At 36.5% G+C, this 70137-nt stretch overlaps 8 protein-coding genes and 1 long non-coding RNA gene across 12 annotated transcripts in view; 1 reads left to right on the top strand and 8 right to left on the bottom strand.

Moving 5' to 3' along the window:
* Positions 1-433, bottom strand: part of LOC110748375 (uncharacterized) — a 1419-nt gene extending 986 nt beyond the window's left edge. Inside the window, exon 1 of the long non-coding RNA XR_002525446.2 lies at positions 1-433. This exon is cut by the window's left edge and continues 77 nt beyond it. This is a non-coding gene — a long non-coding RNA (uncharacterized LOC110748375).
* A 1897-nt stretch (positions 434-2330) lies between these two features.
* Positions 2331-5388, bottom strand: EIL3 (ETHYLENE-INSENSITIVE3-like 3). Its single transcript, XM_021945955.2, has 2 exons — positions 5028-5388; positions 2331-4248 (listed from the first exon to the last, which is right to left on the bottom strand). The coding sequence occupies exons 1-2, from the start codon at positions 5060-5062 to the stop codon at positions 2478-2480; spliced, it is 1806 nt and encodes a 601-aa protein (XP_021801647.1). The 5' UTR covers positions 5063-5388; the 3' UTR covers positions 2331-2477.
* Positions 5389-9659: 4271 nt separating this feature from the next.
* Positions 9660-19405, bottom strand: LOC110745806 (uncharacterized). The gene is made up of 9 exons (XM_021945950.2): positions 18840-19405; positions 18429-18519; positions 17585-17817; positions 17306-17508; positions 16777-17221; positions 16317-16676; positions 16064-16242; positions 12988-15951; positions 9660-12372 (listed from the first exon to the last, which is right to left on the bottom strand). The coding sequence occupies exons 3-9, from the start codon at positions 17784-17786 to the stop codon at positions 9784-9786; spliced, it is 6942 nt and encodes a 2313-aa protein (XP_021801642.2). The 5' UTR covers positions 17787-17817; positions 18429-18519; positions 18840-19405; the 3' UTR covers positions 9660-9783.
* A 6143-nt stretch (positions 19406-25548) lies between these two features.
* Positions 25549-29226, bottom strand: LOC110745807 (Calcium-dependent lipid-binding (CaLB domain) plant phosphoribosyltransferase family protein). Of its 4 annotated transcripts, none has more exons than XM_088255417.1 (3): positions 29003-29226; positions 28683-28811; positions 25549-28369 (listed from the first exon to the last, which is right to left on the bottom strand). In XM_088255417.1, the coding sequence occupies exon 3, from the start codon at positions 28052-28054 to the stop codon at positions 25736-25738; it is 2319 nt and encodes a 772-aa protein (XP_088111543.1). In that variant the 5' UTR covers positions 28055-28369; positions 28683-28811; positions 29003-29226; the 3' UTR covers positions 25549-25735. The 4 variants fall into 4 exon arrangements, with proteins under 4 accessions (XP_088111543.1, XP_021801645.1, XP_021801644.1 ...); XM_021945953.2 differs by having other exon boundaries at positions 28716-28811; XM_021945952.2 differs by lacking the exon at positions 28683-28811.
* A 2179-nt stretch (positions 29227-31405) lies between these two features.
* LOC110745805 (NAD(P)-binding Rossmann-fold superfamily protein) lies at positions 31406-36962 on the bottom strand. Its single transcript, XM_021945949.2, has 13 exons — positions 36567-36962; positions 35905-36206; positions 35680-35820; positions 35397-35445; positions 35150-35167; positions 34092-34207; positions 33905-34018; positions 33212-33262; positions 32509-32597; positions 32346-32406; positions 32186-32263; positions 31916-32026; positions 31406-31795 (listed from the first exon to the last, which is right to left on the bottom strand). Exons 2-13 carry the CDS (start codon positions 36025-36027, stop codon positions 31664-31666), a joined length of 1083 nt encoding a protein of 360 aa, XP_021801641.2. The 5' UTR covers positions 36028-36206; positions 36567-36962; the 3' UTR covers positions 31406-31663.
* Positions 36963-38161: 1199 nt separating this feature from the next.
* TOP6B (topoisomerase 6 subunit B) lies at positions 38162-45789 on the bottom strand. The gene is made up of 19 exons (XM_021945957.2): positions 45453-45789; positions 45311-45363; positions 44778-44875; positions 44530-44635; positions 43940-44077; positions 43768-43819; positions 43552-43616; positions 43012-43118; positions 42675-42777; positions 42432-42517; positions 42082-42278; positions 41840-41955; positions 41651-41736; positions 39730-39802; positions 39420-39511; positions 39130-39268; positions 38955-39049; positions 38627-38855; positions 38162-38478 (listed from the first exon to the last, which is right to left on the bottom strand). Exons 1-19 carry the CDS (start codon positions 45544-45546, stop codon positions 38329-38331), a joined length of 2079 nt encoding a protein of 692 aa, XP_021801649.1. The 5' UTR covers positions 45547-45789; the 3' UTR covers positions 38162-38328.
* A 3128-nt stretch (positions 45790-48917) lies between these two features.
* LOC110745804 (linoleate 13S-lipoxygenase 2-1, chloroplastic-like) lies at positions 48918-54667 on the top strand. The gene is made up of 9 exons (XM_021945948.2): positions 48918-49491; positions 50552-50820; positions 51246-51483; positions 51678-51995; positions 52225-52310; positions 52475-52585; positions 52667-52968; positions 53081-53347; positions 53585-54667. The coding sequence occupies exons 1-9, from the start codon at positions 49002-49004 to the stop codon at positions 54342-54344; spliced, it is 2841 nt and encodes a 946-aa protein (XP_021801640.2). The 5' UTR covers positions 48918-49001; the 3' UTR covers positions 54345-54667.
* A 1690-nt stretch (positions 54668-56357) lies between these two features.
* Positions 56358-60224, bottom strand: LOC110745810 (beta-glucosidase 13-like). Its single transcript, XM_088254949.1, has 12 exons — positions 60030-60224; positions 59826-59895; positions 59415-59473; positions 59213-59288; positions 59009-59086; positions 58825-58912; positions 58476-58731; positions 58022-58355; positions 57844-57875; positions 57659-57761; positions 57419-57527; positions 56358-57333 (listed from the first exon to the last, which is right to left on the bottom strand). The coding sequence occupies exons 1-12, from the start codon at positions 60222-60224 to the stop codon at positions 57162-57164; spliced, it is 1572 nt and encodes a 523-aa protein (XP_088111075.1). The 3' UTR covers positions 56358-57161.
* Positions 60225-61522: 1298 nt separating this feature from the next.
* Positions 61523-65997, bottom strand: LOC110745096 (beta-glucosidase 12-like). Its single transcript, XM_021945173.2, has 13 exons — positions 65763-65997; positions 65574-65643; positions 65421-65479; positions 65238-65313; positions 64876-64953; positions 64711-64798; positions 63856-64111; positions 63615-63730; positions 62795-63018; positions 62663-62694; positions 62081-62183; positions 61886-61994; positions 61523-61801 (listed from the first exon to the last, which is right to left on the bottom strand). The coding sequence occupies exons 1-13, from the start codon at positions 65934-65936 to the stop codon at positions 61570-61572; spliced, it is 1617 nt and encodes a 538-aa protein (XP_021800865.2). The 5' UTR covers positions 65937-65997; the 3' UTR covers positions 61523-61569.
* Positions 65998-70137: the final 4140 nt, after the last annotated feature.

Raw genomic sequence — 70137 nt, 5'->3', positions numbered from 1 at the left:
TGCCCCATTTTGATTTGTTGATCCCAGAAACCAGCCAGCTCACAAATAGGACACAGACTCAGAGAGAGAGAGAGAGAGAGAGAGAGAGAGAGAGAGAGAGAGAGGTGATGATGATGAAAGAGTGTACGTCGTCGACTCGTCAATGAGTACAAGACCCCATTTTGAATATTGATTTATATGGTATCGAAAATTGCCCGATATACAAGAGATGAAGAGGCTGACGACTGTGATATGTAATTTTGGTTAAAAAAAATGTAGGTGAAATATCGAAATTACCCCTTAAGCAAAATATACTTATGTTCTTCCTTATGTACGTACGTAGAGGTTGATGGAACGAAGAGCAATTTGGAACTTCCTTCCCACCTCTAGGCTCTACCCTCCCTCCTAGACTTGCTAAAATCACAAATTGAGTGCGAGAACCAGATAAAAATGAACAGGGGTATAATCGTCTTTTAACTGTACAGGCTCTTTTGGGCTGGACCCAAAAAGGTAATGATGAAATGAAACCTGCTGCGTACAATAAGGTTGGACACGCGTATAGGTAGGCATAGACATCCTCGTACGGAAGGTGGCGGCGTCCGGAGTGAGAGAGAGAGAGAGAGAGAGAGAGAGCGGGTATGGGACACGTGGCGGGACCGGATCGGAGGTAAGGGCACGATTAAGGTAAGGACTGGGTCTCCTGTGTCTGGAGGGGTACTCTGCCAGCATGGCCAGAAAGAGGAGGAGAGAGAGAGTCAGGACTCAGGACTGCCATTTGTCCAATGATTTCCCGTGGGGCCCACGCGATCATCATTTGCCTTTCTCCTACTACTTTGAATTACAATTGTACCCTTGACCATAGATAGGAAAAAGCCCAAATCACAACTTTAAGAAAGATCTTCTCTATTTTCCCATCAATTCAAAGCAAAACAATAACATTGCCTGTGCAAGTTATTTGGGCATATTTAGGGATTATCTTTCGTCATCAATAACAATAAGGCATACAGAAGTTAAAAGAAACCCTAGTTCCTGTGTCTGCCTTCCCTACAAAACAGTATCAAAATCCAAGATCTTCATTTAAGCCTGAATTGGGTTCACAAGGAAGCAATAATTGGATTTGCATAAAGCAGCATTGAATAACCTGCAAATTTATTTACACAAAAAAAAGAAAAAAAACAGAAGCTGCAATCACTTGGCACTCAGGACCTAGACAAGGGATCAACACCAATTACACAACTGGCCCAAAACAACCAACTTTGATGGCTCCTATAAAATCATTTTTATAGGTATATATAAGGTAAAATATGGGGCTTTAATGGGCAGATCTGCACAAAATTAAGGTAATATAAAACTATACCACAAAATTCTACTAAGGGTGGACTTCCCAATAATAATCTTGATCCTCTCTGATGCTTCTTGGTCACACAACAATACAAAGACTAAACCAATGAGCAGAGCCAAAATATTCTCATGTAGGAGATGACAACAGATCACAACAGCCTGGATTTAGTTTTGGACTCATACTGACCCCAAGCTCAAATCATCAAGCAATGGTACAACCGTCCAAGATATATATATATTCATTGATTCAAAGTTGCTTTGGCTGGGCCAGCTCTTAGCCAGCATACTTTTCCAGTCTCATAATTTGAAGTGTAGAATAGTATACCTAATTATAGGAAAACCACTGAACTCAGAAACCATGTCTTTCTATAAGAATGAGTGTTTAAGCATGCGAATGACTGCTTATCTTCAATTTGTCCTAGTTCAAACCATTTCTACCTTACAGTGAATGACAACTAATATAAAAAGCAATGATTTTGTGGATAGACCATATTGCCAAATGGAACTGAAAAAAGAACACATTTGCAGGAAAAAGAATAAACCAGATGCAGTAAGCATTCCCAGTTACACATACGATACGAGCATCAAGATAAGTGGACATAAAAACTATGAGCATATCTAGTAGAAGACATCTTGTGCATAGAAATGAGAAAATTATCATAACTTAGTCATATACCCAGACTAAAAGATTGACTCATTTACATGAAACCCACGCTTTGCTTTCATTCTTATTGAAGATAAGTGAAAAGAAACTACAACACAGAATGACATCATTCTGTTCCCTTTGATTGCAAGATTATGAGTTCAAAAAAATTATAATCATAACTTACAGTCTTGGAATACACAAATGATAAAACCCAGATGAGAATATGTCCAACACACAGTACCGGACTTTATCCCAGGTGGGCAAAGAATGCAACAATTTTTCAGTCCCTAAATAAAAATAACATTTATAACAATAAGAATCTTGATCAAATTCTGAACAAAGTTATAAACAAGGAAGTATGAGAAACACTGAGAAATAAGAATCTTGATCAAATTGTGAACACAAGTTATTAACAAGATGAGAAACATCTGGACACAAGTTATAAATAACGTAACATATAAGACAGAAACATGACTTACATTCTAAGCTATGTGACATAGGACCTAATAAGTTATGCCGCAAAGTATTCCATCATTTCTTCAAGCTCAAGGTCATCTAATGAACCACTTCCATCAATTCCAAAGTGGAATGGACTGTTGAATAATCCATAATCTAATGACAGGCTATCAATTGGAGACCCAAAGTTAGCATTAACAGTTCTGTCTTGCTCACTCTGAAATGTGTCCTTTACATAATATGGCAAATCACCTCCAGCAATTTCACTTCCATTTCTATGTACTGTTGGTATATGGGCTCCATCTGCTGGTCTAATCTGCGGTTCATTCATCACAATCTGAGACGGCAGCTGGTCATGACTGGGCGGATATTCTGCTGATTGATTATAAGCGTTAAATTTATCTCCACGATGCACCTCAGCATCTTGCACCCCATTATAAAGCATGGGTGTTCCACCCACATGCATGCCCTGTGTTGAAATTACGTTGTCTGAAGGTACAGCAGAGTAGTAGTTAAACTCAGATGCTGGTAATTGTCCTTGGATATCAAGATCCTTCTCCAGCGGCCGTAAAGTTGTGTTTGTACCATTTTCCTGTTGATTGTCATGAACCCGAAATCCAATCATCTGTACATCAGTATGGTTTATATCAGGCAAATCATTTCTTGGTCCAAGATGTATATTCTCATTATGAGATGGTGCAGGAAGTTGTCCAACAGGGCTTGCTCTGATGCGGGGCCTTTTTCTCCTTGGTTGCTTTTCACCTCGCTCTTTATCTTGGACATGATTAGGAGTGTTATTGCAAAGATTGCTTGATGGCTCTAGATCCATCGGCTGGTTCCTCCTATCATCTTTGGATGAAACAGACCCTACCCCATCATCAGTACCATCAACATCATAGTCACTGTTACTACTAGCAGCAGCTTGCTTTCCACCACGGCTACTTTGTGGCGTCTCAGTTATGCCCGATGTCCCATTATCACTACTAGGCTGCCGAATGAGGGATTCCTCTCGGCTTAGAACCCCTAACCAAATTGCACTCTCCTTCGCTGTCATTTTATCCTGTAAGCATTTTGACTGGCGGACATGCCTCCTTATCTTTGCGATATCAGGTGACATATGCTTTATCACAGCTGTTAACACTCCGACTTTCCACAGCTTCTTTAAGTCGTGCGGCTTCTTATAAGGAGGACTCTGACCATGGGGTAGCCCCAATTTGACCCACCAATCTTCATTTCCTGTCGGCCACCAAGGTGGTGGATTTCCCTTTTCTAATGGATACTTCCTTTGAGGGGGGTCGCAGTGTTGCATCAAAGAAGACAATAGAGAACCAAGAGTTGCATCTTGTAGATCTTGGAGGATGCTCTGAGAATTTCCATTTCGACTATTATCTGCATCACTCATGGCGAGACACTCCGCCTCATACTTGGCTATGGCTGCAGGCCCATTCTTATCGAACTTCACCTTTTCTTTCCACCAAGCTCTGATGTTATCAGAAGCACCGCTCACTGGCTTTCCCTTCTCAGGAATGATACCATACACAAAACCACGAGCTTTACACACTTCCATCAGCTTCAACATATACTTGAGAATCCCATCTTGTGCTCTTGACATTTTCTTTCTTCGAGCCTGATCAGATGTCTGCTTGGGCTTCTGCTTTTCTGCAGCTTGTTGAGCTTCAAGTTTCTGTTTTTCTTTTTCTTTGAGCCTTTTGAGTTTGATTCGATCCTTCCACATTCGTTTCTCCAACTCTTCAGCTTCAATCTCTTCGTCACTGACATCTTTATCCGCAATATTTTCACACCTTAAGTCTTCTTCTATATCCGAACTGTCATACAACAGTCATTAACAATCAAAGGATGCTCCATTCAGTAAAATTGCAATAACCAATTGAGAGAATTGATGGGAAGAAATCGAAATGAAGATTGATTCTTAGCAGTCAAAGCCAATCATTGCAATAACCAATTGAGAGAATTGATGGGAAGAAATCGAAACGAAGATTGATTCTCAGCAGTCAAAGCCAATCAATTGTATTAGGCTCAGTAAAAGTGGACACTTTTGTTATGCTGGCTCAAACAACCAACAACAAAATACTAAAAGTTTTTTCCTTTTCTTTTTCTCTCCCACCCTTTCTCAGCAACCAAACAAAAATTGGGAAAAGATAACAATAAAATCCAATATTTCTCAAATATTCTGCCAAACAACCCTTCAAACGAAACCATCTCTTTCTATGATGACCTCTAACAATTCCTAAAAGACTTGGATTACAATAAGTGAAACTAAAATAAACAATCAAAAAGCTCATATGCAGAGCATATAAACAAAAACCACACGCCCAATTCCCCATAGTTGAAACGATACAACAGATTCTGATCAACAGGTTCATAAGAAGGAAGATCAAAAACAAAAATAAAAAAGCACTCTTTTAGTTTACACGGAATTTGTCCCAAAATACAAACAATTCAAAGAGACCCATAAACTCAAAAAATATCATTCGTAGAAGACCCAACAAAATTGAAGTACTGGGCACACCCAAAAAAAAAAAAAAAAACCTTGAAACTCTATTACCTACACACACAAAAAAAAAAAAAAAATCGAAACTCTTACCTAATATCAGGTCCAATCTCTTCAACGTCACCCATCTAATCTTAATTTGCATCCAAAGAGTGCAAACCCTAAAAGTCTGGGCTTTTTTTCTTATTTTCGGTTATTGAATTTGAATCCTCTCTCTCTCTTCTTCTTTTGGTGAAGAAGCTGACAATATAAGCGATAGTACGGTGAATCCAAATAAGGGAAATGAAACCAAATATGGTTTGCTTGGAATTAAAAGGGCTGGAAATTCAATGCTAAATTGAAGGAAGAGAGATAAAATAATTTAGAGAGAGAAAGTGATTCTATGCGAGTTTGCGAGTTGCGAATTGCAAATTGCTAGGCGGCCATAATCAAAGGGTGTCACAAATGGATGAGAACACCTCTGAGTTGCCAATACCGAGGCATGATCTCCTGCGTCGCGTTTACGGAATGGTTAATTTGTTAATTTTACTGGCCTCCCCTTTATTTTTTGAAATATCACAGACACACTAATTAATGTTTTATTTTCAAGTTCGAATCCCCTTTTTCTATTAATAAATTAAAAGTTTGGGTTTAATACGTGAGAATTTTTTTTTTTTTGGTCAAATGTTTAATACGTGCCTCTTTTGGTTTGCTAAAGATAACTTTCTCCTTTTGTATTTTTTTTTGGAGTAACGTAGCATTTTTTTTCCCTCAAGATGGAAGGGTCCAACACGACAATAACATGCTTTGATTTTTCAAAGAGTTTATAGAAGTCTTTCCTTCAAGATCATTTATATAATTATAATATTTTGAAAACTCGTGTTTGTCTATTTTCTTGTTAAAAGTCTTAATATTTTCAATTTGTGTGATTTTTTGCAATAATGATATTTGAATAAAGACTTAAAAATAGACGCTTCGGATTGTTGAAGTTCAATGTCTAATAGACCTCGTAACATATCCATCAAATAATAGAAGGGACTATATAAAGATATATCAATCATTAACGAAGTAATTTTTTATGGGAGCTGATTTTCCCACTATCCACTTACACTCCCTTTGTTAGAAATTGTACATTCTCACTTCTTTATTTATTATAAAAAAAAAAACAATAAATTGCCATCACCCAAACAGAAAGTACAAAAATAACTTGCTATAATTGTTGCAAATTCTAAAAATACTTATTTAATTTATATAAAAAAAAAATTCCAAAAAAAAAACTTTAAAAAGAAAAGGATGCTTGCCGACAATAGCTTGATGCATTTATCCATTGATTGCACCATGAAAAGTATCTAAATCTGTATTTGCATCCGGAAAGACATGCTAAGTACAATGAATTTTAAGGTATATTGAAAATGTATTTGCATCAATTTAACACATGTAAAAACATATTGAAAATGTTAAATAATTAAAGTTCAGCAGGTCTTAGATTCGAGGACTGGTACCGATTAGAACAACAAATTACCCCCCAAAAAAAAAGTACTTTTTGGTTCAAGAATAGTATGTCCTTTTGCCTAGCAAGTATTTTACAATTATTCTACGTGCATGTATGCAAATAGATAAATCATATAGAAATTCTCTAATTACGTAAATTTTAGTCCAACTAGTACTTGGTTGTGATTAAATTTATTCTCAAAGGGCACAACACCTTTTCAATTAATCACTGTCACTATGTTGATAATAATTGGACAAATCTTCTAAAAGTCCTCCTAATGCTTGAACTCTTGCCTAATTTCAGTTCCAATCTATTCGACTTCAGCTATTAAAAAATATTAATAATAAAACAAATGCAAATATAATATACTTTAGTGCCTTTTTACTCTAATGGAATGTGTGTAATTGCTATACCTAATCAAGTTTTAGCTTCGTGTTCGTGATGTCTTTTGAATTGCTTTGCATAAACAGAAAAGATAAACCAAGTTTAAAGAATTGCACAGCAGATATATATTTGCTAAAAATTAATGAAAAATTCAAGTGAATTTTGTATTGTTTTAGTTTGGTGTATCATTTACATATAAAAAACTACTTTCAAAATTATAGGGACTTCAATGCAAATTAGGTCAAAGTACAATAACAAAAATGTAATCTAGGCCATTTTTTCAACTTCCTTCTCATTTTCTCGCTTTTTTTTCTTTCTCATTTTGATGTTAGCTTTCAATTCATTTAGGGTGCTGATTTTCCCAGTTTTCTTTTGTCCACTTACATTCCCTTTTATTTTTTTAATGTTTTTTTTTACTATAACATATAATTTTCAACAAATGAGTGTAAGTGAATAAAAGAGGAGTGGGAACATACAATTTCCAACAAAGGAAGTTTAAACTGACAAAAGAGGAATAGGAAAATTAACTCACTTCATTTAATATACCAATCATTTTGTATAATAAGTGAATTCAATTGATAGAAAAACATATAGAACTCCCGTGTAATAAATAACATCTTTGAACAAAATTCGTGCGTTTTGGTCAACAAAGAAGTAGGTTAACTTCTCGTATTAAAACATTAGCTTTTTGCAGGTAACTAGTAATTTGTACCTCAGCAGAAGCAATTACAATTGAAGGGAACTTTAAAAAATAAAGAAAAAGAATAAGCGATAGTTTTTATTGATAAATAAACAAAAATACAAAGCAATTATGTGTCGAATATGGGTAAAATCTTCTCCAATGACCAAACACAACAACACGTTGAATTGATATGGAGAAAATCACGCACAACCCAAAAATGACTAAAATCTCATAACAAAACAAAAATACAAAGCAATTATGTGTCGAATATGGGTAAAATCTTCTCCAATGACCAAACACAACAACACGTTGAATTGATATGGAGAAAATCACGCACAACCCAAAAATGACTAAAATCTCATAAATTTTTTTTTTTTTTTTTTTTTTTTCAGTGAGGATTATTTTTTGTTCTTTTATGCAAATGACCCATAAATTTCACTATACATTTACATGATTTAAGATATAATACACATTTTGGGAAGAAAAAAACTGACACTGAGAAAAATAGTTGCATAAAATAGCCCAACCCGATGAGCATAACAAAAGGGATCATAGCTTTATAGCTACTAATGTTTTATATATTATTTGTAGAAATGTATCCAAATTGCTATGATCCGAAGTATGGAAGTATGGAAGCAATGTGGATACTAGAAGCTCTTTGGTATGGTCCGAAGTATTTAAACATGCATTTTCGATAATGCTTTGGTTTTTGGGTATGAAATTGATGGATATCACTAACACTAAGAACCTAATTAATTTTAATTAAAAAGATCATTTTATCCAATTAAAACAATGATAATTAAATAATACAAGATTTTACACGTCACCAACCACACGTGTCTCTCTTGTTATTCTGCTTTCATATCTATTGGAGGAATAAAAATAATAAAATGACAATGGATTCCAAGCATGATTATGGCCAGATAAGATGCTACACTATGTGACGTGTAAAATCTAATATAGTTGGCATTTTCCTAAGATTGTATAGGCAGACCAAAATATATGATGAGTTGTTTATAAAAAGTAAAGAGCATCCTATTGGATAATTGCCATGCATCACTATCGACCCTTCCCCTTGCCCTTCTTCACCAAGTATAGCCGCCAAGCATGCTCTAATTTATCAATGGCTGATAATTTCAGATTGCAAAGTCTAAAATAATATCAAGATTTTGATTTCAATAACTAATCCCAACTCGACCTTGAGTTCGAAACCTCATCATCATCCACTTAAACTATGGATTTGTCCATATGTAGCACGTAAGAAAAATATAAAAAAGGAGGAGGGGAATATACATCGCAAACTTCGTGTTTTTGTTTGTTTGTTGAGAAAATGATATTTTAAACTACTGTAATGTATGTGAAGGGCAATCAAACTCGGGTGTAATCGGAGGCGAGCATATTGTTTTGGCCAACTAGCCTAACTTACGTATGTCATCACAAACATCATTTAAGAAGGCGTTGTAAATGACATTATGAAATAGACACAAACATATGTTTGAACATAAACCACACTACAAGTAATTGGGTATTTGGAAAAGGAAGTAGAAGGGTTAGTTAGCTAAAGATATGGAGAGGTGAGATTAGAGATACATAACAACAATATCATGTTTTCTTTTTAAAGAAAAAAGTTTTACAAACAAGTTACGCAGCAGATCTGATGACCATACAAATCAAAGTTATTTCTAAAACTAATATCCACATGAAGATGATAAAACCAAATAGAAGTATTATCAGTAGAATGTCCCTTCCTAGTCAAGGAATTTGCTACCATATTAGTTTCTCGATAGATATGCTGAAAACAACAATATCATGTACTTTATTCTATTTTTATATATAAAAGAATATTATATAACTTTAGTAAAGATGTTCATTGGATGGAAGTGGTAGTAGGAAGGAACTAACTTTAATTTTCTATTTATGATAATTTGTTTTATGCGTTTGTGGAGTAGGATTCGATTCTTGTAAATAGGTATATTATCATTTGTATCGATCATTGTTTATCAGTTCATATAAGATATTCTAATAGGAATTTGATTCAAGGATTGCTTTCGGACATCCCAATTTGCTAGATGGGACACATGTAAGTATAAAGAATTAGACTACACTAATGCCGAGGCTTTTATATTGGCATGATTGATTTGTGATTAGATTCGTAATGATTCGTGTTAATCTGTTTTTGCCCAACATATATAGAGATAAATATGTAACTTAATCAAAATTTCCAGCCAGCTTTGCATCATATGTAGGCAGCAAAGGATTACAGCTTTTTATTTATCAGTACATAAATATATAAATATGCAAGCAACAACCCTTTACTCTGACCTGACAATTTCTTCTTTCATGGCAAGGGAGAGAGCACTCAGACAGCCCCCACTCTCCACTCTCACCCCTGGCATGGCTATTGCTCTGCTCCCTACAAAACCACCTTCCCCTATACTGATCTTTCCAAACTTAACTTTTCCTTCATCACCTTCATATATGTGCCCAAACAAAAGAGCATCTCTTCCCACACATCCACCTCTCTCAATCTCCACCATTTCTGGGTTCAAAAGAGCTCCCATGCTGTCTACATAAGCTCCTTGGTCCAGCTCAATCTCTGAACCCATTAGCTTCATCCACAGCACAAAGAAAATGGACCCACTTGTCATTTCCATGAAGTAGCTTCCAACTAGAGTTCTGAAGGCCTGCCATGTAGTGTCCAAAAACACCCCTATGCTCCAAATGTGCACAGCTTCACCTTCTTTCTTCTTTCCTACCAATAACCATTTAGCCACAACACAAGCTAAACCAGCCAAACAACCTGAAGAAACCCAAAACAATGGAAACAACCAATGCAGAGGGAGTTTTTGAGCATCCTTCAAGTAAAGAGTCCAGTTCAGAGGAGCATAGATTACTAGCCCCAGCAGGAAATGAGGTAGCACAGTCTGCAGTAAAGGTTGAGCAAAAGTGGCCCAGAGAGTCTGAAACAAAGTTCTTTCCAGGGTCACTTTATGTGCGTCGTTTTTCTTCATTGCTGCTGCCATTGGACAACCAGAAAGGTCTACTTTGACATCAGACTGCTGTAGGAAGATCTTCCAAGCCTCCGGAAGGGGTTCACCGTTCCTCAGGTGCTGGCATATCTCGTAGATCAATGAACGTCCATGATCAATTGAAGCACTCTGGGAGCATGACGAAGCCCGGATGACACCCACTTCATGGCATTGAAGAAAAGGATTAAAGTCCAGCTGTTCTGATTCTTCTGCAGATAGCATCTGGTTGATGTTAATCTCTCCAACATCAATATATGGGAACTCAGCATCATTCCATGGTTTTGTGCAGTCAAGTGCAATGTCACGGGCACTTTCATCATGTGGAACTGGCCGGACTTGTAACTGGAAAACATAACGAACACCACCTTGGTCATTTACACGGCTTTTGAAATCTTTTGCAAGGAAAAGTAGAGGGCGAGTATCCTTATCATCCCTCGGAATTGCACCTGTATCAGGTGGAAGAATCCCAATGGGCTCTACCTTACCAGCTTCCTCACTAATATTCTCATCACAAGGCCTCAACTTGAATTTTACATACATTTCTTGTCCATCTGTGAACCGGAACAGCCTGCATATATTTGAGTAGTAATGCAGCTCAGCATATGAGTTTGCATGGCGCAGGGATGTCCATACTGCATCACGCACATGCGGGGCTCGCTTAACATACTCCTCCCTTGCAGCAAGCCCACAGACTAGCCATGTTGCAAAATCTGCAATTGTGCGGGCATAGAACGCCTTTCCTGTCTTCAGTGTCAGGTCAAACAATGCAGAGTCATTAGTTTCGTCTGAAAGTATTCGTATAGCTGCACCACGTGCATCAATCCTTGCATCATCATCAGCGCTCAAGCTATTGCTGTGCCGGATTATGACAGGGTAGCTCTTTCCAGGGCAGAAGATCTTGTGGTCTGGCAAGCCTTTGATGTTGTCATAAATCTTCAAGTATCCCTTCCCACTAACACCAATTCGATGGAAATATCTTGACTTAACCTTCAGAGTTGTGGCAGCCAAATTTGCAGCAAGATTTCCAACTATTTTCTTATATTTTATGTCCATCTCTTCTATTCTGTCATCCAACGAATGCATGGTGTTCTTGATCATGATTGGAGTTTGAGATCCAATGTAAACACCACCTGCTTGGAGCACTGAATTCACTGGTGCAACTGAAAGTGCACCAAGAATAACATCTTGCTGAATAACTGAACCAGGAAGGACTACGCTTTCACTCCCAACTACTGAATTATCCTGCACCTCAATTTTCCCACTAATAAACCCATTAAAGGAATAAAACCCAGCAATAATCCGACTGAAATCACCAAGATGGACACCAGAACCGAGTGAAATCAATTTCGGGTCTGAAATTGGATTGATGGCCCTGATAGAACAATGTTTCCCAACCTTTGCACCCAGAAGCCGCAAGTACATGCAGAAGGCTTCTGTACCGGACAGGAGCTTAGCAAATCTAAGGTGGCAGGCAATGGTGATTCGGTGGCATAGCCAAGTTCTGAAATGGGATGTCTTTTTCTCTTGTTTACTAGAAATAAGATGGGTCAAAGCACTTGTGAGGAAGCTGAGTACTAGGCCATAAGATAAATAAGCAACAGCCATCGAGATGGATAAGTAAAGTACGTTTGATGGCACATCAGAAAACATGATGGCATATGCTATGAGGGTATAAGGCATCCAGTGAAAGGCCCCAAATATGCAAGAAAATGCAAATTCTTGAGGGGAAAGAGGCTTTTGAGACATCCAAATGTAGACTAAGTACACAACAGAAGCTGAGAGAGTACCGAGCAACCCAACTATGTAGATGCCTATGAACTGGTAAATGGCCCCATCTTGAGTTTCCATTGTAACATTTGGCAGCATTTTACCCTGAACTCATGTAAAGAAAACAATTGAGTTGATATCAGTTCTAAGTTTGATTGCATGAAAACGCATTCGCAAATTGATAAAAATAAACTAGACGGAACTTTTGTATGTCAAATATGTACATATCAACATAAGCAACTCCATAGGTGACAAGTCTACCCAGGAAAAAAAAAGGCTCCACTATCTAGAATTGAAATTATTTAAAAATTTAATCTTCTATTGGTCCATTTCCAATTTCGAAGAGTACCTTATGTTATGTTGGAGATATAAACGATAATGCCTAGTAGTGGATCGTGTATTTAGACATTTATTCAAAGAAGAAGTTTCTCATTATGAAATAAAAAGTCTCTGACAATATTGTAGTGTATAATACATGCAGCTAAATGTAAATAAAAGAAGGAAATAGCCCACGAGGCTTAACCCAGTTTGCATGGTTGGGATAGGGTAAAGGGTAGAACCTAGGTTTGATTTCTCCTTGTAACAAAAACTAAAACTAAAACTGAAGATTGTTGACAAGGTTCCATGTGTCTTTGCAATTTCAAAACAATAATGATTTTAGAAAAAAATAACTTAGCATTCATTATGGTTGGATTAAAATGCAAAAGAAATGGCACTTACATTCTGAAGATTTTTAGCCTTGACAGCAGATTTGCTTCCACATTTTTGTAAGGCCATTACCTCATCCTCTTCTCCCAAAATAGTTCCCTTTTGGACAACTGCGTAGGGGCCAACTGATGAGTTTTGTCCAATTCTTATTGGGAGGAAGCTTAAGACTCCATTCTTCACTTCATGACTTTGAATCAAAGCCCCTTCTGCGATCACAGCTCCATCTCCAATTGAGACCAGAGATGGGTCTGTTATGTCAACTGTATCAAGCAAAACTGAGGATCCAATCCTAGCTCCAAGCATCTCAAACCAATACTTGAGGAACACAGTTCCTCGCAGATGCTCCGCCAAAATTTTGGAAGCAACTTCGTGGGCCTTGTAAAGAGCCCACCACTTAACAAAATCCATTGACCAGATGGAAACTTCAGGGTTCAGGGCATAGTTTGGCTTTAAGAAAGAATTCCCCAAGAAAGCTATTGAAACACAGGTAGAAAGTATGCAACAGATCCAAGCAAGGGGAGCAAAAGTGAGAAGGGTCAAATAATCTAAATAGGGAATTCCTTCTACCAACGTATGGGTAGCTGAGACACAACTCATAAAAGCAGAAACTGATAGATATGCAGGAATGGACAGCATAAGAGTAACATAAATAAGAGCCAGAAGTTGGAATAGCGAGATAACCAAGTGATGAGTCTCAGGAATTTCCATCACAAGCTCAGCAGAATCAATCCCAGTATCAGGCTGTGGAACATTGGATGGTGTTGTTAACAGTTGAGGTTGAGAATTCATTACCAGATTCTCCGAGAAGCTTGCTAAGTCAGCAATGCAGGTTGCAGTGAAAATATCCACAGCTCCTACTGGTACGCCAAGAAAGTCAGAAAGTTTTTGAGCTGCTCTGACCACACCAATTGAATCAATTCCATATGATACTAGACTTTCAGTGTTAGAGATCTTGTTGATCGAAATACCGGTCTGCTCGGAAACTAGGCGTTTCAAGAAGTCCACAATTTCTTTATTACTTATCTTGGGGCTTGGTAGAGGAGAACTTCTCACAAGTTGAGGACGGGGGGTTATTCCTTCCTTGCATGTTCCTGTAGTGAAGGACCGAATCAGTCTTCTCCGAGTTATAATTGGTTCTGGTACAACATTCAATGTTCCATCAGTAAATTGTTGGAGGCATTCAAATCTTTTGATTTTTCCTGACGTTGTTTTACTAATGGTTTTTGGCCTGATCATCTTGACAGAAGCAACACTAACCCCATGCTCTTCTGCAACACGAGCTTGAATTTGTTCAACTACATCCTTGCCAACAGGTTTACCGTCCCTAACCTCCGCAATTACAACCAAACCAACCTGGTCAGAGCTGTCTGAAACTGTAATACCTTTCGTTGATAGGATTTCCACCGGAACAGGAATGACAGCACAACATCCAGGGCGTACAAGTTCTGATGCACTCTCCACTGTCTTCTCTACATCTGCTGAGTAAATGTTCCTTCCTGCTACAATGATAAGATCCTTGATTCTTCCAGTGATGAACAGTTTTCTGTCAATTACTCGTCCCAAGTCCCCAGTTCTAGTGTAGTTACGTCCAGGATGGTCAGGAAGCTTGTTTCTGTAAGTTTTCTGGCTCAGTTCTTCCCTTCCCCAGTACCCAATTCCAGCGCTGGGACTACTGATCCAGATCTCTCCTTCCTTTCCTGCTTCTTTGAGCTCCTCACCACTCTCTGGATCAACTATTCTAATGTTAACATCTTCATCATCTGGATTCACATACCCACAACAAACTCTTCCTTGCCAATCTACCATGATAGGCTTCCCTTCACCATATGCACAACTGACAAACACACAATTTTCTGCCAATCCATAACCAGGTGCCATCACCTCTTGAGATAAACCAAAAGGACGAGTGAGCTCCACAAATCTTTTCACAGTTTTCTGCCTAACTGGTTCAGCAGCAACCATGAGGAAAGTCATGGAAGAAAGGTCAAATTTTCTATTCTTGTCAGACTCCAGCCTTCGAACTACTAGCTCGAAGGCAAAATTGGGGCCAGCACTGTGAGTAGCCTGATATTTGCTCATGATTTGGAGCCACAACAATGGATTCCTGATGAAAGTCAATGGGGAAAACAAAATTGCAGTTCCACCACTAACAAGAGCTGTGAAAAGCCCTCCGATCAGCCCCATGTCATGGTATTGAGGGAGCCAGCTTACTAGAACTGTCTTTGACGTGCTCTTGTATCTCTTTTGCATTAACTTAACATTATGAATGAGCCCACCTTGAGTTATCATGACTCCTTTAGCATCGCCAGTCGAACCTGATGTGAATTGCAGAAAACATACATCATCTCCCTGTGGTTCAAATTCATCTGCTATACCTTCCACAACCACGTTTTTGGAGTTCTTAATCCAAGAATCTGTATGTAACCAAGGAAGATTGGGCCACCGAGCTTTGGATTTCTGATTTTTACCAGTCAATGAGATCATATTTTTAACCGAACCTGCCTGGACTGCCCAGTGATAACTAATGGTAGAAAGAATTGCCACTGCACCACATGATTTAGCAATGTTTTCAATCTTCAAAAGTGCTTGACCACCTCTTTGTAAAGGATCTGGAGGTAGAACTGGGACTGGTAAGACTTTAGCCCTTAAGCATCCAAAGAAGGCATCTACAAAGTCCAGGCCAGGGACATGGACCAGGAGAACCCTGTCGCCAGGCTTGATTACTGGTTTCCGGCATGTCAAGAGCTTTTGGGCAATGCAAGAAGCATTGGCATGAAGTTCTGCATAAGTTCTCTCGCTCACCACTTCCCCTTCTTCACTAATCCAAGTATAGAGTATTTTGTTTTGAATGACTCTGTGAGCTCCCCAGTGCTTCAGATAGCCATCAAGGGAAGGCAGATTAGGGAACTCCACTCCTAGTAATTCGGCCATGCTTTTAGGGCTTCCTCCCCACTGTTGTTGCAAGGCAAACAAACTCTGCAAAGAGACATGTTTATACTATGTAAAGACCTTTTCACTAACTTGGCATTTTCTATCATTCAATTTCAATTGAGTATTCATAAAATTCAATACTGAGATGTTGGGTTACCTTAGCATAAGGAAAGTTTGGCATGGAATTGTCATTTGCAAAGTGTTTGCAGACTAAACCCATAGCATATGATGAATTTCTTTCCGTTAATTCAAAAGCCATAAGCCCACCTACATAGTAAGTGTTCTTGAAGCCTTGAAGTTGAGATTCCAATTTCTCATAGAAACCATCCATCATCTCTGTATTCAAATATTTAAAATTAGCATCCCTAATTGGCAGGGGTAAATGGTGTAAAAGCAAATAATTGGCGTACCTTGGCTGCCAACGTGAGGAAAATACTTAAATCGTCGTTGGAGAACCACCTCCTTGACTTCTCCTCCTATAAGTTTAGCAGCATCAATTGCAAGCCTTGTCACAGTTGGTCCCGTAATATTGACAGAATTTCCGTAAGACCAGAATAAGAAAATATCAGTGTCAGCAAAGAATCTCTGCATGGCAACTGGATGTCCAATTGTTGCAGGATTGCTTATATATTCATCAAAGTAGTAGAAACCCATCGGCATATGTTCTATCCCTTTAATCTTAAAAACGGTAGTGTAGTAGTCAATTGTCTGTACTTTACTGAACAACTCCTTCTCAACATCACCCATCTCCATTACTTCACTTTCATGTTCTGCAATGACATATCCTTGTTAGGCATCTCAACAAGACAAAAAGGAACAATAATGATAATAAAGAAAGAAACAAACAGGGAGGTGGAGTAATGAACAAACCTGCAGGATGTGAAGGTAGTGATCTGTAAGTTCTTCCATTTTTTAAAGGAAAGGAACCAGAAATTATGATTTTATCAAACTCCATAACTTTAACTTCTCCATCACAACTTTTTACATCAACACTGACACAATTAGAATAGCGTCTGATCTCTAACACTTCAGTGTTGCAGTGAACTATTGGGAGTGATTCACTGATCTTCTTCCAAAGACTTGTATATCCACCTTTGAAACGGCGAATTTTCCCAGCCATGGAAGTTCGTGTGAACTCATGAATGTAGGCATAAGGCATGTCTTGAATATACCCATAACCAGAAGCAGTGTATCCATAAGCCACGGATTTGGGAACAGACTTAAATCCATGACGTTCAAGATATACTGGCGTTAAGTCTGAAGCATATTCACTCACAGCATGGACTCCAATTCGACCTGAACTTGCTGCCTTATCCTATCAAACGTAAAGTGGAGATATCAGTATTGCCAAAGCTGAGTAAAAAAAAGGGAAAACGAGTGTATAAGAGTAGGAACTAACCTGGAGTTCTAAGGTAAGTGAGATCACAGATAGATAATCATCTGCAACTTTAATATCTTGATACTCCCCTGTAGTATTGTCAATAAGTGCAAGCTTGTGGGAGTCCATTTCTTCTAGTTCAGACCCAGTCTCCTTTGCCAAGTGAAAGATGACAGGGGCACTGTTCGCAGCAAGAACTTGACCACCCAGATCATAAATATTTCCTGTATATGTAGTATATATGTAGTCAAAATCAATTACATAACAAATCAGGCATAAAATACATCTTATATTTCTTACCTTCAATCTCGACTGATTCACACATGCCACCAACAGTATGGTACTTCTCTAACACAGTCACATTGCTGTAACCAAGCTTCACCAGTGCATAAGCAGCTGATAAACCACTTGGACCAGCGCCTACTATCCCAATTCTTGTGTTCATAGGCAGGCATGGATGCAGCCCGGAGAACTGGTCCTCTATTGACTTTCCAGGGTCCATCTTCCTCGCCGTTCAGGCCTTCCGGCAGTGCCTATTGACATCAAATAACAAACGGAGTTCAACTTCGTTCCAGTTTTAACTCCCAGTTATTGGAAACCCTACACAAGGGTATCCATAAATAGTATGAGTTTTATAACCACAGTTGGTGATAAAACCAAAATCTTATGTGTTTTTTTGCTGTTATTACAAGAAAAAGGACATTTACGCAAATATCCAGTGAGGACAACGAGAAGAACAAAGATCAGTAATCAGTTGGTGATAAAACCAAAATCTTATGTGTCTTCTTGTCTGTTATTACAAGAAACAAGGACACTTATGCAAATATCCAGTAAGGACAATGAGAAGATCAAAGATCAGTAATCAACTTTGGAAAAACCTTGACATTTCAAATGAAGTTTCAAACCTTAGAAGGCAGCATTGGAGCCAGGTAGATATTCTTACTTTCTATAATTCATAAAACGTTTCCTGTGCAGACAATTGAAAGTCCCAAAGAGAGCGTAATTACTATTACATCTCATAAGACTGATTTACTTCTCTTCTGCATATAGCAACAATGTAGGGATAAAGGCCTCCATATACTCAAGAAGGTCCTCAGGATCCAACTATGTTGTAAAAATACTAGACAGATGAACATGAATATACCTTGGTGGAAATGCAAAGATTGTAGAATATATATTCTACGCCTTCCAAAGGCGGCAGCTTGATCAACTCAGTGCGCTCTATAAAATAGTCCCTGCAATGCCATTCTCACCTTAAGCTCAGAAAACAATCATGGAATGAAATTGAAGGAAAGCCGAGATTTTTACCCACCCATTTAACATCATAAACTTGTTGTACACTCTCATTCAGAATATATAGCCACCACATGTTTTACATTCTACTTCTTTTATCTGGGTTACTCTCTTTTAGACCAAAGATCAAATATTTGATGGACATAAATTTCCTCTGCTCCCCCACCCACCTACACTTTTATATATACCATGAAACCTCTCTTCCTAAACCACCAAACGTGTAAAACAGAGCTAGTTACTTCTCACCATGAAAATGACTTACCTTAGAGCTGAAATGGGCAAGAGGGTTTGCTCCAATTGAATGCCAAATGGCATATAACAATGGTAAATGTGGGTCAAATGAGCCGTTCTTCCACACACACAAAAAGTTGCTGATCTCATTGCTCACAATTTCTCTGATATTTAAAACAACCCAGATGCCTCTTCCCTCCAACAACAAGCAGACAAAAATCCCAACTGTTTCTTTGCTTCCCAAAACACCAACTTCCTTGGTCTCTCCGAGAATTTTCAATCCAAATATTCAGATATTCCTACCTTTCCCACTTCATATTGAAAACGTCGTCCATGTGTCCAATAAACAGTGCATACGAAACAATATTCCCAGAGTGAAGGAGATATTGATTAAAAATTAAAAAAATTAAAAAAATTAAAAAAGAAAAAGAAATAACAGAGGATATGCTCATAGAATACAGGGATCTATGGTGACTATGTAAAAAATGGAACTTGGATTTTGGAGAAGCAATCTGTCGAATGAATGATGGCGGATAATGCAAACCCATTTTTTTGTTTTTTTTTGGTTGAAAACCAAGGTATCCCGCGCGATTGCGGGGACTAACCCATTTTTTTGTTTTTCGTTTCCGTATGTTTATATGGCTTTCTTTATCCTGTTTTCTAAGTTGCGCGGGAGGGTTAGGGTTTTGACAGTTGGATACCGTTACAGTGCAAAAAAACTAACCTTTAACGGGTAACACTGTTTTTCTATCCCCAATTAATAACACGATGATATATGGAAAAGTTATCCTACGTGTCATTGCGTTATTAAACGGGAATAACACTTTTGCTATTCCCGTTGCATGAGAGTCTCTCATTACAATGACTATGAATTAAGCCATTTATATTTATATTTATATTTATATTTTAATGATTTTTTTTTTCTAATACAAGGCATGGTAACTGCTCTTAATCATGTTGAGTTACAAACTCCTCGCATGTTTTAATGAATGAATTAGTCTTTTCCTTTTATTTAAAAATATAAGACCTTTTTAACGAAAGTGACTTTACAACATATAATGGTGGAATATTACATAGTCAAATATAACATGATGTCAATATTTTTTTCTTTTAAAATAAGACAATGGTATTTTCTTTTAAGAAAAGGAGATGATATCAACATATATAATTTCTTACGATATTATTTATTTCTGTAATTTAGGTGGTTAATTTAAATTGACATATTTTATATTTGATTTTAATTATCATTTTGCACACAACTATTTTAATGGAGTAGTTGTAACTTGTAGTCAGATACTGGCCTAAAGGAAAGGGCGACACTCTTCACTCCAATGGAAGAATAGCATTTTACAAATAGTGCATGCTGCCAAAGGAAAAAAATGGATATCTTATTTTTGAAGTAAAAATGAGCTTCTTAGTATTATAAAATGATATAAATAAAGGAGCTTTCATTTTATTAAAATCCAAATGGAAATACTCTATGTCTCAAATTCTAATTAGTAAGGATTGTTATGTCCTAATTTTTCTTATAAATAAATGAATTAACCATTATAAAAGTTATGAACAACTTAAAACGTAACGCAAGTACAATGATGATATTTCCAAAGGTATGGTTCTTGTCAATATGTATTGAACAAGGGGATATAAGATTTTTATTTCTATTGTTGGAAGAAAAAAATGACAGTCTATTATTTGTGAACAAACAAAAGTACAAAGCAACTATATGCCGAATATGGGTAAATCTTCTTCAATGACCAAATATAACAACATATTGAATTGATTTGGAGAGAATCACGCACAACTCAAACAATGACTAAATCCTCAATTCAGCAACTAGAAGCACATGTACTTAGACCTACAATACAGATCCGCTGCGCAACGACAAATCTGTATTGAAAGCCATAAGCTAAAAAGAATTAAAAAAACTTAAATAGCAAACAAATCACAGCAAACTCTTAAGGAGTTTCTGAAAATTATATTAAAACAAACTAAGAAAAACAGGACCACTGCTCCACATCTTCTGGGCAATCCGAAGAAAATCATAGTGTCATACCGACTAAACCCATAGTGCCGCACTAGCTAAACCTGAACTCAACGCAACCAGACATCTTCCCCTCTTTAGAGCTCCGAACTATGTCGAAGGGAGCAAACTCCTTGTGTACTTGGACCAAAATACGGCGATTACATCATGGCGACGACATCGTTTCATGGCATGAGGATAATCCATACAGAAGTGATGTTGATTTAATTACAAGTTTAGAACTTATGCTACATATTTTCTAGTTTTCATTTTTTTTAAGGTTGTGATTTTTTATGTGCTTATTTTTAATACAAGTGATAGTCTAAATTAAGATGATGAGGGGATTTCTCACACACACACCACCAATGTATCATGAAGGTTTGAACTTAAGACCCCTTTTGTGTGCTTGTAATTGTCATGGATTTCTCTCTTTCTCTCTCTAGGACAAAATATTTTATAAATCACACATTTTGGTTGATTAAATTATTGACCTTAAAAAGTCCGGCCAAAAGAAAATTTGACTTTAAAAAGTAATAATGAAAGCCATTTAACAGGTCTCATGTAATCAAAAAGTACATATACTAGAGAGGAAGTTATTTCTGGTAATTGGGTCCGCCGATCATGCACTTTATTTAATTACTAGTAATCAAAGCATGCTATTTTGGGTGAGCTTTGTGATTTTGTCATTATAAATTCAATAAGTTATTAAAAGTTTGAGTGCATAGTTGTCTAATTCTCCAAGGTCAATGTCCAAGAAACTAAAAAGAAAGAAACCTTTTTATGAAAATGACATCCTAAAATAATATATATCAAAATTTGTAATAATCAAATCTTTTTTTTGGGTCTAAATGTAATAATCAAATCTTTTTTTGAGGAACAATGTGATAATCAAATCTTAGAAATGAAAAAACAAGTATTATGTCATACCCAATTTTGGATCCGCCAAGCCAATTTTGTACTTGCTGCTGTATTATGTCAAAAGAAAATTAGAATTGATTCGATTCTGGTATAATTCTTTGTTTGGGACTACTTCTCTAAGAATCATTTTTGTTCACAAGTGCTTATAGTAAAAACACTTTTGTTATAAAGATGTTGAAATTTTCTTAAGAAATCGAAGAGCTTTCTAGAAAAGCACTTGGGAGTGCTTCCTGAAGAAGCACATGTCAGATTCTTCTCCAGAAAGCGCTTCTATAACCCATAAGCACTTTTAAACTTTCAGCCAAATGCTATTAGAAGCGCTTTGGGTTATCTGAAAGCGCTTTTTTTACTCTTTAAGAAAAAACAAAATTGTTGCTTTCTAATTATGACGGTGGTGAAATCATTTTCTAATAGCTAGGACGGCAGAGTGATAAAAAGAAATAAAATTAATTTGCATGATTTGATGGCATCATCCCATGTTTTAATCACCAATTACAATATTGACAGACAAAAAGTTGCACAATGAAGGACCTCAATGCAGCGTGTCATTTCATTTCAGGCACCACCATGAGTAGTTTTTTGTTGTGAGAGTCACATCGTTACGCGGTATTATCAATTTACTCATATTGTGATTTGTATATTTACTGATTATTATACTGTAGGTCCATGACATATAAATCCTTTTGTATATTACAAGTGAATTAGTCATGTGACAATGTAACGATACTCCACGACATATACCAGTTACCACGCGCATACATCAGCATTTTTATATTACAAATATACAAAATATACATATATATAACTTGAACTTACTTTTATATCTTAGAGTCCATCTTTTCTAAATTTTTTTTTGTCTGAACCATGAGGTGGTCCTGGATGGGCCCCAACTATGGGTGGCACCTTTAAGCCTTAACCACAACCCAGACTAATCCCCACTCACACCGGGTCGGCCCGTAAGGGGTAAAGTGTTGGCCAAAGTGGTGACTCCGTACGAGAGCAGAGATCGAACCCCTGACCTCTCTTAAAGAATGAGAGTGCCGAACCACTCACACCAACCACCTTGGTTATCTTTTCTAAATTCAATGAATGATATTTTGGCTTATATCATTGTTATGAACATTATAACCCCCTTAGACTTTTTGCTTTGTTTTTATTTCAGATTTTGCTAGTATAGTTTTGTGGCATGCACGATTCCATTTCACAGGTATACATACGTACTTAGTATGTACAGTACAGTAATTAAATTGTGGCTACCATATACTGCATGCTAAGATTACATACTGGTGTTCATTTGTGTCCCATTGGTTGTCTTGTTCTATATTTCTCATCATTCTCTAATGTTTATTGGACTTGCCCTAATGGTAATGAACCCAAATCACATTATTAGATTATGTTAAATATATATATTTTTAATGCAACAGAGAGTTTAAATTAGAGGAGAGGGGGGAAGGTGTTCGGGTGCCATGGGTTCGAACTTGAGACCAACAATCTTCAAGTTAATGTCTTTTTTTATTAAGCTAGAGCATGTTGGCAATTAAATAAATAATTGTTTATACTTTTATAAAATACATCACATTCATCACTTCCAAGGGCATGAGAGCTCTCATAATCGTTGATCTTCTGCTTGTAACCGGCTAACAGCAGCTTTTATAGACGAGGTGATGCAATGCCGGCAAATATATATATTGAAAGAGTTCGGATTTGGGGATGCCACTATGCTTACTATAACTTTTGATATCTTTTTTTTTTTTCAAGGTTAGACTGTCACAATCACAAAGAACGCTTCAAGAAAATGCAGATGAATTGTGTGCAATGACATAATGTTGCACATCAATCTCTCAGGCACTATGCCTTATTTATTCAGAGTGAAGATTTGTATTTGCTTTAAGTATTTTTTTTAGGCTTTTTATCACAAAACGTCCCTGACGTTTACGAAACTATCAGATTGCATCCTTAAAGTTTTTTTGTATCACTCATGGTCCCTAACGTTAATATGGGTGCTCTTAAATAGTCCTTCCGTCAAAAAATCTGTTAAATCCAGGGATATAATCGTCAAATCAATCCAAAATTAATATATATATATATATATATAAGTCTAGAGGGAGATTTGTCCCTCTCTTCCTCCATTCTCAATTCTTCTCCCATCTGTGTTGCTGAATTTTCCTTCATTTTATTTTAATTTTTTTTTCCTTCCATCTCTCTTCCTTCTCTCGCACTCTTCGTCTCCTTCCTCCCCTTTCTTCTTCCATTCTCATTTCTTCCCCCATCTGCGTGGCTGAAGTTTTCTTTTTTTCCTTCCATCTCCTCTCTTCTCCCATTTCTTACGGTAGCTCCTCCTCTGTCTCTCCCTCTAATTTCCCTTCTATTTGACCTTCCCTATTCTTCTCTCCTCTCCACAGTTGTTTGCTTTCTTTTGGGATTGGAGAGTTTGTTGGGGGTTTGGATTTTGACTGTGGGGCTTTTGGTGTTTCTGGTGGGGAGCATTTGGGTTGCTGTATTTTCCTTCTTATTCCTTTCTCTTCCACCATTTTGGGTTGTTTCTCTGGTTCTTTTGTTTTGATGCTTTCTCCCTTTTTCTTTTTTTCTTTTCTATTCGTTTCCTTTCTTTTCTTTTCTGTTCTATTGTTTTTTTCCTAACTCGTTTCGGCTTTCCAAAAATATAAAAATAAACCAATTCCTTACTCAACCATAAATTAGTCAGACATCAATGCTTACTTAGCCAAAACCATTATATATAAAAATAACGGAAGGAAAAGTTATGCTATTGCCATGGATGAAAGCAACAGGGAAGAGAGTGTTGTGGAGGGAGAAGCTTGGGTAGAGGACTGGAGATAGAGAAGTGCAAGAGAAGAGAGAGAGAGAGAGATGGAAGGAAAAAAAAATAAAAAGAAGGAAAATTTCAGCAATACAGAGTTGACGATTTTATCCCTGGATTTAACAGTTTTTTTGACGGAGGGACTATTTAAGAGCACCCATATTAACGTTAGGGACCATGAGTGATACATAAAAACTTTAAGGATGCAATCTGATAGTTTCGCAAACGTCAGGGACGTTTTGTGATAAAAAGCCTTTTTTTTATATAGAATTTATCTAATAATTTTTTATTTTATAAAATTAACTAATAGTTAACACAGTTTAATCTATATTGATTCATTTATTATAACAAAATAAATTATTTTTCTTACTTGTTGGTCTGATTTGTAGACAGGGAGAGAAGAATTAAGTGGGCCAAACAATCTAAGCCCATATGAAGGTCATTTTTACTCCTAAGAGAGCAACGCAATTGGGTTGCTTCTTGAGAGAGACTTTTAGCTCCTTCATAGGCTTCAATTGCATGTTGTTGTTGTTAGCATGGTATATGAATTCATTTTGCATCATGTCTAAGGGATGGCTTGAGAATTTGAGCTGGAAATGTAATGTCACTAGATGGTTGGTCATACACAATTAATCAATGATTTGGAGAAACACAGAAAGAAAATTAGGGAAGTGTGTTTTTTCCCCACTGGACTTCCCAAATGGTTCAATTATAACTTGTAAGGGCCATAAATATGCACCTCTTCATGCTCATTTGAGAAGTAATTTAAAAGATTTGCTCAACATTCAGAATCTGAGTGACTCAAAATTCCAGCCTACCATCTCCACAGTTTCTAAGTTATGACTGTATTTTAACTAGTGTGTTTGAGATGCCCTTGAAAGCAGATATTGGATGTCTCATTCTTATGCAGTTTCAAGGGCACCAAGTCCAAATTTTGTATATAGAGTAGCAAAGTTAGATCAGATTCTCGTTCTGCACTGGCTATGTTCAAATTGAATCCTACAAATTGACATGCATTGATTACAATAAACAGAATTTAAATATGAAAACATGAACAAGTTCATAAAAAGAAATTTGCCGATTGGTTACTATTTCACCCTGCTTCAGCATCTGCACGACTTTGAAACACAGATACAATGATGAAGAGGAGACAAGTGAAGGCCAGTTGTGCTCAAAGCATGCTGTCTGATTTTGCAGGCAACCTCCTAAAGAAGTTGAGTGGAGCTGAAGGAAGTTTGTGGCGGAACCTGGGATGCCGTAACACATATATGCCTGCTAGAAGGGCCACCACTTGGAATGGAGTTACATAGAGAACTATGGCAGCAATCAAACAGAAAGTTACAAACAGAGTGGTTGCTCTTGGGTCTCTCCAACTCAGAAGTGACTGAAACCTTTCCCCTTGAGTTGCCAGATCACCAACAACAGTCTGAACCCTCCCTGCTATACTTCTTAGTCGATCATATCTCATCCTAACGATATCTGATGGCCGGGAAGTTGGGAACGTGTCAAACTCTTCGTCTCGTTCATCAGGATGAGCAGCATCAGCATGAGATAGCCGGGTGTCCATGTGAGGCGGATGTCTTGGCCTCCACCGGAAGTTCCAAATTCCAATCAAGAAAAGGTAGAGAAAAATAGTGGGAAGAATTAGTTCCGGGTAAAGAACCAATATAATATAAAGGACATGAATCAAAATGGTTGTAAGAGGATTCTTCCAATTGCAGATCTGATCAAGCCATTTTCCTACCGCAATCAACCCACTTAAAACTCCCATTATTCTGAAAAAATTGGCCTTGCTTCTTCTCATGCTCCACATATGTGAATCAACATCCAGCATATACTCTACAACCTCTTTCCTCAGGGGTGGCTCAGCCCGGCTCAGCCTCATTGAGACAATCTGCATAGCCTGGTGCCTCAAGCTATCAAGCTGAATTACAGACAATGGATGAATGTAGTGCATTTTTGGCAACAACGGATGTGAATACATATGCAACATATTAATCAAAGATGAGCATGTAAACCTCACTGCCAGCTGAATTTCACCTGTTTTCTTCACCCCAGATGGATGTAAAACCAGGAGAGGATAGGAATGCGTGTAAACCCTGTCAGCTTCAAGTGTAGATAGCCGAATTCTCACTTTGCCAATTTTTGAATCCTTTCCCCCTTTATCACCTCCATGTATATGACCATTGTCAAAAACCCCCATTGTGATGACAGTACATGGGTCGAAAACCTCCCAGATGTACTGCTCATTCCATTTAGGATTAAAGCTGTCCACAATCGTCCTAGTTCGAACCCATTTCTGCCCATATTTAGCTACACAATAAGCATCTGTGGTTCCTCGGCCATCTTTTGTTTTCATTGGCATCAGTCCCATGGCACTTAAAACTCCTACCTCCAAAATCCCAATGCTTGACTTCCACAACTGCTTTGCTGTTGGCCTAAGATCACTACTGTAGTGTGTTGATTCATCCAAAACATGATATCCACCGTCCAAACAAATCCTTAAATGAATCCTGCTGGCAAATTTGATATCCTTCTTCTGTTCCCCATCTATGATCATATGCTTCTCAAGATTAAACCACCTAGTGTTCACAGGCTTATGGTCTAACCTCCTCTGCACATTCTGTAAAGCAATCACACACTTCCCCAATATTTCATCTTTGCCTGATCCCACTCTATCTTCCACAGTCAGAAACAAAGATTCCTCAAACGGTTCAGCAGCAACAAACATCAAATCTTCATTCCACATTGGATTAATACTTTTACTCTGTGATATTCTAGTCCTCAATACCTGATTTCCATGCATAACCTTCACAAAAACTTCCGGGTACCTACTCTTGTCATTAGGTAGCAAGTCCTGAGCTTCAATAACATTGACCCTCACATACCAAAGCTTGGGGGAGAGGTATACCTTTGATCGAATGTTATTGACACCCTCCGGCCCAACTGTTGCAGCATCTGAATGCCACGCATCTGGAAATGCCTCATCTGCTTGAGTTCCCATCCAAACAGCCAACATCAGCTCTCCCTTGACCTTAACCCCCTTCCTATCCTCCAGCCTATACCATTGTGGTGCCAATGGGCTATCTGGTGGAATGCGTTTTGGGATGTCAACGAGATCAAATAGAACCCTGCCCATGAAATCATCTAGCACAACATCCTTATCTTTCACCACAGCTTCCAAAAACGAAGCTTGAAGTCGATCTTTGGAGAAAGCAAACACCTGATTCCACTCAGGGTTGGACTTCTTCTCAAAATGCCTAGTAACTCCCTTATAGTTTCCAAGTTTCACTTCAACATAGGGATCACAGCTACCAGTAACATCTTTTGCAGGTAAATCCTTTGCTTTGACCACACGAACATAAAGGTATTGCATCTGTTCAACAAGGTCATAGGCGCATGAGAGCTTGTCACCGGTGATTGAGCCCGCGCCAATGTTTGGCGAGGTCTCTTTCAAAGCAAAATCTTGAGGCTGAGGAGGCTTCTGCATTTTTCTAGTTTATGGAATGGCAATAGAAGCTAGGATATCAAAAGCAGAAGCTTTGAAACAAGATATGGTTCTAGAGAGCTGTTATCACTGCAAGTGCAACCTCAACATTTCCAAAACCAAGGCTCAATTCCTTCCTAAAGATGTAGAAGCCTTCTTTGTGAAGATTGAAGAGAAATTATACCCTAAAGATAGAAAGGAGATAACTTTACCAAGAACTTCAAAAGAGAAGGACAAAATAAGGAACCGAATCAAGCATAGTACAATTATACACGATAACAGAGTGGGAAAATGCGTCTGTAAGAGCTTGTTCACAACCTGCAGAATTCAAAGATATCAAAAAATTCAACACGTTACTCTTCCGGAAAGTACCCCCTTTTGGTTTCTATGAGAAGAACGGAGAAAGAGAAAAAATTCAAATGTTACTTCTCTTTCCATTTTTGGGATCACAAAGAAAATGAAAAATAATAATTTCAACTTAGATAAATATATAAAGTCTTTCCCTTTTACAACACATAACCAACATTAAGGTTCATACACATTTTCTGAGCAACCAACCACATTAACTTCAGAGTACTAATCAGAATCAGAGAGAACAAAAAGAAGAAATCATGCATTTGTTGTAGTTTACCGTACGAAAATGAGCAATATATTCACAACTCACAGATCCAGTCCAGAAAACCCATGAAGTCCAAGACAAGAAGTAAGCTCGAAGTTCAAGAAAACTTGTGCATTATAACTTCAACTGCTACTACTCACACTGAAAGACACATGGGTTTTCAACAACTACTCAAAACCAACTTCAAGAAAATCTTTTAAAAAGCGAGCGATGTTCAACTTCACAAGTAAATGGCCAACTTTGACAAAGAAAAAATAAAAAAATAAAACTTTACAAGTAATGCCAACCCCTTTGAGTTGACAAAGAATATGGGAGAGGGAGTTCACACTGACCTCAGGTAAACTACAGTGCTTTCTTCAAGTTCAGGCAGGGAGCTGCCATGGAAAATCTAAAAATTAAGGAAAATACAAAAAATGGGAAACCCAGTTTCAGTTTGTAAGAGAAAAAGGCAACTAAAGTGTGAAGTGTGGGGCTGAGTTGAGATCTGTGAAAGACTGAATCTGTGTATAAAGAGCATAGAGAGAGAGAGCCTACTCAGTGCCACCTTTTTCACACTTTGTACACTTTTTTATATGTTTTTAATTCTTATTGTGTTATGCGAGAGCCCGTTGCACTCGTGCGAGGCTTGTGGTCGGTTTTGGCTCATTCGGGGATTGTTGGTCTTGGAATAGTGTTTCTTGGTTTCCTCATCATGTGTTTGGTATAGTTATGAACATTTTAGCGGTGGCGATTTCTTTGTTTTTTTTTCCCTTGTGAAACTGCACGTAATTCTTAAGATCATAATAGGTTAGTAAGAAATTCATTTTTTAGTAGGTTTCTAAATTCTTTGCGATAGAAGGATTGTTGGACTTGCTTCACATACTTGGAGGTTGTGGTACCCTCTGAGATCATCGATACATTAGAGACCCTATACACATTAATAGTCAAGATGATTCCTTATATTTCAGCGGGAATTAAATGTGGCATTCTTTTGTATTTTATGGGCAAACTTTATTACTTTCATATGGAAATGTATTGTATGAATTGATTGATGAAGACAAAAAGGTTAATGCCACATCTTTTTTTCCAAGGTTGATATGACCTTAAAATAAAAGTCCCAATTTATACCTTGTTAAGTAATATGTTAAAATTCATTTAACCTGGAATAATGGCAGATGAACCTGTAGATAGCAACATAAATTAATAAATAAATAAAAAGTTGAGTCAAATTTATTTTGTTGATAGTGGTATAAGCCATATTAGATTAGAGTGAGGTTGTTCCAAAATCACTGCATCCATACTTCCTATATCACCATTGTATAATGTATGAATATATAGGTAGTCACATTAATTTTCCTAAATTAAAGGTGAGTTGGATTGGTACTATTATACTGAGGTTGGTTGGTGGTAGAAGAAGGTGACTTGAACTAAAGGGTAAACTAAATATAAGGTTGATATGACAGCATTTTTGTTTTTAGTTTGTTCCTTTTCAATTAAAAGAGAGAATTATAGGCAAACGACCCACTATTGTAGTGGTTTCGAATTCTAGTATTCGTGTAATGTGTGTGAATTTAGTACGCTATAGTCTTTCTCAATAAGAAACATAACTTTAGAGTAGAAAAATGGGTGAGAAAATAGATTAAATGGATGAAAATTACGTATAATTACATGAATATTGGTGACCACGGAAACGCATGGTCTCCAAATGCTGAAATCTTGAACTCTTAAATGATATATGCATCACTAAATACAAACTATTTAATTTGGCCATGTTCATACCCCAAAATTTCAATTCTTATGATAGGGGTGTGTTTCATGGGGCCAATTTGGAAAGCAAAAGATAACCTCCTACATTAATATATCATCAATGGTATGAGAGAAAAAATTGCAAAACTTAGGCCCACAATGCATTGCTGTAGCAGTTCAGAAAATAATGAGAAATAACTATAATTTGGAATGCGTAAAGAGGACGGAAAAATGTGAGCATGAAGATATTTGAGTTAATAATTGATGGATTATTATATATATAAAAAAAAGGTTTTGGGAAGAAAAGGAAGAAGAAAATTGTTCTTTGAAATTGAAGTTTGAGTCTCATCTTTTATAGGTGTGTTAGGTAGAACCATCAATTTACCAAAATCGTAACAGATGATTCAAAAATTGATGTGACACGAACAGTTGTCATGACTCATGACTCATGACCCATGCAGGCAAATTTTACCAGACATGCAGGACATCAATCACTTTATTTTTATTTTTTATTTTTAAAATTTAAAATTTTCTTTTAATACGATAGGTAACATGACGAAAACCTTGTCGGACAAGGCGGACAAAGAGGTCAAAATAAAAAGGTGTTTACATAAAGGCAAGCCAGACTCCCAAAACCTCGAAGGGAAGAGAGTATGGCCAACAACATCATGCACTTTAGGTTATGCAAAAGCCAAACAAGCCTTACAGCCTCTTAGCCAATGGGGCAAGAAGGCATTTTACTCGAACTGAAAGCATTGCCATTATTTAACAATTTTGTAGCAGAAGGCAGAAGAAAGATTTCTGCTTTCAAGAAACAAGTCTTGTTGAGCAGCCTGGCAGTGGCAGGACAATGGTTTAGAAGAGCTTAGAGGCTCCTTAAGCATTGTATAGATTAGCCAGAGTGGCACTTTTCAAAGGATTCCATACAGATTAGTGAAGGTGAAAATGTCTGATTTTCCTTAATTACCGCCAAAGAGAATAGTCACAGTGAAGATGGACACACACAAAAATCATACAAATCAGTAAAATTCTATTGATGAATATGTAGTTACAGAAGCAACACGCTCCTCCTTTACAATCCGTAGAGAGGCAATGACCAACTTTAAAAAAATCATACAGTTGATGAATATTATTACATAAACTACATTCCTCCTTTTATTTCAACTTAAACAATAAAAAATTGAACTGATAAAACATCTCAATCATACTGCCAGCTGCTACAACCGGGGGTGCAGGTGGGGGGAAGAGAGGGGCAGAGATCTCATCCTTCAGTGAAAGTTTTTCACATCAACTGGTACCCCCTGCTTTCCTCCAGATTCAAGCATTGCCTCTAGAACAGCAACATCTCTGGCACCTTCCAAGAAAGACATGCGAGGCTCAGCTTCATAGCCAGTCCCCTTCTGCAAAGACCAACATGGGGTTGGGGATGTGGGAGTCAAAACTAAAATCCGACACAGTAGAGACCATAAGAGTTAAAAACCAATCACATAAATTGCATGACGATTGACATCTGAAATTACCCTTAGATTGGCCTGTGATATGTCATTAATAAAAGCTTTGAATTCTTCATCCACTCCGCTAAATTGGTGGAAGGAGCTTTTGCTTTGTCCATCAGAACCATAAAATAAAACCTGCCACAGTATCATAAGCGATCAAGAGCTTGTCAATTTATTACAAGGTGATTTAAATACAATTCGAGATGGAAAAAGGAAAAAGAACCCCAAATCTCATCACATTCTGATGTCCAGCATCATAGAATTAAATACACTGTAGGATGATTTTCAACATACCAGGTAGCCATGCCGTCCATCTTGGTTTCCACGCTCAATTTGCAGCGTTCCCTTCAAGCCAACAAATCGCCAAACTATCTGATGGTATAAGACAAAATGAGAAAAATAAAAGTTTATGCATATTCAGAATTATAATGTGAAATTAATTTTTACCACATGCCTTGGGTGATCTTGAGGAGACTACCATCACAAAAACCCCTGAACATCCATTCTCCAGTTGACTAAGGAGAGGAAATCCAATAGGTCACATTTAGAATCTTTCTTGTGCAATAAGAAAAAAAAAACAGATTCTGCAAATTTAACTATATCCAATAGTAACTTACAAGAGAGAGGATATGTTATCTGGTGCAGGTAAGGTCTTGTCAACATGAGAGGTTATAGCTGACACAGATACTAGCTCACATCCAGCAAGCTGTTGCAATGAACAGGATATATTGAGATTCACGCCTTGATGAAAATATCATAACACAGAGAGGTGAACTTACTTGACCATGCTTTATGCATTTACAGGCCAACCCCATAACCACTTTACCTATAGGCCCAGAAACACCTATCTGTTTCGTAACACATATGCATCTACTGAGAACTTCCCAATTCCATGAGAGTCCCAGAATGTAGTTACTCTAGATTCATTATGTCTTTGCATTTAAAGCCAGAAAGGGTTCACAGTTTTACAACCTTCTTCAGTTTGTCAACAAAAGTTTTAGAACTCAAGATTCTCTTAAAAAAAAAGGTCACGGTCTTGAAATATATGCAATAATGGAAACATGCACATACAGGAACGCCACTAAATACAAATATTTATGAGACTACTGCAATATAGAGTTCAGTCATACAATAAAAGGAGGTTAAGAGAAAATCTACAGAGAAAGTGGTATTAAAAAAGACTTCATCATAAGTACAACTAGAATGATAAATTCAGCAGATAAAACTTCAAATTCCATGCTTGGATAAGCGGCAGAAAATTCTTTCAAAGAAACCAAAGTCATAGTTTACAGTCATTTTTTGATGAGAATGTGACATTACCATCCTCAGTCCAGCGACGAAATGTACTCCCATGTCCAGAATGAAACCTCCCTGCCATAAAGGAGACAATCTTGTGGATAAAGGAAACCAAAGTAGCGTGGGAAGACATTTATTTATCTTTATTACAAGGGAGCTGATTTTCCCACTCCTCTTTTATCCACTTACACTCCCTTTGTTAGAAATTGTATGTTCCCACTCCTCTTTTGTCCATTTACACTCCCTTTTTTGTTATAGTAAAAACTATTAAAAAACAAAAGGGAGTGTAAGTGGACAAAAGGGGAGTGGGAAAATCACCACCCTATTACAATTAATCTTATAAAAATCAAATATAACATTAGAAGTAGAGATTTTTACTTCAAACGCGTAAATAGGTAGTAGATTGTATAGAGTCAACAAGACACAACTATTAAGCATGCTAATAAACACGACTTGTTTATACTTGTATTAATCAGATTAACAAGGTTGTGACATGAACAGGGCCGTGCCTAACATCGCCATTTTCATAGTTGTGTTATCATATTGTATCAGAAATTTCCACCCCTAGGCAGGATCATTACATTGAGAAGTAGCTTTCACTAAGATGATTATATATATATATATATATATATATATATATATATATATATATATATATATATGTACATATTTGATGGTAATTACTAATGAATGGGGGAGAAAATGGGAAGCACATACGGTAAAATTGCGCCTCCAGGAGCTTGAGAAGTAAGGGTTCGAACTGTTCATTGATCCTTCAACAATAACTTGGATGCTCATCACATCTCCAATATCATTCACTAGTTTCTTGCCCTGTAAAAGTGACAATGAGGGTCTTTTAAGTCAAAAAAGTAAAAATAATTTAACAATATCAATATACTAGTACCTCAACGAAAGCAGGTTCGAATCTATAATTTTCTGCTACGGCCCAAATTGGTTTATTAGGGATATTGGCAAAAATTGACCTATAACTTGACAGTGCAGTTTCCAATTCGCTTGTAGCTGCATTATTAAATCAGAAATTTAGAATTTTGAACTTTTGAACTCAAACAATCATATACTATCTCACATTTGAGGCAACTTATATATATAATTGTAATCCAAGTAATGACAGGAGAAAATAATTGAAAGATTTGTGGTGAAAAAATATATTAATAAGTAATAAAAAAGGACATCATAAGAATCAGTGCAAAAGTGGTCATGACTGTGTAAGATGGAAGCAGAGGACATCACAAAATAGAACCTATTTGAAGAAACCCTCCGCTTCAACTGGTATTTTTTCACGAAAAGCAAACAGGAGATAACAAATCCAGTCTTTCACTAAGATTTCGAATAGATGAGTTTATATCAAGTTAATATTATTCTCATATGATTTTGATAACCAACATGAATTAATTGGGCAGAGATTGAGATCCATGTTACGTAATTCCTCCTGCTTAGAGGTTACCTGCTAATCTAGTCCCATTCAATGCTAGGCTTTAGTGGAGAAAGAGGACCCTATATTCTTTTCATATTTTTTGCATCTCCATGGTGTTTTCTGTTTTGTTTTTATGCATATATCCTTATTTTGTCTACCATTGTTTCTAATACTAACATAGAAGCATTGTTGTGGTGTATGTTAGAGGTGATGGTCAAAGAAGAAAGGAATTGGAAGAATAGTGAATAGGAGGCACAATCCGACAGTGGTTTTGTTTCTTATTTTCTTCCCTACAGGCTGCAACACATTATAAGAAAATTTGGATGTGGTAGAAACCATAAGTTATATACCATCTAAAGAGTTGTACAAATCAACTTCAACTTTGGTGCAGTTGTATCATAAGTGAAGATTTGGTAGCCAATAAACAGACTAATAAGCAGCAGAATCTTCAACTCAAAATGTCATATAATAAATTAAAAAGGCAACATAAAACACATTAAGTTAAATCGAAATTGCATCCTACTTACAAGCTGCCGCAGGTTTCTCTTTGAGCCCACCAAGCCAGCCAAACAATAGTGAATAGAGACAGTAGACACAAACAAAGGGAAAGTCTTAGTCCATTGTACTGTATAGATTGAACTATCATTGCATCATAATATTTAGACATTCAGTAAAATAGAAAACAATGCACCACCCTGGCAGTTGATGGGGGGTGGAGGGAGATGGAGTTTCAAATCCTCACATAACTATCAATTAGTAGAAACTAGAACTAACCTTGAAGGACATGCTTCCCTGCCTTGAGCAGCCTCAATGAGAAATCAACCTGCTCGAGTTATTATTAAAACTAACAGACTTTTAGTCAATCCAACTATATAAAGCATTCCTGTAATTCTAGTCATCTAACAAAGATCCTCATTCCTCATTAATGCACATTACCAAAAAGGTAAAATTTGGTCTAACAAGCTTTAGTTTTTTTTTTCTTTTATTAACAAAAAGAAGCAAGCTTTTTTTTTTTTTTTTTGAGAGAAAGAAGCAAAGCTTTATTCTTTCTTTATACCTGAGCTTGGCCAGCTAAAACCACTGCAACACCAAGAATTGAACTATCTTCAATAATTTCTTGAAGACCCTTATCACCCCATTTGCATTCTACCCCTGGAAAATGTTTTTGAGCAATCTCAACGGCACCTCTAGCAGATTCCTAGAATCAAACCCAAAAAAAGAAAGAAAAAAGATTAAATCTTTTAATTCAACGATAAAAAGGAAGACGAAAAAATTGAAGTACCTCTGTACGGCTCCAAATGGATTTAAGAAGGAGGAGCTCAGAGATCTCAGCGAGCCTAGGAATGTATTGGGTCCTCATAAAGGTACCAGCTCCAAGAATGGCAATCTGGGGTGCCTCTCCCATTTTGAAGAGCCTAACTGCACTTCTTGCTTTACTTGTTGCAAATCTAGCAACTGGGATTTTGAGTCTTCCAAATTTGCAATGGATCTTTGCTTTATCTCCGTTAGTTATATGCTAAGAAGCACGGACACGGATACGGATACGAGGATACCATACGACACAATACGGGAATACGGGCAAATCTCCAAAAATTAAGATAAGATACGTCATGAATACGGCAATTAAAAATTTATATTAAAATATAATAATAACAATATATATAATTTAAAACATATTTTAATTAACATCAAAATTCAAATTCATATACCAAACTCAAATTTTAATAATGAATTGCTTTTTTTTATATTTTTTTATTTTAATAAAGACTTGCTTTTAATAAGTTGAAAGTTTATTGAAAGTTTATTGAAAGTTGAAATCGTCAATAAACAAAAGCCAAGGATAAAATCTGGACCAAAACAAAAAAAGACAAAACAAAACATAAGACAAACCACAGTGAAAAGTTGAAAACAAAGAGAAGCTCAGAAACAAACAGAAGAACATACCCAGGCCGACGATGAAGAGAAATCAGAAGAAAATTCAAGAACACCACAGCAACCACCACACCAGAAGATTCAAGAAGAAGAAAAGAAGATCTGACTATGGTGGTGCTGTGCTGGGCTTTGTTATTTATATAGAAGAAGAGGAAGATTTGATTCCGAAAAAGAAGAAGATCTGATTCCCAAAACTGGTAGGAAAGGACAATTCGTATACTTGAAGACTTCCAATTTTTGCCGAATGTTAATTCTCTCTTAAAACGTATCCTTAAATCGTATCTGTAATGTCAGATACGCGTATCTGTTTGTCGTTGATCGTATCCCTTGACTCGGATACATATCCATCACGTATCCGTACGTGTCCACTGCATATCGTATCCCGCAGCATATCAGACACGGGATACATACCTTAACTGCCGTATCCGTGCTTCTTAGGTTATATGCTTATAAATTGGAAATTCTGCGATACAGTGAAAGATGGTGACAGAGTGAGAGCAGTGGGGCATAGGTTTTTATTTTGATGGCTTTTTATTATTATTATTTTTTATCAATGCAGCGACGGAGGGAAGTCTGTTGGACCCTTTTTCTTTCCGACCAAAAAAAAGAAAAGACCATTTTTTTTCTTTTTGGGGCGTGAAGCCCAAACAAACAAAAAGGCAAGCGAGTTGAGAGGGCTATTACAAACAGTTTCTGGCCTTGTAGCCCAACTCATTTGTAGAGGTCCTGTTCGTGTCGAAAGGCTATTAACTCATTTGTAATCGTTTTCCTTTTGTTTTTGGTCGAAAGGGAAACTTCATTGAAGGGAAAACAACCCAAAGGGAATAGAAACATGGAATGAAAAGGATAGCAGCCTAGGGGACAGACCCGCCCAGGAGCAAGCAGGAAAAAAACCACAGAGACAGGCTAGAGAAAAAGAAAGCAGAAAATAACAGAAACTAGAGGGCCACAAACTAGGACGTCACCAAAGGAGCATGTCAAGCCAAACCTTATCGCACTTGGTCCTCCTAGCAATAGCCGCAACGGCCCTATTGGCTCGGCGAGAGATCCATTTATAATCATAGGTTGTTGGGATTCATCCATTTATAATCATATCGTGTTTGTGTAACATTCCTTTATTTCATAACCAAACCTCTGATTTATCTAATATTATACAATGAAAAATGACTTAATCATAAAAAGATACAAACTTATATTATACAATAATTCATATAATACAAACATCGTTAAAAAAAAACTATAAAAGAAACGGAGATGAATTGTATTTTTCATATGACACTAGCTAAAATGTGTTTGTTGTGCCGCAATTTAGTTATTCATGTTGACACTAACCTACCCATGTATCGTTTTCAAGTTGTATTGTTGCGTCGTGTGCGAGAGTGAGATTGCCACCCATGCTAATGGCACATGTGGTGCCAGTCGGAAGAACAATGACATGCAGTCTCTTAGAGAGTACGATTCTATTCCATGAAGTACCAATGAGAAAACTTAAGACCTAAACTTTTATTGCAATTGTGAAATCTTGAATGTCCGGGTAGATGAAATGAGTAAAATCTTGAAGGTAAACAGAAGCAACAATGGCAATTGCAATTAATGAAGAATGAAACTAAGCTTGAGAAGTAGATCAAAAGATGCCTTATGAATTGTTAGATTTAAAGAACATATTTTGAAACAAACTTGGAATAATTTGAATCAAACAGCAACATCAAGATTTTCCATACACAGCTGCAGTGCGACATGACTTAGAAGATCTTTAATATCCTCCAACAAATTCCTAGCAGAAGAGCCGAAAGACAAATGCAGGACTATGCAAGTCCATAAAGTTATCTTCTGCAGCTTCTAACGACTGTATAAATATGCCTTCTCTGGGTTCCTCACTCACTCCGCTATGTGTAGCATACTCCAATGCCATTTCATAGTCCACCTACAAAATTTGATCACAAGGTTAGTACATGCCTAATCTTGTTATGTGGATGCCTACCTCCCACCTAAAGTATATAAATAAACAGAACGAGCAGAAAAAAAACTTGTTATAGAGAGACACATATCAAGTCACTTAGGCATCATCTCACCTGCTCAACATGTTGTAGAAGCTTTTCCCTGAGCATTTCTTTTGTAATTGCACCAGCTGATATTTCCTCATATAATTCCCGGAGCGTTTCTTTTCTAACTGTACTATGTGTTAATATTTCCTTATGCATTTCTGCATCCTTATCCTCATAACGTTGTTTCTTTGATGCCTGTGATTTTTCCATTGCCTCCAACACATTATATGCAGCAGTAGCAGCATTATCGGCATACCTGCAAATTGACAGTTAGATTGTTTCAATTCGTGCAGAAGGGGAAAATGAGCATTCATGAAAAAACAGGAATAGAGGCCAAATGACTGATTTGTTTTACATGCTCAAACTTCGCTTTCTCTCCTGCTGTTCACGAGCTTGGATTTTCTTCACTATCTTGGTTTTTAGCTGGATGCAACACTGTTGAATGGCAGACTGTAGAGGTATTGTTGTTAAATAATTTGGTTTTATATATATACCGGAATGAAGATAAACATTATAATAAAGCCACCTACCTTGACAGCTGAAGCTATTTCAGTTATATCATCTCCAATATACTCCTTCCCGGTTCCTTTAAAGGGTATTTTGGTGCTTACAATGCTCACAAAGACACCAATTTTATCCTGAGTTTGGTTGATCTTGTAACCACTCCAACTGAAAGAATATAGTCACATTGTCTTAGTGAAGTTTCAAGCTAGCATCTGTGGTATTTTTTATCACCAAAAAGCCCCTCTTCTTCTCCACGCAGTCTCAACAAAAAAGATAAAAACTACAAAGTACAATGAGAAATTTCTCTATGACTCACTTGATTCTCTTAAGAGCGGTCCTGGTGACAACATCAGCACCTTGCTCGAAAAGAAGTGGAATTCGGTTTGCAAATCGGAAAATATTCAAACCCTAAATTATAAACCGGAAAGCTTCATGAATGTTGTCATTGGATTAATAGCTAAAGAAACTGAAACTTAAAGTCTAACATACAATTTGTAGTACTCAAGTAGTAATCAGGTAAAATTGCATCTTAGAGAAAACAAAAGCGATAAAAACAAAATTCCATTTTTCAATTTGTTAATTCCTAAGTCTATATTGACTGTCAAAATTAATAAAGAATCACCTACTTGCTTGACATCTTTTCCACCCACGCTGACACCAGCTTCCACAATGAATGGGTGGCCTTCAAAAACTCGAGCACTGTAGTATATGAAGTATAGAATCGACATTTAGGTACAAAGTCAATAAATCAGCAGATAACAAATAATAAACTCATTACAAATTAATAGCAGTAAGCTTTGTACAATAACTCTTAGAAAAGAAACATGAAATAGAAAATTTAGAAATAGGCTTATTTACTGTAGTACCCCCTGAAACTTCGGTCAAATCTCACTTTACCCCCCCAAAGTTAAAATGGCCCACTTAACCACCTTGACCGTGGTTTCGTGTTCCACTTTACCCCCTACTGTTATCTCCGTTAATAACTCTGTCAGTTTTGATGACGTGGCATGGCTATTTTAGACTTTTTACAACAAGTGATGATGTGTCATATAAAGGGCCCACTTTTTTTGCTTAAGTGGAATAAAATATATTATATAATAATATAATTACTTGTTTAGTTAAAAAATATATAAAAATTGAAAAAATTAATACATAAAAATCTTCTTCTCCATCTCTCTCCCTTGAACTCTCCCTCCCTTAACTTCATAACCCAAAGCCACCCTCACCATCGCATGGTCGAGACTGACTTCATAACCCAAAGCCACCCTCACCATCACATGGTCGAGACTGACTTTCCATCATCGCCACCGCCGAAACAACAACGCCTCCAAACGACGCCAGCGAAACCTAAAGCGTTGTGCCGACGAGGATCTGTTTGGTTTTGGAGTTCTGAGGGTCTGTTTGGTCGAAGAGGGTCTGTTACAATCTGTTTTATGTCACTACTACTTAAATAACAAAATTAAATTAAAAAGAAAAAAACCAACCAACAGAAAATAATCAAAGCTCCAACCTCTCCACGCACCCCCAGCCACCTCCTCACCCATCCACAGCCCGATCCCTCTACCAGCCACCTCCTCGCCGATTAGCCCAGACAATGGGCAAGTATTCTGTCATTAACCCCAACAAGGGCTTTCCTATACTTGATCTCAGTGGAGAAGTTCTCTTTATTCAAAAACCCTTGGGATGACTCGTTGTAGAGAAAATAGGGTCTGGGTGTTGCCCAAATAGTGAAGAAATTGGGTTTGGGTTTCGAGTTGGACCGATTGGGTCTGGGTGTAGAGGAGGCTTTCTTCTTCCTTCATTCTTGGAAGTGGTTGTTTTGTTTGCCCTGCTTCTTGGATGGTGTGGCGATGGTGATGGTGGCGAGAGAGAGGTCTGAAGTTGGGTTGGTGGGGTGGATATGGCTGGGGTAGGTGGGTTAAGGGGTTAGTGTGGCTGAGGAGGGGGATGGGTGTGGGTGGGATCTGGGTAGAGGATTGGAGTAAGTTAATGGTTTTCGAGGAAAAATTTCATTCTCTATATGCCAACTCAGGGAGCTCTAGTACCTTGATCTTCAAAACAATTCCTTAAATTTTTCAATCCTCTATGATGGATATGGTGATTTAGATGGTAGGTTTGATGTTTGGGTATGTGGGTATGGTGGTGCTAGTGGTTTATACGGTGGTTGCTGGGGAAGAGAGAAAGATGGAGAAGAAGAGAATTTTTTGATATTAATTTTTCAATTTTTTAATTAAATAAGTATTTAAAATAATAATTTAATTTTAATTAATATTTTTTTTCCATACTAATACTTTAATTTTTAAAATTTTTGTTTCTTTTTTCTTTTGGATTTTTGAATTTTTATTGTTGTATCTTTTACCATAATGACCCTGCCACGTCAGCTTTTTTGACGGTCTTTTGGATGGCGTTAACGGTGGGGGGAAAGTGGAACACAAAACCACGGTCAAGGGGGTTAAGTGGGTCATTTTAACTTTGGGGGGGTAAAGTGAGATTTGACCGAAGTTTCAGGGGGTGCTACAGTAAATAAGCCTTTAGAATTATAACAACCTTCCAGAATAAGTCGCGACCATGTCTGGATGCAGCTCCTTTATAATTCCCAGACGAAGATTGTACTCCCCTGCAGGACTCAGACACTGAAAACAGTGACTAAGTAATGGGCCAAACCACATAGCCAAGACTATATAGGAATTATTTGCTGACTGAATGTAATAATGAACAAAGACAAAAAATGCTTACATCACCACTAGGATCATCAAATTTAGCTTGACGAAATAACTGATGGATGCGAACAATTTGCTGAGAAGTTATAGATTTAATAGGCATCTTTGGACTGAACTCAGGACCCAATTCCCCTGAAAAAAAGGAAGAAACATCAACTTAAGCATCTAAGGAGTAGCCCCACAAATCCCAGATGTTTGACACTGTTACGGAAAACCTAGGGTAGTGTTAGTGCTTCCTAGACAGTGACAGAGACTTACCAATTAGTCGTTCAGCATAGGCTTTTCGTATATTAACAAATTCATGCTGAAGAAACTGTAAAAGGTTTTGCTTTGGAGTTTCTTCAATGAGGCGCTTTATAAGCAATAAGTCAACAGACGATGGATGGTGCTTTGTCTCAAGAGGCACTGGAGGCATTACATCTGTTCTCCGTGCAAACCTTATGGTGACATTTTTACTGCATGAAAAGTAAAATGCCAGTATAGATTCGTTCAAGAGATATAAACTTCTGAATATGCCTCTGTGTGTGTGTGTGTGTGTGTGTGTGTGAGAGAGAGAGAGAGAGAGAGAGAGAGAGAGAGAGAGAGAGAGAGAGAGAGAGGGTGCTTACTCAGATGAATCTGATACAAATTTAAAAAGAAACTCAGCATAAGGAGTGATAACAGCCATTTGTCGCATGTAATGCAATATCTTCGACTGCAAATGCCAATGGATTTATTAGCTAATGAAATAAAACAAGCTTAGTCACTGAACAATATCTGTCAAAAATACCCACAATACCTCACATATATGGTTAAGCACACATGAATCTGAAACGAATTAATATGACATTAGCCAGTGATTCAGTACATACACGGTAAGTTGTCCAATTTCCTTCAATAACAACTTGGATCTCAGCTCCATGCCACCAGTCCTTGTTATCTCGCTTTTCATGTAAATGGACATGAGGAATGTTCCTGAACATGAAAACGAAGCATCGGTGTGATACTTAACAAGAAGTTAAACCTTAAATTTTTAAAGTATATGCATTTACGGTCCAAAATTATCACAGATTCCTGATACTCATGGTGTAAACATATTCATATGATAATATGGAAATATATGAATATACGGATAAATATAATAAATATCATATTCAGGAAACAAGCATTCATCGATAACCTATATCTTATACTACATTCAAGTCATACCGATGAATATCTATATCCAGCCTGCAAAATGAAATATAATTTTGACTCTTCATAGATGACGAGATCTCTATAGGAAGCCCTGTACTCATCTTTGACCAAATTAATGCCTGCATAAGTCAACATTGGTAATTCATTGGGGTTATCCAAATGATAAAGTAGGCAAGCACAGTAACTAGATTGTACAGTGATGCAGAGGTGAGTTTCTTTTCTAGTAGCATCTCAAGCAAGAATGCTATGTTGACATTTCAGTATGTATGGGCACATCCTATGGGTATTGTATTGCCTCCATACATATTCTGTTACAAACATTTTATCTTTACTTTGTTATTACAAACTTTGGCAGCTGCCAACTAAAATATTTCAGCATGTAGCAATTCATAAAATCCTAATACTGAACCCACACAATTAATCTTGGGGAGAAAAAAAAGGATGCATTGAATTATTATAAGTTTAGTGTGAGTCTCTGTGCATGGTATTAACTACTAGAAAATTATAACAGAAGAAATGCCACGAACATATGCATGATATGCCAATAAATACCATCTTTGCACCTAGACCAAACTTCCCACGTGTCTGCTTCAAGCCATATTTTGTCCCAGATAACACTGCATGAAATCATATATTTACAGCAAGATTAAAGATGTGTGATATAGGTGATATGCTAATATATGACTGGAAACAATTATTCAAAATCATGTAAGTTTATTACTTAAAACAAAAAAATAAAATGAAACTCTAGCAAAGAAACTTCAGAACCTCGTCCAAACATATTTGGAATGTCATCATGTGGCATTCCTTTTCCATTATCCTGTTTTAAAACCAATTACAGTCATGAGAGCTACAGTGGTAGAGAATCAAAACAATGCATATTATGCAAATAAGAAAGCATCGTATGCTTGGAGATTTCTAGATGGGGAGTACATCATACCTTGCATGTAACCTTGTAAAATGAAGCCTCACCTCGACTCTTCATGGTCTTTGAAGCTGGAGGCTCTTTGACTTTCTTTCCGACAGAAGCATTTTTTGCTTGTATTTCTTGGGCACGAGCTTCCTTTGCTAATCGTTTCTGAATAGAAAGAACAAATAACAAAATGAATATATGAGAATTTGATAATAACAAATAATAATAATAACAACAACAAAAAGAGTTGGCAGAAATAGTCACAGAATCTGATACTTCATATATTGTGTTCTCAAATTCAACAAGTTCATTTACTTGTAAAGTAATTGGAAGAGGCAGGGTATGATTCATTAAGACGGAATCCCCACATCAAGACATACAACAAAGCACATAAACTTCGGAAAAGAGAGAGAATAATGTCAATGAAAACTAAAACATCCCAAACCAAAACATGCACAATACAAGATACATCAAGGAATTTTCCCTTTTTCTGGTGGAGAAGTTGTATCAAGGCTTTTGATTTCTTTGCTTTACCACAAAATTAGATGCACCTCTACAATATACTGCAATTGGAAAAAACATACATAGCAACAAAGTCACATCATAAGTATGCACACCTCACGAGCCTTAGCTGTTTCATAATCATCGTATAGTGCCTCGTCAACACGGTCTCGATCAATAAGACCAATCATAGAATTGAACTTGCTTTTCTCAATATCTTCACTGTAATAGCCAATTCAGATTCAGTTCAAATAAATAGAAATTCGCTGTCAATATGGACAAACTTTATCAACTATATTCACCCCTCATCATATGAATCAACATGCCTGAGAATTTTCATATACATATACTAGCAAGTACTTACATCGTTATTTCTATCACAGGAAGCTCAGATATGGACTCCGTGGAATCAAGTGAGTTCTCGACGAGTTCCCTTACAGTAGTGTAAAGACATTTTCCTGGCTGAAAATTCACAAAGAAGAAAAGGAGGTTAAAAAACACACAATTAAAAATTCTAAGCCCTTTGCTTTTGTGAATTAATCAATTAACATTCAGAATAAGCTAAGGCCCGCACGAACTTTCTCTTCCATGCTCTAAAGTTTACAGCTGGCTTTATAGAATTTTAATTTTCAGTTCATGTGTGTGTGTGAGAGAAAACTAAATTAGTGGTGATGAGAAAGTGGGGAAAAGCCAACTTCCAACCCATATGATCAGAAAAGCATAGGAGACAACAAAATTGATTTCCCAAATTCATCAAACTTTGTGAATTCATAACAAAACTTTAGGAAACAAATTCAACCTCAATTACATCCTACTATTTGAAGTACAAAATATAAAGATATCAACTTCAGCAAAAAGGAAAGGAAAAACAATAAAAACAGAGAAGCAAAAGCATACATTATCAAAACCAGCAATGTTTTTGTTCTCCGCAAAGAACTCAGCTGGTGATTCTGCACAAAATTGAAAACAATGCAATCAATACTCGAACCAATACATGCATACATAAAACTGAGAGAGAGAGAGAGAGAGAGAGACGAACTCTGCTCAAGAACACTATCTTTGGGCTTTCTGGGTGTCTTTGATTGGCGTTTCTTAGGCTCTGTTTGGCTCTTACTGCTACCTCCAGGTTCCATCCTCAATTGCCAATAAAATTTGCACCCAAGAATCCCAAAATTTAAATAATTAAAAAAAAAAAACCAGAACAATGAAGAAGAGGAGGAAGAAGAAGAAGGAGGAAAGCTAGGGCTTTGTTAGGTACAGTCTGAGGAGGCCTCAGTAAGATCTATGGTGCGGTCACCTGCATAGCCGTTTGACGGCGGGCTATGTTTTTTTTTGGATAAAATGGAACCGACCGAAAAAAGAAAAAAGAAAATCATTGAGAGACGATAATTGAGATGTGATGAAAATGGACGGTGTAGATTAGGGGCGTGGTTAGACAGTTGTTGTAAATGTGTGTAGGCGACCAAAACTTCAGTCTATGGACTTCCCGCCAAATTTATAGTGAGTAAAGAGCTTGGATACATTAGTGTAGTGATTTGGAGCAAATGTTATTATGCTATTCGAAGAAAGATTCTGGGTTCGAGTTTTAATGTTATGATTTCTTTTTATAGGAAATGTCTTTAAAAAAATAAAATAAATAAAAAGTACTATTTTGTTTTCTGAAAAAAAAAAAAAAAAAACCATTTTGTTTCAATCAACTCAATGTGGACACTTGTTAGTCACAATTAAATGAAAAAATAAAAATAAAAATTTGAATTTTCTTATTTAAAATTTAAAAAGAAAATGAATAACGTAAAAATGGCTAAAACACTAAAAAATAATTGTTCGTTTGCAAGAGGAGTTGTCTTCTCTCTTTTTTTGTGTGTGGTTAAAACAGTTTCTAGACTATATTACCCTTTTGCACTAATGATTAAAAAATTAATTAAACTATAATTTTGGACTTGGTTGCAATAAGAGTTAACTACGAGGATGTGACTGAAAGAACTGAAACTACTCATCAACTAAACTCAACCAAAGGCTTTTCAAGGCCAACCAACAAATTAAACGAAGAAAAGGCCAAGCTAGAACAAGGGCCACATTGTAAAGGTCGGTGACGTTGCTGAGCTGCTCAGTGAGCATGTGCTTCAAGTTTCTTTTTCACGTTGTGTTATGAAATTGCCCTTCTGTCAGGGACCAGTTTTTGATGATATTGTTAATTTTATTTCCATTTATTTGACTATGTACTTCTTTCACATAATTTCTTTTTTCGGGTTTTTCATGTCGTTACCCTCAAAATTTAGTGGTGTACATTGCCTTTCTTTTTTGACTATATAATTGAATGCTCAAGCGTTTTTTTTATTATAAAAAATTCTGGATTTTCATTTATAATTCAACTAAAAAATTCATTAGCCACAAATGGCCAATACAAATAGTCACAAAGGGTCATTACAATAACGGAGCATTCAATTTTGATGTTAGAATGCTAAGTGTTAAGAATCGAGTTTCCCTTTCTCGATTCACATGTGATACACAATACATATAACCAAATTTAATTCACGTGTGGAAATTTAATCTTCACATGGTTATTTTGGTACGATGATGTATATATGAGTGTGATCAGTTGAGCTTTGAATATTCATATTACTGTGGTACAAGGATGGTGGGGACCATTTTATATATGGCTAGCCTAGGTGACACCGTGACAGGGAATTTTTATGGACCATTAATTTATTTACTAAAATGTGAACCATGCGTCTTGATGTTGTGTTCATTCAAACTTACATTAGTTTGGCAAATAGCCTCTCAACTGCATGGAAGGCCTTACAACTCTCATGTTTGAATTTCCATGATATCTTGATAGTGTGTATGTGAGAGAAAACTCCCTCCTTTTATAGTTTAGACTATTGTTTATATATATATTTTTAAAAATGTATGCGTTCTAATTTTTACTGGTTTAATTATAAACATACTAAGAGCATCCACAGTGGGGGGGTGTATTTTCGGGGGTGTAAAGCCACTTTTACATCCTCTTTACACCTCCGGGGGGTGTAAATACGCTTTGTGCTCCAATGAGAGGGTGTATTTTCGGGGGTGTAAAGCCACTTTTCTCCATTTTCCCTCACCTTTTTGCAGTTGGGTCCCACCTGCAAGAGATGTAAAAAAAGATGTACAATTGCATCTAAATATACATCTCCAAGGTGGTGATGTAATTATACATTCATATACACCCCCCCATTGAGGATGATTTCGATCACAATTGGTGTATATTTAACATACACCCCCTTATACACCCCCCACTGTGAATGCTCTAATAATTTTATAGTTAAGAATAAGTGAAAGCAACATGGATCCAAAGATGGCTTTAAATTGGGGAGGGACAGAAGGAGCAACGAGGAGCAATATGCGAAGCACCACAGTTGATCAAAAGCCATACAAGTGGTTCAAGGAAAGCGAGCAACGACAATCTGGATTGTCCACATATATGTTATGTTTTAGTCGTAGACTCGTAGACCTGACCAGAAACCATTTGTCTTTCTTGGATAAATATCTGTCAAGTTCCGATTCCATACCATTCATCCATATGCCCACAGATTATCAACCCGATCAACGACTAAAGACAATCCAAGCATGAGGGCCCCCAGCTTATATATATATATTGGCTGTCAAATTGCAGCTATCTCAGAAATTACCTGACTAATTAATTTATAATTTATGTCATGCACTTGTGGAAAACGTTTATTCAAGAATCAAGATTTAGTTCTTGGTGTGTACGGTAAGAATTACTTGATTTTACATGACAACTTGTGAGATAGAAATGCACCGATTTGTTTTTTAGTGAGTATTTCTCTTCCCATTTAATATTATAAGTGGTCTCACATTTAAATCCTCCTTCCCGTTGATAAAAAAAATTTAAAAACTTGAACATAAGTGTATCTTATATGTATATATTTTATCCTAAAATTTTGAACTCCAGATTTATAAATAAAATAAATCTGAAAATGAATGAAATCGTGACCCATATATCATAATCCTAACTCAGTACTCCAATTTGTTCTTTAGCCGTTGAATTTTCATATGACAAATTAAAATATAGCAAGTGCCTTATTAAGGGGAGGTAATAATAGTCCAATTAGTTTGGAAAAGAACGAGTAATTTTTGGGTGTTTCGGGTACACCACATGCCTGGTGTATCATCCAATAGACAGAGATGACATATGAAATATTTCCAATACAGCCCGTCACATGTCATAAAAAGAAATACAGTAAATTGGACAATAATTTCACATGTCCTATGTTTATTGGATGGTACACCAGCCACATGGTGTACCCGGAACATATAAAAATTTCTCAAAAAGAACCTATTTGTGCTTCACGTGCATTCTAGTTTTTCACCTATTTGTGCTTCATTTATCTCACTTTTTTCTTTCTTGTATTTTCATGTGCAACTTGGGACATCCCATTCACAATTAATCAATGGAATTCTCTAGAATCTCTTTCCTCTATTTAAGGATAACTCCATTTAGCCTAAGGCTCCAAGCAAACCTAGGACACTCTCATCCTAGTTATCCTCTCCTTCCCTGTGCAAATACTCTGCAAATAAAAAAAATAAGATGTTGAAGCCCCAACTTCACCAATCTCGGTCTGCCCAAACTCTCTTTCTTCACAAACCATTCATCCATGGCAGTAGCAGAAGTACTTCACTTCCTATCTGGTCAAGGCCCTCACTCCTCAATAAACACAGAAACGTACGAGTTGGCTTGATTCCTAGCAACACAAATTCCGTAAGTAGTAGTAGTAGCAGTAGTGATAGTAGTAGTACTCCTACTACTACCACTAAAACTACTAGTACTACGACTATGACTACAACTCCTACTACTATCCAGACTGCGCCTACTACTCCTACTACCACCACCACCACCACTATTGTGACGACTGAAGTCGTCACCGAGAAGTTCATTAGTGTTAAGGCCACCATAACTGTGACGCTTACAGTTGGAGGCTTTCTCTCACACCTTGGTCTAAAACGAGGGCTTGATGATATAACAGATATGCTTGGTCAATCGCTCTTATTGGAGCTTGTTAGCGCTGAGCTTGAACCCAGTAAGTATGGAGTTTCGCAGAGCATGCATGTGCATTCAAACCACAGCTTAACTAACTTCTCATTGAGTAACCCTAGCTAGGTGAATGTTTTTTTATTTAAAGATTTGTTTAAAGATTTGTTTTCTTGGTCATCATCTTTAAATTTTCCTTGATTTCTTATACACAGCTAGCTAACTATTTCTTTTGATTTTGGGACCAGATAACACAGCTAAATTTTTCCAGACAGAGATTTGATTTCCAAATCTATTTTTAGTTTACGCTATAAGTAGTCATTCCTAAATAATTTTTTTATATATATTTTCTTTTAACAAACAAAAGACGATATATCTTCGCTTCTATCCTAATGTATCTTAATGTGTGAAGGGAAATGGAGATAGTGATGAGAGAGGACCATCTCAATATCATTCCATTGGTGAGAATCATGGTTACGCAACATGGTTTTTGCCAGTTACTAGATATCATAGAAAAGGAAAAGCCTTGTTTTTTTTTTTTTTTCCAGATATGGTCCCTACAAGCCAAAATGAAGCACACAAAATTGGCATGCATGGACCATTTATGGTCCCAGAGAGTCGGACGAAGTAGGAAACTATAATTGCTAATTGACATACTTGTACCGTCTTAAAAAAAAATTATTTATTTTATTTTCAGCAATTGATATTTAATTAATCAACTTGAGAACTTGCGTCTCAAACCTAGGATCCTTGCCCTCCCACTACACGTCCCATGTCACTTAAGTTAAGCTCGGTATAGTATATGTTGTTACGACCACGTCCACAAACACGATTTTCATCTCACTAACTCTTAATTTAATGGTATTTTATTCCAAATGTCGCAAGAAACCCAAGTTCGAAATCCCCTGTCATGTTAATAAAAAACAAGATTTCATCTAATTTAATTAATTAGTAGATCTTAACTGACCGTATCCATATACATATAATTTAGGAACTTATATATATCCATTAATTATATGCATGTTGTAATTAGGAAATGATATCCATTAATTATATGCATGTTGTAATTAGGAAATGATTTATTAATTTGTTAAGTTTTTGCGGTGAAGAAACTGGATTAGAGAAGGAGAAGGTTGCAGGGTTCGCACACAAGAGCCGCCGAAAGGAAGGTGAGATAATATACGAGACAGACTTCAAAGTTCCAGTCCATTTTGGGGAGGTGGGTGCTGTTTTGGTAGAGAATGAACACCACAAGGAGATGTTTCTCAAGGATATTGTCCTCGATGGCCTCCCCTATGGCTCTGTACATCTTAGCTGCAATTCTTGGGTCCACTCCAAGTATGACAATCCTGAGAAGAGGGTCTTCTTCACCAACAAGGTCAGCCATTTCTAATCACATATAATATATATCTAGACCTAAATTTCTGTAACTAAATATGCTGAATTAATTAAATTTTTAGAAAGAAATTTTGTCTCTCTTCAAAAATAGACGTCATATATATATGTGAAAGGCTAGGTGACGACAACATGAGTTTGGTAGGTTGATTGGACTGGATTATTTCAATTAATATTGGTCAAGGTTCATGGCAAAACTTATTAAATTGGACAACAATCCAACATATGTATTGTGTCTTACAAATCTCATCTAGAGGGGTGAGACTCATAAGGACTGGCTTGGACTCCAACCAATCCAAACCGAGCCACCAAACAAGGCTAGGACATTTATAAAAATAAAAAATAAAAAATAGACGTCATATCTTCGTTTTGAAATGGTTCATGATTTTGTGCATTTGTGTGGAGCAGTCATACTTGCCATCTCAAACACCAAGTGGGTTGGTGAGGCTAAGGGAAGAGGAGCTTGTGACTTTGCGTGGCAATGGCCAAGGAGAGCGGAAGTTCTTTGAGAGGATATATGATTACGATGTTTACAACGATCTTGGGGAGCCTGATAAGAACTTAAGACTTCAAAGACCAGTACTTGGTGGCATAGAATTCCCTTACCCCAGACGTTGTAGAACTGGACGACCACAATGCGAAGCAGGTACACCAAACTACACATGTAGGCTACTATTTTCTTGCCAAACAGTTTGGCATGTTGTATTATTAGATGTCCAAATCACGCACAAAAATTCAAATAAGAATCTACCCGATTAGTTACCAATTCAGATTGAAAATCTTGGTAAGTTTTGCAAGAGATGTTAAATTAAAATGATTAACAAATGGTTATGTATACAGATTCCTTATCCGAGAAAAGGAGCAACAAGTGGTACGTTCCTAGAGATGAAGCCTTCTCAGAGGTAAAGCAGCTAACATTTTCAGCAAAGACAGTCTACTCTGTGATGCACGCATTGGTACCATCTCTGGAGACAGCCATGGCTGACAATGATCTTGGATTCGCATACTTCACCGCCATAGACTCACTTTTTAACGAGGGGATTAACTTGCCTCCCTTCAAGGAACAAGGGATTCTCAAAACCCTCCTTCCCAGGCTAGTCAAGGTTGTGGCTTCTGGAGATGATGTCTTGCGTTTTGTACCCCCGGAAACTATGAATCGTAAGTAAATATATGTATACATCTAAGAAAAATTTCCTATTTACCTCTTACCAAACAGTCTGACATGTTATGTTATCAGTTGATTAAGTGAAATTATGTCAAGGATATGTGCGGTCCAAATGTACATGTCATATAACAAGTCCATATATCCGTGTGTACATGTATGCCCCTACGTTCTCTCACTCTCTCTAGCTAACTGATAAGTCTTTTTTGGTTGGGGTTTTTTCAGGGGACAAATTCTTTTGGTTTAGGGATGAGGAATTTGCTAGGCAGACTCTTGCAGGAATGAATCCATACAGCCTCAAGTTGGTGACGGTACGATTTAGTTATTTATACAGTGACACTATGTATGAACATATTACTTTTTATGAATTAAAGAAAATCTTATTATTATTACTTTTTTTTTTTGGTCTGAACTTATTATTATTACTTTATACATGCTCACATATGGGCAAAATGTAAACAAAAAAAAACTGCAGGAATGGCCATTGAAGAGTGAATTGGACCCCGAGATCTATGGCCCGCCGGAATCAGCGATCACGAAGGAAATAATTGAGCAAGAGATTAGAGGCTTCCCAACCGTTCAGGAGGTAGTATGATAATTAATTAATTAAGATTTAAAAGAGAAGTATATTAACAAGTATAATAATCCTGGTATATAATATATGCAGGTCATAAGAGAGAAGAAATTGTTTATTTTAGATTACCATGATTTGTTTTTGCCCTATGTGAGTAAAGTAAGAGAGATCGAAGGCACCACGCTATATGGATCGAGGACTTTGTTTTTTCTAACCCGGGAAGGAACACTGAGGCCATTGGCTATTGAGCTCACAAGGCCGCCAATGGACGGAAAGCCACAGTGGAAGCAAGTTTTCCAGCCATCTTGGAATGCCACCGGGGTCTGGCTTTGGAGGCTTGCCAAGGCACATGTCCTTGCCCACGATTCTGGTTATCATCAACTCGTTAGTCACTGGTAAATATAATCCAAATATATCTCATTGAAAGATTTTTTACTCCTGCTGCCTTTTCTTTGGTTTTAGGTTTCAATGTTCGTCCAATATTTAGGGAAGCCACTTCTTTTGCAGGCTAAGAACACATTGCGTCACAGAACCTTATATAATTGCAACGAATCGACAACTCAGTGTCATGCACCCAATCTATAGATTGTTACATCCCCATTTCAGATATACGATGGAGATTAATGCTCTTGCTCGCGAATCGCTTATCAATTCCGGCGGTATCATTGAAAGCTCGTTCTCTCCTGGAAAATACTCCATTGAGCTTAGCGCAGTTGCCTATGGCAAGGAGTGGCGGTTCGACCAAGAGGCCCTCCCGGCTGACCTTATTAGAAGGTAATTTAATTTACTCTCAGCTGATCACATGTATAGTTCACATTGAAAATTTGACAACTACGCATGTCGCGTCAGATATCTAGTTAGAGAACTTGATGATTGGGTTCAAATTAATAGTCTAATACCATAACATCTCATATATATGATAATTGAACAATTCCCTATATTAATATCTAATTTTATGATATCCTTTGCACTGTTTAACTAAAATCTTGATGTTCAATTTGTATTTTCTAGGGGCATGGCTGTTGAAGACCCAACTGCTCCGCATGGTTTAAAGCTAACAATTGAAGACTATCCTTTTGCCAATGATGGTCTCCTCATGTGGGATGCCATCAAACAATGGGTCACTGACTATGTAAACCACTACTACCCAGACTCCAGCCTTGTACAGACTGATGGAGAGCTCCAAGCATGGTGGACAGAAATCAAAACAGTAGGCCATGCTGACAAAAAGGACGAACCATGGTGGCCAGAACTCAACACCCCTGAAGACCTCATTGGCATTATCACCACATTGGTGTGGGTCACATCTGGCCACCATGCAGCTGTCAACTTTGGGCAATACGTCTATGCGGGTTATTTCCCTAACAGGCCGACAATTGCAAGGACCAATATGCCCACAGAAGACCCCTCGCCAGAGTTTTGGAAAAACTTCTTGAAAAAGCCTGAAGGTGCACTTTTGCAGTGCTTCCCTTCACAACTCCAAGCAACAAGAATCATGGCTGTTCTGGATATTTTGTCAAATCATTCACCGGATGAAGAGTACATTGGAGAGAAGATGGAAGCGGCATGGGTTGAGGAACCCGTTATAAAGGCGGCGTTTGAACGCTTTAAGGGGAGGTTGTTGGTGATTGAAGGAATTATTGATGATAGAAATGCCAACAGTGAGTTGAAAAACAGAAATGGAGCTGGGGTTGTGCCTTATGAGCTTTTAAAGCCCTTTTCACAACCTGGGGTCACAGGAATGGGAGTTCCATATAGCATCTCTATTTGAAACTGATGAGTAGTTAGTGTGTCATCTGGTTCTCAGTTCTTTTTCTTTTTCTTTTCTTTTCTTTCAACATATAGTATTAGGTAAGGCAAGTCCTACCCATTAGTCACGAGTCATGACATTTAGGCATGGTACATGTTAGAAATTAAACCAAGCTTTCTATTTTATCTTTTGTGAACTTCAGCCCTGGTTTCGACCCAAAAAAAAAACTTCAGCCCTGGTGTATTCAGGCTTTTAGGTCTGATATATAATTTATCCTTGGGGTTCTTTGAGTGTGTGTATTTGCTGTTAAAGTGAAAGTAATATTTCACATCTTATTGTAGTTATCTATCTCTTGGTTTATGTGAGACTACTTTTGTGCTTTGTTTTACCATACCCTGGGTCCGGGACGTGACAGAAGCTTTCCCCACAAACTTGACACAAGCTTTCCCCATTATGCAATGTAGAAAGCGCGAACTGCGCATTATACTCGCACTATATTGATTTCAAGGTTTAAGGTGAAATAATAATAGTATGAAGTGTTACCAAAAATGAAATAATCTATTTCACGGTTCGACGTATATTACAAAATATTGACATCACACACACATACATATATATATATTCGAATGTTATTATTGTGCGGATACCATGTATTTTGTATTATCCCTCTTTATTTTTATCCATATTTACTATAGCGTCCATATAATCATAACATGCGGATATAACTATATGTATATATTGTGCATACTGTGAAAGTTAGGTAGTCTAAACGTGTATCACACACACATATATGGTCCACACTGCATGCTTAAGAACGGACTAGTCTAAAGTGGTCCACAAATCCATGTGATCATGAATCCACATATACATAAGTACATATATATCTTTCGGAAAAAAACTACACACTCATAAAATACAAAATCAGAAAACCCACGTGTAATCCAAGCTATGCTTTTCAAGTTGGCCCTGCCTTGTGGGGCTACAGATGGCCTGGCTTATTGCAAATGTGTTTTGTACTCATCCAGTTGTGTCAATATCTTTATAGGCTACATAAAAGCACATTATTTGTTGGGAATCTTCCTCTTCCTCTACATAATTGTTTATAGTGGATTAGTGAAGAAATCAGTGTATGTGCTACTAAATAACCTCTACATAATTGTGTGTGGATCTTGTTGCATGATGAGTCTCTCATGGAGATTTTTTAGGATGAGGTTGAGGATAATCCCACATCCATACAAAATTTACGATGGATCGTTTTTTCTCTTAATTAGTTAGGAGGGTATATAGTTCTTACTCTCACTAAAATGAATTAATATCAATATTATATGTATGTGTGTGTATATATATAGAGATAGCTTCTATTGAGGGATCCCTCAAATTAGCTTATTTGAGGGACACTCTTGTAGGGCCCATTCCGTATTGTATTTCATTAATCCAAACCGTCTATTTTTTAGATACTCATTCAAAGATCATCCCTACAAAAAATCACTTGAATCTGATATCATTTGACCACTCAATTGAATTATTGAAATTTTAGTACTTTCTTGAAGGACCGTGTTCATTGATTTTGTAGGACACAATTGGATATCGAAATGGTTTCCGATTTATCTAATTTTTTGCAAGGATGATTTATGAATGTAGACTTAAAAAATATATGGTTTCGATCATTAAAAAAAAATTCTTATGGGACTCTAAAGGATATCTCTCAAATAAAATTATTTGAAGGATCTCTCAATAGAAAGAGACTGATATATATATATAAAAGGAGCAGATCCGTAACACCATAAATTTAACACAAATTTTCAACCATTAAATTAGACTACAATAAATGACTGAGAATAAACAAACTAATTCTTCCAAATTTTTGAAAGAATTATATATGCGATGTTAGTAGTTAGACTACTCATGGAGATAGTGAAACAAGAGAGCATATGCATGCATTTGTCTCTTCAATAATTCACGATTTGTATCCTTGTGATATATATATATATTTCGTTCGTATGTGTGAAAGCCACAGTACATGGAAAAAGCTTAATTAGCTCCAATAATTGCTAGCTCTAACAAACTTCGGGTTCTAAAATATATACAACAAGACATGGGATAATTAATTGGTGATGTCTGGCTTAGAGAGAAACAATGAGAAAGCGTGAGTGTAGTGGAATATTCCATATGACAAGATAAAGGCTTTTTGTTGCTTACTAAACAAATTAAATATCTCCTTTTGATGTCATGCAACATGTCTTTGTAAGAGATAATAATTGGCCAATTTTTTGAAAATGAGCATACAAACCAAATTGAAAAAGTCAAAACCTAGTAAAACACGCTACTTAGTATCAACGAGCTGGTAGCTTAAGTGGTTAAGAGCATTTACTCATACATTTGAGGTCCTAAGTTCGATTTGCCCCTCCACCACCCTAAACCCTTTGTATAAAAAAAGACCTGCTTTGTTTTGACCCAAAAAAGAAAAAGACATGCGGCTTTTTGAACCCAAAAAAAAGAAGAAAAAAGAACCTGCTTAGTAAAGTCATTTGAATAATTAGTCATACCATATCAGCACCATGATAATGCTGCAACCAAGCTTATAGAAGAGTTTTTCTTATGTCTAATATGGTGGTTGTAGGGTGCCGTTACAAACAGTTCTAGATGTCTAATGATGACGAGACACTTCAAAAGTTTAATTCCCAAATATTTAGTCTCTAGGATTGATCACAAGGCATATTTCAGGTTATATCTTTTTATTAGTTGGAGAAGTTCTACTCATATATTGTGTGAGCCAAATATCTCGATTGACATTGTTCTCTCTCTCGACCCAGAAAGAAGAAGACATTTGTATATCTCTTAGTATTTTCTGAGAAATTGTTTGAACCAGCATGCTGAGAGTTTAGGGTATCTTTTCAACCCATCTTTATAATCAACATAGTTGATACCAAACCGAACAGTGTATCCTAATGTCCATTCAAAATTGTCTAGCAATGACCACGCAAAGTACCCTTTCACATTGACACCATCTCTGCAAAAAAAGAGGTTGTAAATAAAATATCAGAGATATAACTAATTATATTGTTGAACGAATCTGTCGCAAAGGTGAAACTCACTTGATCGCTGCTTCAAGGTAATAAAGATGGCGAAAATGATAGTCAACTCTTTGGTTGTCGACTAGGGCTTCCTCAAGAGATAACTTGGGATCATTAAGCTCATCAAAGCCTAGAGTACAAGGGGAAAAGTTAATGTTTAGTTTTCCGTTTAACATCTAAAATCCATTCCTCGTAGTTTACCACCCTCTATCTGCCCAGAAAAACTAAAATATATATGATGTTAACTTTAGAGATGGTTACCATTCTCTGTGATGTAAATAACCGGATTATGATATTTTCTCTTGGTGTAGAGCAAAACATCTCTAATGCCCCTCGGATAAACATACACAGTCTCTGAAGCACCCTGCAAGATCGACCATCAATCATAAGGAGTACTTATGGATATTGAAGAGGAAATTATAAGGTTTAAAAAATTTGATACACACCTTTGGCCCAATGGGAATTCCGTTACGCACGGCTGGCAAAACAAAGACAGACAAGATGTCATAAACAAGATAACATATAAGAGTAATTTTATTTATTACATCGCCAATCTTTATAAGAAAAATGTGGTCAGGAACTAATTACTGAGTAAATTGATAGCTGTGGGTTTAGAATTTATACGTGAAATTGAAGTAAGGGAGTCTTTTAAGTAGCTAGCATTTCCAGCGCGTAGTTGCGGTGCATCAGATACATAGTTAGATGTATAATAGTTCAATCCGATAAAATCAAATGATCCCTTCAGCAATTTGGATTGCTCCTTGTTGAACTTAGGTAATCGGATTCCAACAAGAGATCGCATGCTGTACGGGTAGTCACCATTTGTCAATGGGTCCATAAACCATCCAAGCAGGAAATCTAAGGATCTAAGTGCAGCATCTTTGTCTTTCTTTGTCTCGGAAAATGGCACCACCCACAGTGACACCAACGTTATTCCTATCAATCCCTTTTGAGACGTCTGCACATGTCACAACATTTTGCTAGTCAATTAATGTTTTATCTCATTATAACTGCACACATTTTCCTTAATATATACGTAAAATATCGAATTAATAGGGTCATTGTTGTTGTAGATTACCTGATATTTTTCCTTATATAACTTAACGGCAGTTGCATGAGCAAGAAGCTGGTTGTGTGTGACCAAATATGGCTCAACTCCTGAATCTCCCCCAGTGCAGTTGCGTTTTAGCCACTCAGAACATCGTCCTGGTGCCAAATCCCCAGTTGCATAACCAGCCACACTTAAGGCTAATGGCTCATTCAATGTGATCCAGTGCTTCACCCGATCACCAAATTCTTTAAAACAAAGCTCTGAATAGTCCTTAAAATGCTTCCTGCATTCATGTAACAATGTTATTGATGAGACCAAGTTATGTTTGATTCATTTTACAAATTGATCAGAGGTACTATAACATTACATCACTTACACAACTTGAGGACTTAAGAAGCCACCATATTCATCTTCCAAGGTTTGCGGAAGATCCCAGTGAAAGAGTGTCACAAAAGGCTTTATACCTGCATTCAATAATTAATAGGAAAAGAAATTCAATTACCATTATCAGTTTTTGACGACTGTATAATCATAATATAAGATTAATTTATAGAAATTACCATTGGCAAGGAGTTCATTGATGAGGTTGTTATAGTATCCTATCCCTTCCTTGTTCACACCCCCACTTAGTTTCCCATCTAAGTTAAATATATAAATATAACATTAGTATAATAAATTGAATTTAATTAGAGGGCCATCAAATTGGTCCCAACCACCAACAAGATTAATGTAATAGCCAAGATTGATACATGCGACCAACTTACTTGGTAGCACTCTGGACCATGAGATAGAAAATCTATAAGCATCCAAATTCATTTCTTTCATAATCCCCACATCTTCCTATTAAAAAAAAAATGTAACTAGGAATCAATGGATGATGTTGTTTCGCATTATTGTCTCAGAATTAATTTTTAATTAAAATACATCATATACTCTTCTTTTGGATTTAGTTAGATGCCGCTGTACCTTATAGCGATGATATGAATCTAGTGCGATATCTCCATTGCTACCATCTTTTATCTTACCTGCAAATACCCATACAAATTTAAAATATAAAATATTATATTAATTTGATTACTTATTGGGCTAAAAAATCAATTATATTATATTCGTAGTTGGCCTATTCTTAAACAGAATGATACTATTATATTGTCTTATATGCAATTCCATTCCATTATATTCGTCTTTCTAACTCGTCCATAATACTCTGTTCTGCCGGCATCAAAGGGAAGCTCTTCCGAACGGCAGTCATCGTCACTTAATTTAATGATATGACTTACCAACAATCATTGACGCTAGGCTTATAAATTCATTTCCTATTGTTGTGCATGCCATGCAGCCATTAACTTTGTGTTAAAAGAAGAATAAGAAAAATACCTGGGTATTTATGGGTGTACGTATCCCATATACTTGGTCCTCTGCCACCTTCATTTGCCCCACCTTCATACTGGAAAAAGGAAAATCTTATGTTAAGGTAATGTTTCCTCGCAGACTTATGTTGTCATTTTAATGTTGACATACAATGTGACAAGAGAACATTTCCTGCCAGTTGAAAATTCAGATAGCAAACTACTTTATTACCTGGTAAGATGCTGAAGCTGTCCCAAATATGAAACCTGATGGAAAACTGCTGCGATTGAGGAATGAAGTGTCGTAGAGACTACCACTTAGACTAGGTGTTATAACTGACTTACTACTCCTCACTATAGAGGCAAGGAAAATTACTATGAAGCCTACAAGTACTAAAAGAAGAGAACCTCTCGATCTGGATGCCATAATTTACTTTGGCTATGCATTTTGGGCTCTGTAGCTACAGGCATTTATAGACAGATGAAGCACATGCATGATGAGAAAAATACAATAGAACAAAGACAGGGAACAAGACATATAGCCAGAAAGTACTGCTCTTCCATTTTGATATTTGAATTAATTAGTTAACAATGACAACATTAATTGTATTTGATACTCTGAAAGTTTTGTGGTTAACTCATTTAGGTTGTTTATGATATTTTCTATATATTCTGTGGCGAGGGACCGAGTCACCGAGGCATTATGATATATCATATACCAGCACCCTGGCCTCGTTCAACTTTCAAACAAATTCATTAACTGAAGGAAGAATCATGGACGGCAAGTTATGCCTAAGTGTGCCGGTTGCCGGCAGTATTGGGCTAGCTGCAAATTAGCAGAATAATTATTTTAATATGATATAAAATGCTATAAATATTGAAACCACATAAAAACCCAATTACCATTTTGAGTGATGTAATTGAACAATTGGATTATTATTATCACTTTTTTGTGTGAAGCAACTATTACCCTCGGCTGCTACAAGCGATAATCTACTTTAAAGTAATCTAAACTATAAGAAGGGGGATTTGAACTCGGGTGCAGAGTGGGGAGCGCATCAGCTCTAACCAACTTGGCTAAGCCCATATCTGCGGTCATTATAGTATTTAATTAAAAACTCTTATTTGATGCAAACATGAGGCTAAACACAACTAACAAAAGTACTTTTGCATAATAATTACATTATTAGTTAATGGCAACCTTTGGATCAATCGGATACCACTAGGCTTGGCAGCCAGAACATACAAGTTCAAGGGCTTGTTAGTATATGTGTGCGTACGGTACATTAGCCTGAGAATCTGTCGGGTAGCTTTTGTGTCTAGCATTAAGATGAAGTGCAAAATATGTGTCTATTAATCTAATTCAATAAAATCAATTGAACCTTTAAGCATCTATTTTTATTGTTTTGAGTGAGTAATCGATTTCCTTCCAACAAGAACCGCATCCGGTTGGGATAGTCGCATTGTGTCACTGAGTGGGCAAATCCACGATAACATCCAAGATTACATATATTAGGTGACTTCAGTATTATCAATGGAAGATTCAAGGAGTGATGTGGATATATGATGAAGATTCAAAGAGTAATATCTGGCGATGGATTTGTAGTTTAAGTGGTTAAGAACAGTTAATCCTGCACAGTCTCTCCAAAATTACTTGTATAAAAACATAATACTAATATAAATCTCTACATTTAAACTTTCAAGTATACACAAGCTACCTTAACTTTTATTGGAAAAACATACAAATAGAATAAATTTGTTTAGCACTGTGGTCAATGGATTGAGATTTTGGGTTTTTTTGAGCCTTTAGGTTTAGAACCCCCAAGCGCACTTTTTTTCTTTTGAAGAAAATTCTTGAACCAGTTGGCTGAAAGTTTAGGATATCTTTTCAGTCCATCTTTGTAATCCACATAGTAGATGCCAAACCTAACCGTGTAACCATCATTCCATTCAAAGTTGTCAAGCAAAGACCATGCAAAGTATCCTTTCACATTAACGCCGTCCCTGCCAATATTTATACAATTATGCCAATTAAATTATTGTTGAAAAGAGTAAGAAAGAAATTTTGATGTTTTGTTAAACACTTACTTGATCGCGGCATGAAGATAATAAAGATGACTATCGTAATAGTCAATTCTTTGATAATCGACAAGGGCTTCCTCACGAGACAATTTGGGATTAGCGAATTCACTAACTCCTACAACATAATACGTAATATTTATTCAGTTTCAAATCCTAATATAATAGCTATTTTCTCGAGTTTGTGCAAAAACTATAATTTACCATTTTCGGTTATGTAAATCAGTGGATTATGATAGTTCCTGTTTACGTGAAGCAATAGTTCTTGAAGTCCTTTTGGATAAACATAAAGCCAACTTGAACCAGCCTGCTTAAATCATAGAACTTAATCATGTAGAGATCGTCATTAGTGTTTTAAGAACATTGATGCAATTGAAGGAAGTTGAGGTTCCACCCCAAAACCAATTGGCAATGGAGGGAGTAGTCCAACTCCTTATAAACCCAGGCTAGGTCCCTTAACATTTCAATGTGGGACAAATACTCTCAACACGCCCCCGCACGTGTGGCGAACTTTCAAGCCTAACACGTGGACAACACATATTGGGTGACGTGAGAGCACGTGTGGCCGTTGGGCCCAACACGTGAAGCCTTGCTCTGATACCATGAAGGAAGTTGAGGTTCCACCCCAAAACCAATTGGCAATGGAGGGAGTAGCCCAACTCCTTATAAACCCAGGCTAGGTCCCTTAACATTTCAATGTGGGACAAATACTCTCAACAGCAATATCATGAGGTCAAATTCCATTAACACAATGATGCAAATTATATTAACATGTTATGTACGTACCTTTGGACCAATCGAGGTACCATTACGCTCAGCTGTCATAACATACATTTCAAGACTTTGTTAGTCTAGGTGTGCATGTGTGTGTATATACAAAAGCAACAAAAGAAAGTCATAATTTTTTATTCTACTCACTTAAAAATTGAGTGCGAGAATCTGTCAAATAGCTTGGGTATGTTGTAGCATTAGGAAGAGGAGGTGCATCGGCTGCATAGTAGGTTGTATAGTAATTTAATCCAATGAAGTCAAATGAACCCTTTACACTTTTGGATTGCACTTTAGTGAACTTGGGTAATCGATTTCCAGCCAGTGATTGCATGATCTTAGGATATTCCCCCTTTGCCAGGGGATCCATAAACCTACATTAATAATTAACTTCTTACTTAGGCTGGAAATTATGAATTGACACGGATAGTCATGTATGATGTTAAATATCTAATAGGATTTTTCAACAACAAAAAAAATCAGATTTTTCTCTAATCTTCGATAAGTTGACATTGTACATTTTTTTTGGTTACATTGGGATTCAAACATGCGTTGTACGTTGATATATAAACAAATCACTAATTACTACCAAAAATATTTTTCTATAGCATACCATAGAAAAATCAAAACCATAAGAAGAAGAAAACTATGAAGAAAAAAAAAATGTAATTAAATTAGGTACTTGATAGTTGCATAAAATTTCTCAAATTACCTAAAACGAAGAAAATCATCCATAAAAGAAAATTCTTGTATTTGTTAACCTCGAATTGCAATCTTGTACTTCCCACAGAGAGAGAGAGAGAGAGAGAGAGAGAGAGAGAGAGAGTGCTGATATTTGTTGTGCTTTTTATGTCCAAAATGATGTTATTCTGGAGTTGAAAGTTAAGCGTATCCTATTTGGAGTTTAGTATTTGTATTGAGAAAACAATTGAATAGAAGTCTAGAGAATTATATATCAGCAAATACATACCATCCCAGCATGAAATCCACAGCTCGTGATGCAGCATCTTTGTCCTGTTTTGTGTTAGATAATGGCTCAAACCAAAGTGACACTAATGTTATTCCTATCAATCCTTTTTGTGACGCCTGCGCATTAAATATATTAAAAAAATTCAATAATTTGAGTAGTGTACAAATTAAAACGCAAATTTTGAAAAGAATATTAAAATTATAGAATTTGCAGGAATGACTTGGTATTTTTCAAAGAGGACCTGATACTTGTCTTTGTACAACTTTACAACTTTTGCATGAGCTAGGAGTTGATGGTGCGTCACTAAATATGGCTCAGTTGCTGAATCCCCACCTGTGCAATTTAGGTTTTGCCAATTAGAACATCGTGCGGGTGCAAGTAGGCCCCTTGCATAAGCATTCTTGGAGAAGGTCCATGGTTCATTAAATGTGATCCAATACTTAACTTTGTCACCAAATTCTTTAAAACAAAGCTCTGCATAATCTCGAAAATGATTCCTGCATATTACATAGTCTTGAGCATATGATGAAATTGTAGAGTGGTTCACTTTCTAACCGGTTATGGCCATATTAACTTACTAATTGATTAGTGCTTAAACACTCCCCACTTATCTTATACGAAAGAATTTTACCACACTCACTCCATGATTCATGTATACTGCATGTTTGATTGGAATGCTATTTCGTTGCATTTCATTTCCTTCTCGGTTGCATTTTTAGTTGGACATTGTAGTTTAATGTTGTGTTTTGTCTGGCCCGGTAAGTGCTAATTGAGTCCGTGGGCTTTTCTACTACATACTGGACCCGTTTTAATCAACTCTAGCTTATTGGGCCTTATTTTTCCTTTTATCTGAGTCTATTTTTGTTTACAAAAAAGAAAACCCGTAGAAATTGGCTAATTCTACGGTACCCCCTAATCAAAGAGAGAAACTCTCGAGCAATGAGGATATCACTTTTAGCTATTCTTGACCAATAACGTAATGAAACATCGAATAACTTTTCTACATTTCATTATGTTATTGGCCGGAAATTGCAAAATAGTCATATTCCCAATAAGTTTTTTATGCTAATCAAAGGATTGTTTCATTTTGACTTACACAACTTTAAGGCTTAAGAAGCCACCATATTCATCCTCCAAAGCTTGGGGAACATCCCAATGAAAGAGAGTGACAGCCGGCTTTATACCTGCATTAAAACAATTAATATTAATACATATTTATTTATTTTTTCATCTATAATTAGTCATAGGAGTCATGCATAACCACTGGCTACAAGCTTGTTGAGGAGATTCTTGTAATATTTGATTCCTTCCTTGTTCACACCGCCACTAAGCTTTCCATCTGATCAACATGACCCAAATTCAATTTAGAAAAATATTAAATGTTTAATGAAATAAGACAACAATAATGTGCTATAATAAGATTAAAACATTAATTACACAAAATTAGTTTTTTTATTTTTTTATTTTGCGAAACCAAAAGCACAAAATTAGTTCAATCAAAAGGCTTAAACGCCCCACCAACAAAATGTGATTCTATTAAGAGATTGATGGGTAATTTTTAGTTTATAATGTTTCATGGACTGAATAATTAAGAGATTGATGTAATTATACTTATCCTCTTACTTGGTAACAGTCTAGACCATGAGATTGAAAATCTGTATGCATCAAAACCCGTATCCTTCAAAATCCCAACATCTTCCTATAGCAAATACATAGCCAAAGAGTATAATTTGAAGAAATCATGAATATCGGAAAGAACTTGCTGTCCTTATATATACTTCATTTCTTATAATGTGGGATTTGTACCGTGTAGCGATGATATTGATCAATAGCCACATCTCCATTGCTGCGGTCCTTCATCCTCTCTGAGTATTTTATTTTATTTCCATTAAAACATGTGTCTAACAATCAAATTAAGTTTCATAAAAAAAAAAAAGAGTCTAAATAAGAGAAAGAAACCTGGATATTTGTGAGTGAATGTATCCCATATACTTGGTCCTCTACCACCTTCATTTGCAGCACCTTCATACTAAAATCCATACACACACAGCAGACACATAACCATCCAAACCATGCTCGAGCACATCTGACTAGAACCCTCAAAGAAAAGCCTAAATTATGTAATGAGATCATCAAAGAGAGAGGTACCTGGTATGCCGATCCAGCTGCCCCGAATAAGAAACCTTCCGGGAAACTGCTCCGGTTTAGCAAAGCAGCGCTACATGTAGCAACAGAATGCTTTGAATTAGGAGCTCCACTACTTGTAACTGCACAACCAAGAACAAGTAGGAGGCCTAAGAGGAAGGTGCTTTGGAGTTCCATAATTAATCCGTACTTAGTTTCGTCTTCTAGCTAGGCTTTTTCATAATATGTACTTGGCATTTGTTACTTGTATCATGGACAAAGCATGATATAATTTAAAAAAAGTAATTTGAAACCTGTGGCGTCTGTGAATCTTATAAACCTTAATTTCCATGTCCATTTAAGCTGCACGAAAAAAAGGGGCAATAAGAAGCGGTCAATGAGCTAAATTTGTTTAGGTTGTGATCATGTGTCAATTGAACCACATAAAAAGCGACCATTAAGATACAATGCGTTTGGCTAAGCACAACACAAAACTACATTTCCAATATTAATTACATACTGTTTTCTTTCTTGATTTCTAAATTACACAAGAGTGAGAAGTTCGGAGAATATATAAGAAGCTCGTCAATTAGGTTCTTGTAATATTGGATTCCTTCTTTGTTCACACCTCCACTTAGCTTTCCATCTGATAAGATGATCCAAATTAACATTATTTGGAAAGAAATTTTGGATACATTAAGATTACAATATTGTACCACAATAACACAGGTAAGTAATCACAATACGTTAGTTCGATAAAAAAACATTTGTCTCCCCAAAATGTGATTCCAATAACTTGGTTGTATGTAGAAGTTTTTTCTTTTGGACTGGATATGTAAAAAATTCATGTATACTGGTCGTCTTACTTGGTAATAATCTAGACCATGAGATTGAGAATCTGTAAGCATCAAAAGCCCATTTCCCTTTTGTTTGAAGGTTATATAATCTGGATTGGTTTTGATTTATGGTGCCATGGTTAAGTGTGTGTGTGTGTGTATTTGTATGAAGGTGGTAGAGGACCAAGTATATGGGATACTTTTACTCACAAATAGCCAGGTATTTTCTTTGTATTGATTTTATGTTTACTTCTATATATATTTCGGCAGCTTTTGCTTTGGCTTCAAATGAGTTCATAAAATATTCCCCCTATGTCTTCCAAAATATCTCATATGCTTAAGTCGAAAAAATTAGGTAATATAGCGGACGACAGCACTGGAGATGTAGCTTTTGATCAATATCATCACTACAAGGTACTAAGAGCAGAGTGCTGCTTTGACTGCCATGAGTAAGCAGTAATTGTTTTTCGTTTTGGACTCGTTACTTGGCATGACTTTTTTTTATATATATATCGTGGAGAAAGCATGGATATAAGAGGATAAATTAGCATTTTTTTTTTTGGGTCTGAACCACGAGATGGTCCTGGATGGGCCCCAACTATGGGTGGCACCTTTAAGACTTAACCACAACCCAGACTAATCTCCGCTCACACTGGGTCGGCCCGTAAGGGGTAAAGTGCTAGCCAAAGTGGTGACTCCGTACAAGAGCAGAGATCGAACCCTTGACCTCTCTTAAGGAATGAGAGTGCCGAACCACTCACACCAATCACCTTGGTTGATAAATTAGCATTAAGTTGAAGATAAAGACCACCTTATTCGAACTGTGGGGGAAACAAGAAATTAGATTCTTACTTAAATTGATTAAGAAGCGGTCAATGTGGAATTGGTTTAACTGGGTAAGATCACTTAAAGATTAAAGAACATTTAAAAAATACAAATTTAGTTATATACCCAATCTTAGACATAGTCTTATAAAAAACCGGGTATAGCCGGGCGGCTATAATATTTCTTTTAAAAAAATAGAAATAACCATGTATCGCTGCGCGGCTATACTATTTCTTAATGTATATATGTATATACGTAAAGAGTATAGCCGATATTTATTATATTATATTTTATTTTATTTTATAAAAAAAGAGCAGAATACAGCCACGAGGATATAAAACCGAGTATAGCCGCGCAGCTATATTATGTCTTTCTGAAAATTTAGGGAAAAAACTGAGTATAGCGATATTATGTCTTTCTGAAAATTTAGGGAAAAAACTGAGTATAGCCGGCCGGCTATACTATTTCTTTAAAAAAAAACCGATTTCTTTTAAAAAATAATTAGAAAAAACCGAGTATAGCCAGGCGGCTATACAATTTCTTTTAAACAAGTTTGGAAAAATCGAATGACAAAAACATAAGAAAAAAGAGTATAGATGCGGCTATACTATTTCTTTTTGAAAAATTAAGAAAAAACCGAGTATAGCCACCCGGCTATAATATTTCTTAAATTTTTTTTTTTTGAAAAAAGGACCCTCCAAGTTGCATTAATTTATACTTGATATATATTAATTTAATATAAACGCGCAGCTATACGACTAAAATATGTACATATTCAGCAAAATTTTAGCAAATTACAACTTAAAAGTTCGGCCACTATATAATATTTTAATATAGGATATTAAATTTTTTTAATATATATTATTTGTATTCAATGATATGTGGTAATTATGAAAAGAGTATAGTCGCTCGGCTATAATATTTTAATAAAAAACAAAAAGTAACCGCGTATAGCCGCGTGGCTATACTATTTCTTTAAAAAAAATTGAAAAAAAGCCAGTATAGCCGCCTGGATTTAGTATTTCTTTTTAAAAAAAATTAGAAAAAACCGAGTATAGCCCACCGGCTATACTACTTCTTTTTGAAAAATTAGGCAAAAATCCAGTATAGCCCGCCGGCTATACTATTTATTTTTGAAAAATTAAAAAATCGAGTATCGCCGTTCGGCTATACCATTTCTTTAAAAAAACAATTAAAAAAACCTATTATTGCCGCGCGGCTATACTATATTAATATTTAAAAAATTGGAAAAACTCTGTATAGCCGATGGGCTATACTATTTCTTAAAAAAAAAGAAGTAAAAACCACTTTAACGAGTATTGCCGTGCGTCTATACTATTTCTTTAATAAAATTGGATAAAACCCAGTATAGTTGTGCAGCTATACAATTTATTTATTTAAAAAAGAAAAAACTGAGTATAGCCGGCTATTCTATTTCTTTTATAAAAAAATTGGATAAACCCAGTATAGCCAGACGGCTATACTAGTTCTTTTTGAAAAATTAGGAACAAAAGAGTATAGCTGCACAGTGTAGCCCGGCTATACTATTTATTTTTGGATAAACCCATTTGTTTTAAAAAAAATTTGAAAAAACCCAGTGTAGCCTGGCTATACTATTTCTTTTAATTTTTTTTTGAAAAACCCAGTCTAGCCGGTCGGCTATACTATTTATTTTTTTTAAAAAATCGAAACACCGAGTATAGCCGGGCGGCTATACTATTTCTTTTAAGAAAAATTAAAAAACTCAGTATAGCCGGCCGGCTATACCATTTCTTTTAAAATAAATTTGAGAAAACCAAGTATAGCTGACTATACTATCTCTTTAACAAAAAAATTAGAGAAAACTGAGTATAGCTAGGCGACTATATTATCTCTTTTAAAAATTAGAAAAAACCGAGTATAGCCATGCGGATATGTCTTGTTCTTACTTCAGGCATCTTAAAAGTATTAAAATACATCACACAACAACACCTATGCTTATAGACCTCACACAATCTATTAGTAACGAAGTTCATATTGTACATGAAAAAGTCCTAATGAGTGCAGTGATAGATAAAAGCGTCAAAAAGTACCAGAAAAGAACCTGCCCCGAGATCTTTTTATTACGAGTCCAAATGAGTTCATATTGTATTGTTTCTTTTCTTCTTGCACGTACTACGAGGATTGGCGTAGGCAGAATTGCCTTGATGACTGTTTCTGTGCCGTTGTCATCTTCAAAGAAGATAGGTGTTGGAAGAAAGGAATTCCTCTCATAAATGGGAGGGCCGACCCTACTGTTGGTGCAAAAGCTTTAATCTAAACAAGGAAAGAATTATACAAATACAAGAAAGGATGGTAATTCAATTTTCATCGCCGTTGGACCGTCCTAGGTAGTTTGGCTTTTCTGAGCTTCGTCTTACTATTCATAACCTATTTGCTTGTTTTTCACATTATCAATTATAGAAAAGCAAAAGTGAGTATGCTTTACCCGGTCACTCAAGGCATTAATCTGAAATGTTTCTTACATGGAGCTGAAAGTAGCTACTAAGGGATTCATGGAAGAACTAGGGCGTGGCGCTTTCGCAGCAGTTTTCCAAGAGTTTTAGCATCCGAAGATGGGAAATGTGTGGCTGTCAAAAGATTGGACACTATGGTTGGAGAAAATGATTTGAAATTCAGAGTTGAAGCATGTTCAATTGGCAGAACAAGTCACCGAAATCTAGTCCAACTACTAGGGTTCTGCAATGAGGGGCAGCACC

The sequence above is a fragment of the Prunus avium genome, chromosome 6, assembly GCF_965620075.1.
Source record: "Prunus avium chromosome 6, drPruAviu1.hap1.1, whole genome shotgun sequence".
In the NCBI taxonomy this organism is placed as follows: Eukaryota; Viridiplantae; Streptophyta; class Magnoliopsida; order Rosales; family Rosaceae; genus Prunus; species Prunus avium.
The sequence above is the reverse complement of the archived record's forward strand: the minus strand, read 5'-3'. Positions and strand labels throughout refer to the sequence as shown.

Excerpts from the sequence above, each read along its gene's own strand:
- EIL3 (XM_021945955.2), bottom strand. The coding sequence starts at position 5,062 with ATGGGTGACGTTGAAGAGATTGGACCTGATATTAG. Across the intron at positions 4,249-5,027 it reads GAGATTGGACCTGATATTAG|TTCGGATATAGAAGAAGACT; the intron begins GTAAGAGTTTCG and ends GTTGTATGACAG.
- LOC110745806 (XM_021945950.2), bottom strand. The coding sequence starts at position 17,786 with ATGGACCCTGGAAAGTCAATAGAGGACCAGTTCTCCGGGCTGCATCCA. Across the intron at positions 16,677-16,776 it reads ACTACCTTCACATCCTGCAG|AACATGAAAGTGAAGTAATG; the intron begins GTTTGTTCATTA and ends ATGTCATTGCAG. Across the intron at positions 12,373-12,987 it reads AGGCTAAAAATCTTCAGAAT|GGTAAAATGCTGCCAAATGT; the intron begins GTAAGTGCCATT and ends ACATGAGTTCAG.
- LOC110745807 (XM_088255417.1), bottom strand. The coding sequence starts at position 28,054 with ATGCAGAAGCCTCCTCAGCCTCAAGATTTTGCTTTGAAAGAGACCTCG.
- LOC110745805 (XM_021945949.2), bottom strand. The coding sequence starts at position 36,027 with ATGGGAGAGGCACCCCAGATTGCCATTCTTGGAGCTGGTACCTTTATG. Across the intron at positions 35,821-35,904 it reads CCATTTGGAGCCGTACAGAG|GAATCTGCTAGAGGTGCCGT; the intron begins GTACTTCAATTT and ends GTTTGATTCTAG. Across the intron at positions 32,407-32,508 it reads GATAACATATCCTCTCTCTT|TCAACTGGAGAATGGATGTT; the intron begins GTAAGTTACTAT and ends TCCTCTCCTTAG.
- TOP6B (XM_021945957.2), bottom strand. The coding sequence starts at position 45,546 with ATGGAACCTGGAGGTAGCAGTAAGAGCCAAACAGAGCCTAAGAAACGC. Across the intron at positions 42,518-42,674 it reads GAAATTGGACAACTTACCGT|TCGAAGATATTGCATTACAT; the intron begins GTATGTACTGAA and ends TGGCATTTGCAG. Across the intron at positions 39,269-39,419 it reads ACCGCTCTTAAGAGAATCAA|TTGGAGTGGTTACAAGATCA; the intron begins GTGAGTCATAGA and ends ATATTCTTTCAG.
- LOC110745804 (XM_021945948.2), top strand. The coding sequence starts at position 49,002 with ATGTTGAAGCCCCAACTTCACCAATCTCGGTCTGCCCAAACTCTCTTT. Across the intron at positions 49,492-50,551 it reads TAGCGCTGAGCTTGAACCCA|AAACTGGATTAGAGAAGGAG; the intron begins GTAAGTATGGAG and ends TTTGCGGTGAAG. Across the intron at positions 51,484-51,677 it reads ACGACCACAATGCGAAGCAG|ATTCCTTATCCGAGAAAAGG; the intron begins GTACACCAAACT and ends TTATGTATACAG.
- LOC110745810 (XM_088254949.1), bottom strand. The coding sequence starts at position 60,224 with ATGGCATCCAGATCGAGAGGTTCTCTTCTTTTAGTACTTGTAGGCTTC. Across the intron at positions 58,913-59,008 it reads CAATGAACTCCTTGCCAATG|GTATAAAGCCTTTTGTGACA; the intron begins GTAATTTCTATA and ends TATTGAATGCAG. Across the intron at positions 58,732-58,824 it reads TTCTTAAGTCCTCAAGTTGT|GAAGCATTTTAAGGACTATT; the intron begins GTAAGTGATGTA and ends ACATGAATGCAG.
- LOC110745096 (XM_021945173.2), bottom strand. The coding sequence starts at position 65,936 with ATGGAACTCCAAAGCACCTTCCTCTTAGGCCTCCTACTTGTTCTTGGT. Across the intron at positions 63,731-63,855 it reads TGTACAAAGACAAGTATCAG|GCGTCACAAAAAGGATTGAT; the intron begins GTCCTCTTTGAA and ends TTTAATGCGCAG. Across the intron at positions 63,019-63,614 it reads GTGGATTTCATGCTGGGATG|GTTTATGGATCCCCTGGCAA; the intron begins GTATGTATTTGC and ends TTATTAATGTAG.